This window comes from Peromyscus maniculatus, chromosome 3, assembly GCF_049852395.1.
Source record: "Peromyscus maniculatus bairdii isolate BWxNUB_F1_BW_parent chromosome 3, HU_Pman_BW_mat_3.1, whole genome shotgun sequence".
Lineage (NCBI taxonomy): Eukaryota > Metazoa > Chordata > Mammalia > Rodentia > Cricetidae > Peromyscus > Peromyscus maniculatus.
In genome coordinates, this window is record NC_134854.1 from 41,488,251 (window position 1) to 41,558,933 (window position 70,683).

Consider the following 70,683-nt stretch of genomic DNA (forward strand, 5'->3'; position numbering starts at 1 on the left):
AGTTCTAGCAGCATGTGTTAATTCAGGATACGAACACCACTCTTGTGCTATTCTGGCCATACTCAGTGCAAATAGCACTCGCTTCTGTTTCCAGCAAGTACAGAGTACTGGACTGAAGAGAAGCTCCTGTTTTACTTATTTTCCAATTCAGAGTGACTAGATATGCCCCATTTGTGTAGGAAGCACAGTTCTTTTGTTCTGAGCTAGCTCACTGTCCTGGCTCTATAGGAAATACAGTATAGTGCAAAATGCCTGTTTCTAAAAAAGCAGAGAGTTTTTCTTGTAAGGCGAGGTAGGATTCATATAACGTTGCTTAATGGTGTTGAATCACATTAAGTTTCATGTTTTAGCAGCAAGTGTTATTTCAGGGTAAGAACACCGCTCTTGTGCTATTCTGGACATACACAATGCAAATAGCATTCGCGTCTGTTTCCAGCAAGTACAGTGTATTGGACTGAAGAAAAGCTCCTGTTTTACTTAGTTTCCAATACTGAGTTGGACTAGATATGCCCAGTTTGTGTAGGAAAAACAGTTCTTTTATTCTGAGCTAGCTCACTGTACTGGCCATATAGGAAACACAGTAGAATGCAAGAATGCCCATTTCTTAAAAGCAGAGTGTTTTTCTTGTAAGGTGAACTAGGGTTGATATAACCTTCCTAAACAGAGTTGAATCACAATCAGTTTCAAGTTCTAGCAGCAAATGTTCATTCAGGGTAAGAACACAGCTCTTGTGCTATTCTGGACATACACTGTACAAATAGCACTCCCGTCTGTTCCCAGCAAGTACGGGGTATTGGACTGAAGAGAAGCTCCTGTTTTAATGAGTTTCCAATAAGGAGATGAATTAGATATGCCCCATTGTGCAGGAAGCACAGTTTTTTTCTGAGCTAGCTCACTGTACTGGCCCTATAGGAAACACAGTATAGTGCTAGAATGCCCGTTTCTAAAAAGAAGAGTGTTTTTTTTGCAACGCAAGCTAGGGTTCAATTAACCTTCCTAAATGGAGTTGAATCACATTCAATTTCAAGTTCTACCTGCAAGTGTTAATTCAGGGTAAGAACACCACTCTTGTGCTATTCTGGCCATACACAATGAAAATAGCACTCGCGTCTGTACAGAGAAGTACAGTGTATTGGACTGAAGAGTAGCTCTTGTTTTACTTAGTTTCCAATCCTGCGTTGAACTAGATATGGCCCGTTTGTGTATGAAGCACAGTTGTTTTGTTCTGAGCTAGCTCACTGTACTGGCCCTATAGGAAACACAGGAGAGTGCAAGACTGCCCGTTTCTCAAAAAGCAGATTGTTTTTCTTGTAAGGCGAACTAGGGTTCAATTTACCTTCCTACACGGAGTTGAATCACATTCAGTTTCAAGTTATAGCAGCCAGTTTTAATTCAGGGTAAGAACAACACTCTTCTGCTATTCTGGCCATACAAAGTACAAATAGCACTCGCATATGTTCCCAGCTCGTACAGTGTATTGGACTGAAGAGAAGCTCCTGTATTACTTAGTCTCCAATACTGCGTTGAACTAGATATGCCCTGTTAGTGTAGGAAGCACATTTATTTTGTTCTGAGCTAGCTCAAAGTACTGGCCCTTTAGGAAACACAGGAGAGTGCAAGAATGCCCATTTCTCAAAAGCAGAGTGTTTGTCTTTTAAGGCGAACTAGGATTCAATTAACCTTCATAAACCGAGTTGAATCACATTCAGTTTCAAGTTCTAGCAGCAAGTGTTAATTCAGTGTAAGAAAACCACATTTGTGCTATTCTAGCCATACACAGTGCAAATAGCACTCGCGTCTCTTCACAGCAAGGAAAGTGTATTGGACTGAAGAGAAGCTCCTGTTTTACTTTGATTACAATATGGAGTTGGAGTAGATATGCCCCGTTTTGTAGGATGCCCAGTTCTTTTGTTCTTAGCTAGCTCACTGTACTGGCCATATAGGAAACACAAGAGACTGCAAGAACGCCCCTTTCTCAAAAGCAGATGTTTGTCTTATAAGCGAACTTGGTTTCAATTAACCTTGCTAAACGGAGTTTAATCACATTCAGTTTCAAGTTCTAGCAGCAAGTGTTAATTCAGGATAGCAACACCACTCTTGTGCTATTCTGGCCATACACAGTGCAAATAGCAATCGCGTCTGTTCCCAGCAAATACAGTGTATTGGACTGAAGAGAAGGTCCTGTTTTACTTAGTTTCCAATACTGAGTTGAACTAGATATGCCCCGTTTGTGCAGGAAGCACAGTTCTTTTGTTCTGAGCTAGCTCACTGTAGTGGCCCTATAGGAAAAACAGTATAGTGCAAGAATGCCCGTTTCTCAAAATCAAAGTATTTTTCTTTTAAGGCGAACTAGGGTTCAATTAACCTTCCTAATCGGAGTTGATATACATTCACTTTAAAGTTCTAGCAGCAAGTGTTTATTCAGCGTAAGAACACCAATCTTGAGCTATTCTGTCCATTCACAGTGCAAATAGCATTCCCGTCTGTTTCCAGCAAGTACAGTGTATTGGACTGAAGAGAAGCTTCTGTTTTACTTAGTTTCCAATTCTGAGTTTGACTAGATATACTCCGTTTTTTAGGAAGCACAGTTCTTTTGTTCCGAGATAGCTCACTGTACTGGCCATATAGGAAACACAGGAGAGAGCAAGAATGCTCGTTTCTCAAAAGCAGAGTGTTTTACTTGTAAGGCAAACGAGGGTAAAATTAACGTTCCTAAACCGTTTGAATCACATTCAGTTTCAATGTCGAACAGCAAGTGTTAATTCAGGGTAAGGACACCACTCTTATGCTATTCTGGCCATAGACAGTGTAAGTAGCATTCCTGTCTGTTCCCAGCAAGTACAGTGTATTGGACTGAAGAGAAGCTCCTGTTTTACTTAGTTTCCAATATTGAGTTGGACTAGATATGACCCGTTTGTGTCGGAAGCACAGTTCTTCTGTTCTGAGCTAGCTCACTGTACTGGCTCATTAGGAAACACAAGAGAGTAGAAGAATGCCCGTTTCTCAAAAGCAGAGTGTTTGTATGTAAGGCGAACTAGGGTTCAGTTAAACTTCCTAAACAGAGTTGAATCACATTCAGTTTCAAATTCTGGCAGCAAGTGTTAATTCGGGGTAAGAACACTACTCTTGTGCTATGCCTGCCATACACAGTTCAAATAGAATTCGTGTCTCTTGCCAGAAAGTACAGTGTATTGGACTGAAGAGAAGCTCCTCTTTCACTTAGTTTCCAATGCTGAGTTGAACGAGATAAGCCACGTTTGTGTAGGAAGTACAGTTCCTTTGTTCTGAGCTAGCTCACTATACTGGCCCTTTTAGGAAACACAGGAGAGTGCAAGAATGCCCGTTTCTCAAAAGCAGAGTGTTTTTCCTGTAAGGCGAATTAGGGTTCAATTAACCTTCGAAATAGGAGTTGAATCACATTCAGGTTCAAGTTCTAGCAGCAAGTGTTTATTCAGGGTAAGAACACCACTCTAATGGTATTCTGGCCAAACACAGTACAAAGAGCACTCGCGTCTGTTCTCAGCAAGTACAGTGCATTGGATGAAGAGAAGCTCCTGTTTTACTTAGTTTCCAATACTGAGTTGGACTAGATATGGCCTGTCTGTGTAGGAAGTACAGTTCTTTTGTTCTGAGCTAGCTCACTGTACTGGCCCTATAGGAAATACAGCAGAGTGCAAGAATGCCCATATGTCAAAAGCAGAGTGTTTTTCTTGTAAGGCAAGAGGGTTCTATTAATGTTCCTAAACGGAGTTGAATCACATTCAGTTTCAAGTTCTAGCAGCAAGTGCTAATTTAGGGTAAGAACACCACTCTTGTGCTATTCTGGCCGTACACAGTGCAAATAGCTTTCGCATCTGTTCCCAGCAAGTACAGGGTATTGGGATGAAGAGAATTTCCTGGTTTACTTAGTTACCAATACTAGGATGAATTAGATATGCCCCTTTTGTGTAGGAAGCACAGTTATTTTGTTCTGAGCTAGGTCACTGTACTGGCCCTATAGGAAACACAGTAGAGTACAAGAGTGCCCGTTTCTCCAAAGCAGAGTGTTTTTCTTGTAGGCAAGCTAGGGTTCAATTAACATTCCTAAGCAGAGTTGAATCACATTCCGTTTCAAGTTTTGAAACAAGTGTTAATTCAGGGTAAGAACACCACTCTTGTGCTATTAAGGCCATACACATTGCAAATAGCACAGGCTTCCATTCTCAGCAAGTACAGTGTATTGGACTGAAGAGAAGATCCTATTCTAGTCAGTTGTCGAAACTGAGTAAAAATAGTTATGCCCCGTTTGTATAGGAAGCCAAGTTGTTTTGTTCTGAGCTTGCTCACTGTACTGGCCCTAAAGGAAACACAAGAGAGTGCAAGAATGCCCGTTTCACAAAAGCAGAGAGTGTTTTTTTGTAAGGCATGCTAGGGTTCAATTGCCATTCTCAAACGGAGTTGAATCACGTTCAGTTTCACATTCTAGCAGCAAGTGTTAATTCAGGGAAAGAACAGACAAATTTGTGCTGTTCTGGCCACACACAGTGGAAATAGCACTCGGGTATGTTCCCAGCAATTTCACTGTATTGGACTGCAGAAAAGCTGAGTTGAACTAGATATGCCCCTTTTGTATAGGAAGCACCGTTCTTTTGGTCTGAACCAGCTCACTGTTATAGCACTATAGGAAACAGTGTAGAGTACAAGAGTGTTCGTTTCTCAAAAGGAGAATGGTTTTCTTATAAGGCAACCTAGGGTTCAATTGCCAGTCTTAAACGGAGTTGAATCACGTTCAGTTTCCCATTATAGCAGGAAGTGTTAATTCAGGGTAAGAACAGCCACTCTTGTGATCTTCTGGATATACACAGTGAAAATAGCACTCGAGTTTCTTCCCAGCAAGTACAGTGTATTGGACGGAAGGAAAGCTCCTGTTCTAGTCAGTTTCCAATGCTGAGTTGAACTAGATATGCCCCGTTTGTGTAGTAAGCACAGTTCTTTTGTTCTGAGCCTGCACACTGTTCTGGCACTATAGGAAACACAGTAGAGTACAAGAGTGCCCGTTTCACACAAGCCGAGTGTTTTTCTAGTAAGGCAAGCTAGGGTTCAATTTCTATTTTTTAACAGTGTTGAATATCGTTCAGATTCATGTTCTAACAGCAATTGTTAATTCAGGGTAAGAAATCTACTCTTGTGCTCTTCTGGCCATACACAGTGCAAATAGCACTCACGTCTTTTGCCAGCAAGGACAGTGTTTTGGACTGAAGTGAATCTCCTATTCTAGTCAGTTTCCAAACCTGAGTTGAACTCGATATGCCTGGATTGTTTAGGAAGAACAGTTCTTTTGTTCTGAGCCAGCTCACGGTTCTGGCCCTACAGGATACACAGTAGAGTACAAGAGTGCCCGTTTCTCAAAAGTAGGGAGTTTTTTTTGTAAGGCTTGCTAGGGTTCAATTGCCATTCTTAAACGGGGTTGAATCTTGTTCAGTTTCACGTTCTAGCAGCATGTGCTAATTCAGCGTCTGAACAGACACTCTTGTGCTCCTCTGTCCCTACACTGTGCTAATATCGCCTTCTTATGTTCCCAGCAAGAACAGTGTATTTTACTGAAGAGAAGCTCTTATTCTAGTCAGCTTCTAATGCTGAGTTGAACTAGATATGCCCCGTTTGTGTAGGAAGCCCACTTCGTTTGTTCTGAGCCAGATCACTGTTCTGGCCCTATTGAAAACATAGTATAGTACAAGAGTGCCAGTTAATAAAAAGCAGAGTGTTTTTCTTGTAAGGCAACCTAGGGTTCAGTTGCCATTCTAAAACTGAGTTGAATCACATTCAGTTTCACGTTCTAGCAGCAAGAGTTAATTCAGGGTAAGTACAGCCACTCTTGTGGTCTTCTGTCCATACACAGGGCAAATAGGACTCGAGTCTGTTGCCAGCAAGTACAGTGTATTGGACTGAAGAGAAGCTCTTATTCTAGTCAGTTTCTAATACTGAGTTGAACTAGATATGCCCCGTTTGTGTAGAAAGCACAGTTCTTTGTTCTGAGCCAGTTCACTCTTCTGGCCCTATAGGAAACACAGTAGTGTACAAGAGTGCCCATTTCACAAAAGCAGAATGTTTTCCTAGTGAGGCAAGCTAGGGTTCAATTGCCATTCTTAAATGGAGTTGTATGCCTTTCAGGTTCATGTTATAGCAGCAATTATTTATTAAGGGTTAGAACAGTCACTCTTGTGCTCTTCTGGCCATACACAGTGCAAATAGCACACGGTTCTATTCTCAGCAAGTACAGTGTTCCCAGAAATTTCACTGTATCGGATTGAAGAAAAGCTGATATTCTAGTCAGTTTCAAATGATGAGTTGAAATAGATATTCCCAGCTTTTGTAGGAAGCACAGTTCTTTTGTTCTTGCCAGCTCACTGTACTGTCCCTAAAAGAAACACAGTAGAGTACAAGAGTGCCCGTTTCACAAAAGCAGAGTTTTTTCCATTAAGGAAAGTTATGGTTTAATTGCCATTCGTAAACGGAGTTGAATCATTCAGGGTCACGTTCTAGCAGCAACTGTTAATTCAGGGTAAGAACACCACTATTGTGCTATTCTTGCCATACACAGTGCAAATAGCACTCGTGTCTGTTCCCAGCAAGTACAGTGTATTGGAATGAAGAAAAGTTCCTTTTCTAGTCAGTGTCCAAAGCTGAGTTGAACTAGATATGCCCCATTTGTGTAGGAAGAACAGTTCTTTTGTTCTAGCCCAGCTCACTCTTCTGGCCATATAAGAAGCACAGTAGAGTACAAGTGTGCCTGTTTCTAAAAAGCAGACTGTATTTCTTGTAAGGCAAGCTAGGGTTCAATTGCCATTCTTTTTTTTTTGGTTTTATTATTATTATTATTATTATTATTATTATTATTATTATTATTTTACAACACCATTCAGTTCAACATAATAGCCACAGAATCCCCTGTTCTACCCCTCTCGCCCACCCCTCCCCCCAGCCCACCCCCCATTCCCACCTCCTCCAGATCAAGGTCTCCCCCGAGGACCGGGGTTGACCTGGTAGACTCAGTCCAGGCAGGTCCATTCCCCCCTCCCAGACCGAGCCAAGTGTCCCTGCATAAGTCCCAGGATTCAAACAGCCAACTCATGCAACGAGCCCAGGACCTGGCACCAATGCACAGCTGCCTCCCAAACAGATCAAGCCAAATGACTGTCTCACCCGTTCAGGTGGCCTGATCCAGTTGGGGGCCCCTCAGCCTTTGGTTCATAGATCCTGTGCTTCCATTCATTTGGTTATTTGTCCCGGTGCTTTATCCAACCTTGGCTTCAACAATTCTCGCTCATATAAACCCTCTTCTTACTCACTAATTAGACTCCCAGTGCTCCACCAGGGGCCCAGCCGTGGATGTCTGCCTTCAGATTCCTCAGTCCTTGGATGGGGTTTATGGCACCACTATCTGGGTGTCTGGCCATCCCATCACCAGAGTAGGTCAGTTCCTGCCGTCTCGCGACCATTGCCAGCAGTCTTTTGAAATGCTCAATCATACCACAAGAGCACTTGCTCAGCTATGTTCATATCAGCATTGTTTGTAATAGCCAAAACCTGGAAACAACCTAGATGCCCTTCAACTGAAGAATGGATAAATAAATTGTGGCACATATACACAATGGAATACTACTCAGCAGAGAAAAACAACGACATCACACGGTTTGCAGGCAAATGGATGGATCTAGAAAAAATCATCCTGAGTGAGGTAACCCAGACTCAGAAAGACAAATATGGTATGTACTCACTCATAGGAAGATGCTAGATATGGAACAAGGATGACTAGACTGCTACTCACATCACCAGTGAGGCTACCTGGAAAACGGGACCCCAAAAAAAGACACGGAGAAATGGACGAGATCTACATGAATAGCCTGGTCATGAGTGGGAACAATGAAGGGCGACAGTCGAGGGAAAGAGTGGGAGATCCTAGCTGGATCAAGAAAAGAGAGGGAGAACAAGGAATAGGAGACCATGGTAAATGAAGACCACATGAGAAGGTGAGAAGGGGAGGAAGCAGAGAGCTAGGGAGGCCCACGGAGATCCACAAAGATACCCTTTCAATTGCCATTCTTAAACGGAGTTGAATCACATTCAGATTCCCGCTCTACCAGCAAGTGTTAATTCATGGTAAGAAAAGCCACACTTGTGCAATTCTGGTCATACACAGTGCAAATAGCACTCGAGTTTGTTTCAAGCATATACAGTGTGTTGGACAGAAGAGAAGCTAGATATGCCCCGTTGGTGTAGGAAGCACAGTTCTTTTGTTCTGAGCCAAGCTCACTGTTCTGGCCCTATAGGAAACACAGTAGAGTACAAGAGTGCCCGTTTCTCAAAAGCAGAGTGTTTTTCTTGTAAGCCAAGCCAGGGTTCAATTCCCCTTCCTAAACTAAGTTGAATCCCATTCAATTTGAACTTCTAAAGCAGAGTGTTTTTCTTGTAAGGCCAGCTAGGTTTCAATTGCCATTTTTGATTGGAGTTGAATCACATTCAGATTCACATTCTAGCAGCAAGTGTTAATTAAGGGTAAGAAAAGCCACTCTTGTGCTCTTCTAGTTATACACAGTGCAAAAAGCACTTGAATTTGGTCCCAGAAAGTGCAGTGTATTGGACTGAAGAGAAGCTCCTATTCTAGTCAGTTTCCAATGCTGAGTTGAAATAGATATTCCCTGCTTTTGTAGGAATCACAGTTCTTTTGTTCTATCCAGCACACTGTTCTGTCCCTATATGAAACACAGTAGAGTACAAGAGTTCCCGTTTCACAAATGCAGAGTCTGTTCCCAGCAATTACACTGTATTGGAGTGAATAGAAATTCCTATTCTAGTCAGTTTCCAATGCTGAGTTGAACTAGATATTCCCCATTTGTTTAGGAAGAATATTTCTTTTGTTCTAGGCCAGCTCACTTTTCTGGCCATATAGGAAACACAGTAGAGTACATGAGTGCCCCTTTCACAAAAGCAGAGTGTTTTTCTCATAAGCCAAGCTAGGGTTCAATTCCCCTTCCTAAACTAAGTTGAATCCTATTCTGTTTGAATTTTTTGCAAAAAGAGTCAGTTTAGTATAAATTCAGCCACTCTTATGCTCCACTTGCCATATACAGTGCAAAAAGCACTAGCGTCTGTTCCCAGCAAGTACGGTGCATTAGACTGAAGAGGAGCTCCTGTTTTAGACTGTTTCCAATGCTGAGTTGAACTGGATGTGGCCTGTGTGTGTAGGAATAACAGTTCTTTTATTATGTGCCAGCTCACTGTTCTGGCGCTATAGGAATCACAGTATAGTACCAGAGTGTCCCTTTCTCAAAAGCAGAGTGTTTTTCTTGTAAGCCGAGCCAGGGTTCAATTCCCCTTCCTAAACTGAGTTGAATCCCTTTCAGTTTGAACTTCTAGCAAAAAGAGTTAGTTAGGGCAAGAACAACCACTCCTATGCTCCACAAGCCGTATATAGTACAAATAGCACTCGCTTCTCTTACCAGCAAGTACAGTGTATTGGACTGAAGAGAAAGTCCTGTTTTAGTCCAGTTCCTATGCGGAGTTGAAAATGGATATGACCCGTGTGTGTAGGAATAACAGTTCTTTTCTTTTGAGCCAGCTCACTGTTCTGGCCCTATAGGAAACACAGTAGAGTACCAGGGTGCCTATTTCTCAAAAGCAGGCTGTTTTTCTTGTAAGCAAGCTAGGGTATATTTCCCCTTCCTAAACTGATTTGAATCCCATTTAGTTTGTACTTCTAGCAAAAAGAGTTAGTTTAGGGTAAGTTCATCACTCTTATGCTCCACTTGCCGTATACAGTACAAATAGAACTCGCGTCTGTTCCCAGCAAGTACAGTGTATTTACCTGAACTGAAGCTCCTGTTTCAGACAGTATCCTATGTTGAGTTGAAGTGGATGTGGCCCGTGTGTGTAGCAAGAAAAGTTCTTTGTTCTCAATCAACACACAGTTCTGTCCCTATAGGAAACAAAGTACAGTACCAGAGTGCCGTTTCTCAAAAGCAGAGTGTTTTTCTTGAAAGGCAAGCTAGAGTTCAATTCCCCTTCCTGAATTAGGTTGAATCCCATTCAGTTTCACTTCTAGCAGCAAGAGGTAGGTAGGGTAAATTCAACCACTCTTATGCTCCACTTGCCGAATACCGTGCAAATAGCACTCGCGTCTGTTCCCAGCAAGTAGTGTATTAGACTGAAGAGGAGCTCCTGTTTTATACAGTTTCCTATGCTGAGTTGAACTGGATGTGGCCCGTGTGTGTAGTATTCACAGTTCTTTTGTTCTGAGCCATCTCACTGTTCTGCCCCTATAGGAAACACAGTACAGTACCAGAGTGCCCCTTTCTCAAAAGCCGAATATTTTTCTTGTAAGCCAGGCCATGGTATAATTCCCCGTCCTAAACGGTGTTGAATCCCATTCAGATTCACTTCTAGCAAAAAGAGTTAGTTTAGGGTAAGTTCAACCTCTCTTATTCTCAACTTTCCGTAGAGAGTGCAAATAGCACTCGTGTCTGTTCCCAGAAAGTATAGTGTATTGGACTGAAGAGGAGCTCCTGTTTTACACAGTTTCCTATGCTGAAGTAAACTGGATGTGGCCCGTGTGTAGGAATAACAGTTCTTTTGTTGTGAGCCAGCTCATTGTTCTGGCCCTTTAGGAAACACAGTAGATTCCCAGAGTGCCCCTTTCTCAAAAGCCGAGTGTTTTTCTTGTAAGCCAGGTTAGGATTCAATAACCCTTCCTAAACTAAGTCGAAACCCATTCAGTTTGAACTTCTAGCAAAAATAGTTAGTGTAAGTTAAGTTCAACCACTCTTATGTTCCACATGCCCTATACAGTACAAATAGCACTCATGTCTGTTCCCAGCAAGTACAGTGTACAGCTCCTGAAGAGGAGCTCCTGTTTTACAAAGTTTCCTATGCTGAGTTGAACTGGATGTGGCCCGTGTGTGTAGGAATAACAGTTCTTTTGTTCTGAGCCAGCTCACTCTTCTGGCCCTATAGGAAACACAGTAGAGTACCAGAGCGCCCCTTTCTCAAAAGCAGAGTCTTTTTCTTGGAAGCCAAGCTAACGTTCAATTCCCTTTTCTAAACTAAGTTGCATCCCATTCCTATTGATCTTCTAGCAGCAATTGTTATTTAGGATAAATTCAACTACTCTTATACAACACTTGCCTTACACACTGAAAATAGCACTCACGTCTGTTCCCAGCAAGTACAGTGTATTGACTGAAGAGGAGCTCCTATTTTAGTCAGTTTCCTATGATGAGTTGAACTGGATGTGGCCCCTGTGTGTTAGGAATAACAGTTCTTTTGTTCTGAGCCAGGTCCCTGTTATGGCCCTATAGGAAATACAGTAGAGTGAGTTCCCCATTCTCAAAAACAGAGTGTTTTTCTTTTAAGACAATCTAAGGTTTAATTTCCCTTCCTAAACGGAGTGAATCCCATTCAGTTTGAACTTCTAGCAAAAAGAGTTAGTTAGGGTAATTTCAACCAATTTTATGCTCCTCTTGCTGTAAACAGTGCAAGTAGCACTCGCGTCTTTTCCCAGCAATACAGTGAATTGCACTGAAGAGGAGCTCCTATTTTTTTCAGTTTCCTATGCTGAGTTTAACTGGATGTAGCCCGTGTGTGTAGCATTCACAGTTCTTTTGTTATGAGCCATCACACTGTTCTGTCCCTTTAGGAAACACAGTAGATTGCCAAGTGTCCCTTTCTCAAAAGCAGAGTGTTTTTCTTGTAAGACTATTTAAAGTTTAATTCCCCTTCCTAAAAGGAGTTGAATCCCATTACGTTTCCACTTATAGCAAAAAGAGTTACTTTAGGGTAAGTTCAACCACTCTTATGCTCCACTTGCATTATACTGTGCAAATAGCACTGGCGCCTGTTCCCAGCAAGTACAGTGTATTGGACTGAAGAGGAGCTCCTATTTTAGTCAGTTTCCTATGCTGAGTTGAAATGTATGTGGCCTGTGTGTGCAGGAATAACAGTTCGTTTGTTCTGAGACAGCATACTGTTCTCTCCCTATAGGAAAAACAGTAGAGTACCATAGTACCCCTTTCTCAAAAGCAGAGTGTTTTTCTTTTAAGCCAAGCTAGGATTGAATTCCCCTTCCTAAATTAAGTGGAGTCCCATTCAGTTTGAACTTCCAGCAGCAAGAGTTAGTTAGTGTAAATTCAACCACTCTTATGTTCCACTTAACGTATACAATGCAAATAGAACTCGTGTCTGCTCCTAGCAAGTACAGTGTATTGGACAGAAAAGGAGCTCTTGTTTTAGTCAGTTTCCTATGCTGAGTTGAACTGGATATGCCCCGTGTATGTAGGAATAACACTTCTTTTGTTCTGAGACGGCTCACTGTTCTGGCCCTATACGAAACCAGTAGAGTACCAGAGTGCCCCTTTTTCAAAACCAGAGTATTTTTCTTGTAAGCCAAGCTAGTGTTTAATTCCCCTTCCTAAACTAAGTTGAATCCCATTCACTTTGAACTTCTAGCAGCAAGATTTAGTTAGGGTAAGTTCAAGCACTATTATGCTCCACTTGCCAAATACAGTGCAAATAGCAATCGCGTCTGTTCCCAGCAAGTACAGTGTATTGGACTAAAGAGGAGCTCCTATTTTTTTCAGTTTCCTATGCTGAGTTGAACTGGATGTGGCCCGTGTGTGTAGGAATAACAGTTCTTTTGTTCTGAACCAACTCACTGTTCTGGCCCTATAGGAAACACAGTAGAGTACAAGAGTGCCACTTTCTCAAAGGCAGGCTGTTTTTCTTGTAAGCCAAGCTAGGGTATAATTCCCATTCCAAAACCGATTTGATTCCATTCAGTTTGAACTTCTAGCAAAAAGAGTTAGTTTAGGGTAAGTGAAACCAATGTTATGCTCCACTTGCCTTACATATTTCAAACAGCACTCGTGTCTGTTCCTAGCAAGTACAGTGTATTGGACTGAAGAGGAGCTACTGTTTTAGACAGTTATCTATTCTGAGTTGAACAGGATGTGGCCTTTAGGAATAACAGTTCTTTTTTTTCTGAGCCAGCTCACTGTTCTGGCCCTATAGGAAACACAGTAGAGTACCAGAGTGCCCCCTTCTCAAAAGCAGAGTGTTTTTCTTGTAAGCCAAACTAGGGTTTAATTCCCCTTCCTAAACGGAGTTGAATCCCATTCAGTTTGAACTTCTATCAAAAAGAGTTAGTTTAGTGTAAGTTCAACAACTCTTATGCTCCACTTGCCGTATGCCTTTCAAATAGCACTGGCGTCTGTTTCCAGCAAGTACAGTATTGGACTGAACAGGAGTTCCTGTATTAGACAGTTTCCTATGCTGATTTGAACATGATATGGCTCTTGTGGGTAGGAATAACAGTGCTTTTGTTCTGAGCCAGCTCACTGTTCTGGTCATATAGTAAACACAGTAGAGTACCAGGGTGCCCCTTTTTCAAAAGTAGGCTGTTTTTCTCATAAGCCAAGCTAGGATTTAATTTCCCTTCCTAAACTGAGTTGAATTCCATTCAGTATGAACTTTTAGCAAAAAGTGTTATTTTAGGGTAATTTCATCCACTCTTATTCTCCACTTGTCGTATACAGAGCAAATAGCACTCGCATCTGTTCTTACTAAGTACAGTGTATTGGACTAACGAGGAACTCCTGTTTTAGTCAGTTCCTATGGTGAGTTGAATAGGTGTGGCCTGTTTGTGTAGGAATAACAGTTCTTTTGTTCTGAGACAGCTCACTGTTCTGGCCCTGTAGGAAACAGTAGAGTACCAGAGTGCCCCTTTCTCAAAAGCAGAGTGTTTTTCTTGTAAGCCAAGCTAGGGTTCAATTCCCCTTACTAAACTAAGTTGAATCCCATTCAGTTTGAACTTCTAGCAAAAAGAGTTAGTTTAGGGTAAGTTAAACCACTCTTATGCTCCACTTGCTGTATACTGGGAAAATAGCACTCGCATCTGTTCTCAGCAAGTACAGTGTATTGGACTGTAGAGGAACTCCGGTTTTAGACAGTTTCCTATGCTGATATGAACTGGATGTGACCCTTGTTTGTAGGAATAACAGTTTGTTCTGAGCCAGCTCATTGTTCTGGACCTATAGGAAACACACTAAAGTACCAGAGTGCCCCTTTCTCAAAAGCCGAGTGTTTTTCTTGTAAGCGAAGCTAGGGTCTAATTCCCCTTCCTAAACTAAGTTGAATCCCATTCAGTTTGAACTTCTAGCAAAAATAGTTAGTTTAGGATATGATCAACAACTCTTATGCTCCACTTGCTTTACACCATGCAAATAGCACTTGTGTCTGTTCCCAGCAAGTACAGTATTGGACTGAAGAGGAGCTCCTTTTTCAGACAATTTCCTATGCTGAGTTGAACTGGGTGTGTCCCCTGTGTGTAGAAATAACAGTTCTTTTGTTCTGAGCCAGCTCACTCTTCCAGCCCTATAGGAAACACAGTAGAGTACCAGAGTGCCCCTTTCTCAAAAGCAGAGTGTTTTTCTTGTAAGCGAAGCTAGGGTTTAATTCCCCTTCCTAAACTAAGTTGAATACCATTCAATTTTAACTTCTTTCAAAAAGAGTTAGTTTATGGTAAATTCAACCACTCTTATGCTCCACTTGCCATATACAGTTCAAATAGCACTGGCTTTTTTTCCCAGCAAGTACAGTGTATTGGACTGAAGAGGAGCTCCTGTTTTAGTCACTTTCCTATTCTGAGTTGAACTTGATGTTTCCCGTGTGTAGGAATAACAGTTCTTTTTTTCTGAGCCAGCTCACTCTTCAGGCCCTATAGGAAACACAGTAGAGTACCAGAATGCCCTTATTCAAAAGCAGAGTGTTTTTCTTGTAAGCCAAGCTAGGGTTTTATTCCCCTTCCTAAACGGACTTGAATCCCATTCATTTTTAACTTCTAGCAGCAAGAGTTCATTAGGGTAAGTTCAACCACGCTTATTCTCCACTTGCCTTATACAGTGCAAATAGCGCTCACGTCTGTTCTCAGCAAGTACAGTGTGTTGGACTGAAGAAGAGCTCCTGTTTTAGACAGTTTTTTATGCTGAGTTAAACTAGATGTGGCCCGTGTGTGTAGGAATAATAGTTCTTTTGTTCTGAGCCAGCTCAGTGTTCTAGCCTCATAGGAAACACATTAGAGTACCAGATTGCCCTTTCTCAAAACCTGAGTTTTTTTCTTGTAAGCCAAGCTAGGGTACAGTTCCCCATAATAAACGGAGTTGAATTCCATTCAGTGTGAACTTCTGGCAAAAAGATTTATTTTAGTGTAAGTTTAACCACTCTTATGCTCACTTGCTGTATACTGGGAAAATAGCACGTGCGTCTGTTCTCAGCAAGTACAGTGTATTGGACTAAAGAGGAGCTCCGGTTTTAGACAGTTTTTTATGCTGCTATGAACTGGATGTGCCCCTTGTGTGTAGGAATAACAGTTCTTTTGATCTCAGCCAGTTCAGTGTTCTGGCCCTATAGGAAACACAGTAGAGTACCAGAGTGCCCCTTTCTCAAAAGCAGAGTGTTTTTCTTGTAATTGAAGCTAGGGTTCAATTCCCCTTCCTAAACTGAGCTGAATCCCATTCAGTTTGAATGTCTAGCAATAAGAGTTAGTTTAGGGTAAGTTCAACCACTCTTATGCTCCACTTGCCGTATACAGTACAAATAGCACTCGAGTCTGTTCCCATCAACTACAGTGTATTGGACTGAAGAGGAACTCCTGTTTTAGTCAGTTTCCTATGCTGAGTTGAACTGGATGTGACCTGTGTGTGTAGGTATATCGGTTCTTTTTTTATGAGCCAGTTCACTGCTCTTGTTCTAAAGGAAAAACAGTAGAGTACCAGAGTGCCCCTCTCTCAAAAACAGAGATTTTTCTTGTAAGCTAAGTGAGGGTTTAATTCCTCTTTCTAAACGGAGTTGAATCCCATTCAGTTTGAACTTCTAGCAACAGGAGCTACTTTAGGGTAAGTTCAAACACTCTTATGCTCCACTTGCCATATTTAGTGGAAATTGCACTCGAGTCTGTTCCCAGCAAGTACAGTGAATTGGACTGAAGAGGACCTCCTGTTTTAGACGTTTCCTATGCTGAGTTGAACTGGATGTGGCCCGTGTGTGTAGGAATAATAGTTCTTTTGTTCTGAGCCAGCTCACTGTTGTGGCCCTATAGGAAACACAGTAGAGTACCAGAGTGTCCCTCTCTCAAAGGCAGAGTGTTTTTCTTGTAATCCAAGCTAGGGTTCAATTCCCCTTCCTAAACTAAGTTGAATCCCATTCAGTTTGAAATTCTAGCAGCAAGAGTTAGTAAGGGTACGTTCAACCACTCTTATGCTACACTTGGCGTATACAGTGCTAATAGCACTCATGTCTGTTCCCAGCAAGTACTGTGAATTGGACTGCAGTGGAGAACCGGTTTTAGGCAGTTTCTTATGCTGAGTTGAACTGGATGTGGCCCATGTTTGTAGGAATAATAGTTCTTTTGTTCTGAGCCATCTCACTTGTCTGGCCCTATAGGAAATGCAGTAGAGTACCAGAGTGCCCCTTTCTCAAAAGCAGAGTGTTTTTCTTGTAAGCCAAGCTAGGGTTCAATTCCTCTTCCTAAACTAAGTTCAATCCCATTCAGTTTGAACTTCTAGCAAAAAGAGTTAGTTTAGGGAAATTTCACCACTCTTATGCTCCACTTGCCATATACTGTGCAAATAGCCCTCGTGTCTGTTCCCAGCAATTACAAGGTATTCGACTGAAGAGGAGCCTCTGTTTTAGTCAGTTTCCTATGCTGAGTTGAACTGGATGTGGCCCGTGTGAGTAGGAATAACAGTTCTTTTGTTCTGAGCCAGCTCACTGTTCTGGCCCTATAGGAAACACAGTAGAGTACCAGAGTGCCGGTTTCTCAAAAGCAGTGTGTTTTTCTTGTAAGCCAAGCTAGGGACCAATTCTCCTTCCTAAACTAAGTTGAATCCCATTCAGTTTGAACTTCTAGCAGCAAGAGTTAGTTAGTGTAAGTTCAACCACTCTTTTTTTTAATATATATATATTATAATATATATATATATATATATATATATATATATATATATATATATTATTTTACAATACCATTCAGTTTTACATATCAGCCATGGGTTCCCCTATTCTCCCCCTTCCACCCCCTCTCCTTACCCCCAGCCCACCCTCCATTCCCACCTCCTCCAGGACAAGTCCTCCCCCGAGGACTGTTATCAACTTGGTAGACTCAGTCCAGGGAGGTCCAGTCCCTTTCTCCCAGACTGAGCCAAGTGTCCCTGCATAAGTTCCGGGTTTCAAACAGCCAACTCATGCAATGAGCACAGGACTTGGTCCCACTGCCTAGTTGCCTCCCAAACTGATCAAGCCAATCAACTCTCTCAACTTTTTAGAGGGCCTGATCCAGCTGGGGGCCCCTCAGCCTTTGGTTCATAGTTCATGTGTTTCCATTCATTTGGCTATTTTTTTTAAATAATTGAGTAAAACTGAAATTTATTATATGCCACAGTCGTCCTAGGGACCTCCATGCTATATATATAGCCTCTATGGTTCTATGGGTTGTGGGTTGATTGTTCTTTATTTTATATCTAGAATCCAACAATGATTGAGTACATACCATAACTGTCTTTCTGGGTTACCTCACTCAGGATTATTTTTTCTAGTTCCATCCATTTGCCTGCAAATTTCATGCTTTCATTGTTTTTCTCTGCTGAGTAGTACTCCATTGTGTATATGTACCACATTCTTTTCATCCATTCTCCCGTTGATGGGCATCTAGGTTGTTTCCAGGTTCTGGCTATTACAAATAGTGATGCTATGAACATAGCTGAGCATGTATCTTTATGGTATGAATCAGCATTCCTTGGGTATATGCCCAAGAGTGGGATGGCTGGGTCTTGAGGTAGTTCGATTCCTAATTTTCTGAGAAACTGCCATACTGATTTCCACAGTGGTTGTACAAGTTTACATTCCAACCAACAGTGGAGGAGTGTTCCCTTTGCTCCACATCCTCTCCAACATTGGTTGTCATTGGTGTTTTTGATCATAGCCATTCTAACAGGCGTAAGGTGGTATCTCAGAGTCGTTTTGATTTGCATTTCTCTGATGATTAAGGATGTTGAGCATTTCTTTAAATGTCTTTCAGCCATTTGTAGTTCTTGTTTTGTGAATTCTCTGTTTAGCTCTTTAGCCCATTTTTTAATTGGACTGTTTAGTATTTTGATGTCTAATTTCTTGAGTTCTTTATATATTGTGGAGATCAATCCCCTGTCAGATGTGGGGTTGGTGAGGATCTTTTCCCGATCTGTTGGCTGTCTTTTTGTCTTATTGACTGTGTCTTTTGCCCTGCAAAAGCGTCTCAGTTTCGAGAGGTCCCATTTATTAATTGTTGTGCTCAGGGTCTGTGCTGTTGGTGTTTTATTTAGGAAGTGGTCTCCGGTGCCAATGCGTTCAAGAGTGCTTCCTATTTTCTTTTCTATTATGTTTAGTGTAACTGGATTTATGTTTAGGTCTTTGATCCACTTGGACTTGAGTTTTGTGCATGGTAACAGATATGGATCTATTTGTAATATTTTACATATTGACATCCAGTTATGCCAGCACCATTTGTTGAAGATACTTTCTTTGTTCCATTGTATAGTTTTGGCTCCTTTGTCAAATCCAGGTGTTCATATGTGCATGGATTAATGTTAGGGTCTTCAATTCGATTCCATTGGTCCATATGTCGGTTGTTATACCAGTACCAAGCTGTTTTTATTACTATAGCTCTATAGTAGAGTTTGAGATCAGGGATGGTGATGCCTCCAAGGGTTGCTTTATCGTATAAGATTCTTTTAGCTATCCTGGGTCTTTTGTTTTTCCATATAAAGTTGAATATTTTTCTTTCCAAGTCTGTGAAGAATTGTGTTGGGATTTTGACGGGGATTGCATTGAATCTGTAGATTGCTTTTGGTAAGATTGACATTTTTACTATGTTAATCCTACCTATCCATGAGCATGGGAGATCCTTCCACTTTCTGATATCCTCTTCAATTTCTTTCTTTAGAAATTTAAAGTTCTTATCAAAAAGATCTTTCACTTGTTTAGTTAGTGTTATCCCAAGGTATTTTATATTATTTGTGGCTATTGTAAAGGGTGATGTTTCTCTGACTTCTTTCTCAGCCCTTTTATCATTTGTGTATATGAGGGCTACTGATTTTTTTGACTTGATCTTGTATCCTGCCACTTTACTGAAGGAGTTTATCAGCTGTAGGAGTTCCCTGGTAGAGTTTTTGGGGTCACTTATGTATACTATCATATCATCTGCAAATAGTGAAAGTTTGACTTCTTCCTTGCGAATTTGTATCCCTTTGATCTCCTTTTGTTGTCTTATTGCTCTAGCTAGAACTTCTAGTACTATATTGAATAAATATGGGGAGAGTGGACAGCCCTGTCTTGTTCCTGAATTTAGTGGTATCGCTTTGAGTTTCTCTCCATTTAATTTGATGTTTGCTGTTGGCTTGGTATAAATTGCTTTTATTATGTTTAGAAATGCTCCTTGTATTCCTAAGCTTTCTAAGACCTTTATCATGAAGGGGTGTTGGATTTTGTCAAAGGCTTTTTCAGCATCTAAGGAGATGATCATGTGGATTTTTTCTTTCAGTTTGTTTACATGGTGTATTACATTGACTGATTTTCGTAAGTTGAACCATCCTTGCATCCCTGGGATGAATCCTACTTGGTCGTGATGGATATTGATGTATTCTTGGATTCGGTTTGCCAATATTTTGTTGAGTATTTTTGCATCAATGTTAATGAGGGAGATTGGTCTGTAGTTCTTTTTCTTTGTTGCATCTTTGTGTGGTTTGGCTATCAGGGTAATTGTAGCCTCATAAAAAGAGTTTGGTAGTGTTCCTTCTGTTTCTATTGTGTGGAACACTTTGAAGAGTATTGGTAATAGTTCTTCTTTGAAAGTCTGTTAGAATTCTGCACTGAAACCATCTGGTCCTGGGCCTTTTTTGGTTGGGAGACTTTTGATGACTGTTTCTACTTCTTTTGGGGCTATTGGTCTATTTAAATGGTTTATCTGGTCTTGATTTAATTTTGGTATGTGTTGGTATAAAATTATAGAACCCCCACAAACTCATGGAAACTGAATAATGCCCACCTGAAACATAAATGTGTCAAGAAAGAAATAAAGACAGAAATTAAAGAGTTCCTAGAATTCAATGAAAATGAAAGTACAACGTACCCTAACTTATGGGACACTATGAAAGAGGAAATTCATAGCTCCAAATGCACACATAAAGAAGATGGAGCAATCCCATACCAATGAATTAACAGAACAACTGAAAGCTCTAGAACAAAAAGAAACAAACTCACCCAGGAGAAATAGACACCAGGAAATAATCAAATTGAGGGCTGAAATCAACGAAATAGAAAACAACAGAACAATACAAAAAAATCAATGAAACAAAGAGTTGGTTCTTTGAAAAAATCAAGAAGATAGACAAACCACTAGCCAAATTAACCAAAAGGCAAAGAGAGAGCACCCAAATTCACAAAATCAGAAATGAAAAGGGAGACATAACAACAGACAATGAGGAAATGCAGAGAATCATCAGATCATACTTCAACAACCTGTACTCCACAAAAATGGAAAACCAGGAAGAAATGGACAATTTTCTGGAGTTCAACCACTCTTAGGCTCCACTTGCAGAATACACTGCAAATAGCACTCGTGTCTGTTCCCAGCAAGTACAGTGTATTGGACTGAAGAGAAGTTCCTGTTTTACTTAGTTTCCAATACTGAGTTGAACTAGATACACCCTGTTTGTGTAGGAAGCACAGTTCTTTTGTTCTGAGCTAGCTCACTGTACTGGCCCTATAGAAAACACTGTAGAGTGCAAGAATGCCTGTTTCTCAAAAGCAGAGTGTTTTTCTTGTAAGGCCGACTGGGGTTCAATACAACTTCCGAAACGGAGTTGATTCACACTGAGTTTCAAGTTCTAGCATTAAGTGTTAATTCAGGGTAAGAACACCACTATTGTGCTATTCTGGCCATAAACAGTGCAAATAGCATTCGCGTCTGTTCCCAGCCAGTACAGTGTATTGGACTGAAGAGAAGCTCCTGTTTTACTCAGTTTCCAATACTGAGTTGAACTAGATATGCCCCGTTTGTGTAGGAAGCACAGTTCTTTTGTTCTGAGCTAGCTCACTGTACGTGCCCTATAGGAAACACAGTAGAGTGAAAGAATGCTGTTTTCTCTAAAACAGAGTGTTTTTCTTGCATGGCACACTAGGGTTCAATTAAACTTCCTAAACGGAGTTGAATCACGTTCAGTTTGAACTTTTAGCAGCACCAGTACCCCCAGCGCTCTGAGCACCCTGTCCAAGAACCCAGGACGCAGAACACTCAGTACCGAGCACCCAGCACCCTCCCCACTGAAAACAGGAAAAGAGCTGTGGGGGCGCTCAGTACACAGAGTACATTGGGTGCTGGGTGCTCAGTACTGAGTGCTGGGAGCTCAGTACACAGGGTGCTGGGCGCTCAGTACTGAGTGCTGGGAGCTCAGTACACAGGGTGCTGGGCGCTCAGTACTGAGTGCTGGGAGCTCAGTACACAGGGTGCTGGGCGCTCAGTACTGAGTGCTGCGAGCTCAGTACACAGGGTGCTGGGCGCTCAGTATTGAGTTCTGGGTGCTCAGTACCCTGGGTGCTTGGTGCTGAAAGTGCTGACGCTGGGTGGGTGCTGAGGGCACTGGGTGCTCAGTGCATAGAGTGCTGCGCGCTCAGTACACAGGGTGCTGGGTGCTGGGTCCTGAGAGCGCTGGGTACTTACTTTGCTCAGTACACGGGGGAAGGGAGGGGGGTGCTGGGCGCCCTGGGGCGGGTGCTGGGGACTCAGTAGTTTCATGGCGTGGGGACGGAGTGAGCAGAGTGCTGGGCGTTCAGTACATAGCGTGCTGGGTGCTGGGCCCTGAGGGTGCTGGGTGCTGGGTGCTGGGTGCTGGGTGCTGACTACTGGGAGGAGCGTCAGTGGTCGAGGACCCCACACTGACGGGGGACTCGGCACAGCACTGAGGTGGGGACTCAGCACAGCCCCGAGGAGGACTCAGCACAGCACCCATCCTTCACCGGGGCCTGGGACCGGGCTGCGCGTGCCCGGCAGTGGGCAGTGACTTCGGAGGACGCGAGTGCGCATGCGGTCCCTTGGGGCGTGGGGGGGGGGGCGGGGGGGGAGAAGTAACTCAGTGCGCATGTGCAAGCCCGTGCTGGGCCTGGGGACCGGACGAAGACTGCGCGGCCGCCCGCCCTGTCGATGGCAGCGACTTCAGAGAAACGTTAGTACGCATGCGCGAACGGAAGAGGGGAAAAAAAAAAAAAAAAAAAAAAGACGCCAGGAACACAGCACTGTGCATGCCCGGCGCCCGCCCGGTCGCTGGCAGCGACTTCAGAGAGCATAGAGAGCGCATGCGCTCAAGGAAAGGAAAAAAACAAAACCAACAGGAATAAAGAACTGCGCATGTCAGGTTGTTCGCCCGGTTACTGGCAGCGACTTCAGGGAACATAGACTGCGCATGCGAGCACAGAAGGAGAAAGAAAAAAAAAAAAAAAAAAGGCACCAGGAACACAGCACTGCACATGCCCGACTGCGCGACCGGTCGCTGGCAGCGACTTCAGCGGCGGCCATCACTAGGCATGCGCACGCATCCTCGGGGGGGACACCGTGATGACGCACGGCACGCCAGGGCCATTCTGTGACTCCCGTCGCCAAGCGGTGACGCGACCCGCCCGGACTGACGCCGTTTTGTTGATTCCGTCGCCCCGCGATGACGCGCCCCGCCCGCACTGAGGCCGTTTCTGAGGCTCCGTCGCCCCGCGGTGACTGGCCCCGCCCGCACTGACGCCGTTTCCGCTCCCCCGTCGCCCCGCGGTGACGTATTCTGCCCACACCGACGCCCCGCCCGCCCCCGCCATGGCGCCCGGCCGCCCGCTGCCGCCCGCGCTGCGCCGGAAGGTGGACGAGCTCTTCCTGCGCTGGCTCGGCGACCCCGGCACCCGGCGCGACCTGCGCCTGGGCCTGCGCCGCATCCGGGGAGCAGAGGGGGGCGGGGCGCGGCCGGCCACGCCCACCGAGGGCTGGGACACGCCCACCGAGGGCCGGGACACGCCCACCGCTGCATGGGCCCCGCCCACAGACAAGCAGGCCACGGCCGCCGCCGCCAGCGCCGCCGGGGACCCCGCCGCGGGGAATGACGGTAGCAGTACACCGGAGGCAACGCCCACCGCGACCCGGGCCACGCCCACCGGGGACCCTGTGCCTCCCAGGGGCCCCTGCGCGCTGCGGACCGGGCCCGGGGGTGATGTCACCAGGAGGACGGTGAGTGGGGCGGGGCCTGGAGGGAGGGACACGCCCACAGGATGGACACGCCCCCATAACTCCATGCTCACAGGGCAGGACACACAGGAGAAGTCGCCCACGCAGGGGACGTGACGAAGTGTAGGACACGCCCACAGCAGACCACGCCCCCAGTGCAGGCCACCCACCCAGCATGGACCAAGCCCAACTAAGAAGGCACAGGCCAGGCCACGCCCACCCAAGGACACGCCCACCTACTAGGCCACGCCCACAGGACAAGAGACGCCGCCCAAAGGGTCGGACACACCCACAGTCCAGGTCACGCCCACAGAGCAGATTACGACCCCACAGCTGACCACGCCCCCAGGCCAGGTAAAGCCCCCAGGGCAGACCAAGTCCCCTGAGGAAGGGCCAAGCCCAACTTCGAGGACACAGGCCAGGCCACGCCCACACAGGGACACGCCCATCTACAAGGCCACGCCCACAGGGCAAGAGACGCCAACAAAGGGTCTGACACATCCACAGTCCAGGCCACGCCCACACCGGGGACGCGCCAAGTCATAGGGCACAGCGAGGACACGCCCACACTTTAAGACACGCCCACAGGATGTGACACGCCGATCCAAGAGGCCACGCCCCCAGGATCAAATCCCACCACATGGGCCGCCCCCATCGCGGACCACGCCCACCTGGGAGACACGCCCACCCCGGGAAGCACACACACACAAACATACACCTCAGATGGTGGTGCAGGATGATTGACAGCTTTAAGGGTCGGGCAGGGTGATTGACAGCCTCAGGGGGCGGGGCCATGTGTCGGACGCCCTCCGGGGGGCGGGGCCTGGGCTGTGGGTGTGATTGATGCCCTCTGGGGTGTCGGGCGGGTTTATTCATGTGATTGACAGCCTCGGGGGTCGGGGCCTGGCTCCCTCCTCATAGCCCTGCCCCATGATTTCCTCCAGGTCCCGCCCCTACCCCAGGCCCCGCCCCTATCCCAGGTCCTTCTTCTTCTTCTTCTTCTTCCTCTTCTTAACTACCCCAGGTCCTTCTTCTTCTTCTTCTCCTCTACCCCAGGCCCCACCCCTCCCTCATTACCATAACCCCTCCCCCTCTCCTCACGGCACCGCCCTCTCTGTCTCCGCCCGCAGGTCCAGGCCCTGCCCCCTGATGTGCTGACCCCGCCTCCGGAGGCCCCACCCCCCACCGCAGGCCCCGCCCCCGGCCCCGCCCTCTTCTTCCCCCGGCCCTGCCCCCCGCCCGCCCGGGACCTGGAGGCCGCCATGGCCGCCGTGGAGGCCGCGTTCGCCCAGCTGCCCCGGCGAGGGGCGGGGCCTGGGGACATGGGCGCCGTCGCCAAGGTGGGTCAGGAGTCAGGGGTCAGTGGCGGGGGCGTGGTCAGGACATCAGGGGGCGGGGCCAGGACGTCGGGGGCAGGGCCGGGGGACATGGGCGCTGTGGCCAAGGTGGGTCAGGGTCAGGGGCGGGGTTAGGGGTTCAGAGGGCGTGGTTAAGGGGTCAGGGGCGGGGGTTAAGGGGTCGGGGTGGGTTAGGGGCAGGGTTAGGGGCCGGGGTTGTGTCAGTGGGCGGGTCCAGGAGTGAGGGGCGGGGAGAGGGGGTCAGGAGTCAGGGGAGGCATCAGGGGCCACGCCCCCTACCTCACTGACTTCGCCCTCTCTTCTGACCCCGCCCCTTTGCTGACATCCATGCCTCCTTCTCCCCCCTGACCCCGCCCCTCCGCCCTGACTCCTCCCCTCATCTCTGCCAACCCCGCTCCTCCCTGCCGACTCCACCCCTTTCCCCGCCCCTTTCCTGCTGACCCCGCCCCGCTGAACCCACCCCTCCCTGCCCACTGCCCGCTGAACCCGCCCACTCCTCTCTGCTGACTCTGCCCCACTGACTCCGCCCCTCATCCCCTGATCCCACCCCTCCCCGCTGACTCCGCCCATTGCTCCCTGCTGACTCCACCGCACTGACCCCTCCCCTTCCTCTCTGACTCCACCCCTAATTTCCGCCCATCCTGCCCCTCCCCTCTGACCCCGCCCCTCTGCCCGGCCCCGCCCCTCTGCCCGGCCCCGCCTTCTTCCCCGGCCCCACCCCCAGGCGTGCGGCCTGCCCCTCTACTGGAAGAGCCCCCTGTTCCACGCCGCAGGCGGCCATCGCGTGGGCGCCGTCTCCGCCCACGACTTCCTGGTTCTGTGGAGGAAGTGAGTGCGGGGGTTGGGGCCGGGTGGGGGAGGAAGTGGGGGAGGAAGTGAGGTCAGAAGTGAGAAAGGCCAGAAATGTGGGCAGAAGTGAGGGTAGGAAACGGGCCAGGAAGTCAGGGTAGGAAATGGGAAGTGAGGGCAGGAAATGGGTCGGAAGTGAGGATAGGAAACGGGTGCAGGGAGTGATGGGAGGAAATGGGAAGTGAGGGGAGGAAATAGGAAGTGATGGCAGGAAATGGGGGTGGGAAGTGAGGGCAGGAAATGGGGGCGGAAGTGAGGGTAGGAAATGGCGGTGGAAGGTGATTGATGCAGGAAGTGAGGGTAGGAAGTGTGGGGTGGAAGTGAAGGATGCAAGTGGGGGCAGGAAGTGTGTGTGGAAGTTTGGACGGAAGTGAGTAAGGGTGGAAGTGAGGGTGGAAGTGAGTGAGGGTGGAAGTGTGGGCAGGAACCGTGGGTGGAAGTTTGGACTGAAGTGTGTGAGGAAGTGAGTGTGGGCGGAAGTGGTGGCAGGAAGCGAGGGTGGAAGTGAGGCAAGAAGTGTGGGCAGAAGTGGAGGCTGGAAATAAGGATGGAAGTGGAGGGTGGAAGTGTTGCCAGGAAGTGGAGGTGGGAATTGAGGGCGAAGTGAGAGCGGAAGTAAAGTCAGAAGTAGGGCAGGAAGTTTGTAAGGAAGTGAGCATAGGCGGAAGTGAGGGTGGGTGGAAGTGAATGTGGAAGTGGGGTCAGGAAATGGAGGCCAGAAGTGAGTGAAGCAGGAAGTGGAGGCTGGAATTGAGGGCAGGAATTGTGGGCGGAAGTGAGGGCGAAAGTGAGGGTGGAACTAAGGATGAAAGTGGAGGGAAGAAGTGAAGGCAGGAAGTGTTGCCAGGAAGTGGAGGCGGGAAGTGAGTGAGGGCAAAGTGAGGGCGGAATTGGGGCCAGGAAGTGTGTACGGAAGTGAGAGTGGGTGGAAGTGAGGGTAGGAAGGGGGGCAGGAAGTGAGGGCCGGAATTGTTGTCGGAAGTGAGAGTGAAAGTGAGGCCGGAAGTGTGTGGGGGAAAGTGGAGGCCGGAAGTAACGGAGGAAATGGAGGGTGGAAGTGAAGGCGGGAAGTTTTGCCAGGAAGTGGGGGAAGGAAGCGTGGGTGGAAGTTTGGACTGAAGTGTGGGAGGAAGTGAGTGTGGGCAGAAGTGAGTGATGGCGGAAGTGTGGGCAGAAGTTAGCCTAAGTGGGGGCAGGAAGTGAGGGTGGAACTGGGAGTAGGAAGTGTGTACGGAAGTGAGAGTGGGCGGAAGTAACACTGAAAGTGGGGCCAGGAAATGGAGGCCGGAAGTGAGTGACACAGGAAGTGGAGGCCAGAAGTGAGGGTGGAAGTGAGAGCGGAAGTGTGGGCGGAAGTTAGCAGAAGTGGGGGCAGGAAGTGTGTATGGGAAGTGAGATTGGAAGTGGGGGGGAAAAGTGGAGGCCGGAAGTGAGTGAGGCAGGAAGTGTAGGCGGAACTGTGGGTCCGAGTTTGGACGGAAGTGAGGGCAGAAGTGGGCACAAGAAGTGGAGCCCGGTAGTGAGGGCAGGAATTGTGGGTTGCAGTGAGAATGGAAGTGAGGCTGGAAGTGGGGGGGGGAAGTGGAGGCCAGAGGTAAGGATGGAAGTGGAGGGTGGAAGTGAGTGAGGGCGGAAGTAAAGACGGAAGTCGGGGCAGGAAGTTTTTAAGGAAGTGAGCGTAGGCAGAAGTGAGAGTGGAAGTGGGGACAGGAATTGGAGGCTGAAAATTAGTGAGGCCGGAAGTAGGGGCAGGAAGTGAGAGGGTAAGTGGAGGCCGGGAGCCTGGGGGGCAAGTGGAGGGCGGAAGTGAGGGCAGGAAGTGGAGGTGGAGAGTGAGGGAGGAAGTGTGGGCGGAAGTGGGGCCGGAAGTGAGGGCGGAAGTGAGTGCGGAGCTGCCCCGTGTTGGCTCCTCCCACTCCCCACCCCCTCAGCCGGAAGCCCCGCCCCTCACCGGAAGCCCCGCCCCCAGGGTCCTGCTCTCCTGCCACGACGAGGCCTCCAAGTTCGTGCAGCTGCTGGGGTCGCCGGGCCGCGCGGGGCTGGGGCCCGAGAACTTCCGGCCCCTGTTGGAGGTCAGGGGGGCAGGGCCTGGGGCTGGGGGCCGGGTCAGGGGCGGTGTCAGGGCAGGGCTGGGGCCCGGGGACTTCTGGCCCCTGCTGGAGGCCAGGGGGCGGGGTCAGGGGCGGGGCTGGGGTCCCTGCTGGAGGTCAGGGGGCTTGGCCTGGGGCGGGGTCACGGCGGGGGGCGGGGTCAGGGGCGGCGTCAGGGTGGGGGCAGGGCCTGGATGATGGCCCTGCCCACAGCCCCACCCCTCACTTCCTTTCAGTCCTCTGGCTCCGCCCCTCCTCGGCCCCTCTCCTGACCCCGCCCCTCACTGACCCAACCCCCACACCTGACCCCGCTCCCTGACCCCCGACCCCCAGGACGTGGTGGCCTCGCACCCCGGGCTCTCGCTCCTGACCCCGCCTCTCACTGACCCCGCCCCTCCATGACCCCGCCCCTCCCTGACCCCTGACCCCTGACACCCAGGACGTGGTGGCCTCGCACCCCGGGCTCTCGTTCCTGAAGGAGGCGCCCGAGATCCAGTCGCGCTACGTCACCGTGGTGAGGCGCGGGGCGGGGGTGGGGGCGCGGGGGACGGAAACGCCCACTGGGACAGACACACCCACCCCGGGACACGCCCACCATCATAGACACGCCCACTTCTGTAGACCATGTCCCCACCTCAGGCCACGCCCACAAATGTTATAATTGCAGCCATCGGGGGTGGAGTGACAGTGGGGGGCATAGGGGGCGGGAATGGTCACGCCCACTCCCAGGGCACGCCCACAGGGACGGACACGCCCACCCCGGGACACTCCCACCCCTCAAGACCCCGCCCCAACCTCAGGCCACACCCACAGCTGTGATCAGATGGCAGCCATCATGGTTCTGAGTGACAGCGGGGGGGGGGGGGATAGGCGGTGGGGCGGGGACACGCCCACCCCTGGACACGCCCACTACGACAGACACGCCCACCCGGGGTCCCGTCCTCTCCCTAAGGCCCCGCCCCCACTAAAGGCCACGCCCACACGTGAAAAAACATCTGGCTCAGTGTGATGGGTGGGTGGGACACGCCCACAATGATAGACACGCCCACCCCAAAGACCCCGCCCACCTCTGTAGACCACGCCCCCATCAGTCCACACCCACACGTGTGCAAACGGCAGCCATCATGGTTCAGAGTGATTAGCAGACAGGGCCACGCCCACCTCTAAGGACCCCGCCCACACCCAAGGCCACGCCCCCTCCCCAGTCCCCACCCATCCCAAGCTCTCGCCTACCCCTGATTTCCCGCCCTGACTGGACCAATTCCCCATGGGGTCCTGAGCTCCTCTGGGCCCCGCCCACCTCCTGGGCCCCGCCCCCTCCCCCGGTGACCACCCCGTGACCTCCCCGCGATCCCCCCGTGACCCTTGTGACCCCCCGCGACCCCCGTGACCCTCGTGACACCCCGTGACCCCGCAGGTCACCCAGCGCATCTTCTACACCGTGAACCGGTCCTGGTCGGGGCGGATCTCGTGCGCGGAGCTGAGGCGGAGCCGCTTCCTGCAGGTGGGGACGGGGCCTGGGTTCGGGGGCGGGGCCTGGGGTCGGGGGTCGGGGCCTGGGGTCGGGGTCGGGGCCTGGGGTCAGGGGGCGGCGCCTGGGGGCAGGGTCGGGGCCTGGGGTCAGGGGTCGGGGCCTGGGGGTCGGGGTTGGGGCCTGGGGTCAGGGGGCGGCGCCTGGGGGCAGGGTCGGGGCCTGGGGTCAGGGGTCGGGGCCTGGGGGTCGGGGTTGGGGCCTGGGGTCCTGGTCGGGGCCTGGGGTCGGGGCCTGGGGTCAGGGGGCGGTGCCTGGGGCGGGGGGCGGGGCCTGGGGTCCTGGTCGGGGCCTGGGGTCCTCGTCGGGGCGGATCTCATGCGCGGAGCTGAGGCGGAGCCGCTTCCTGCAGGTGGGGGCAGGGCCTGCGGGTTGGGTGCGGGGCCTGCGGTCGGGGGTCGGGGCCTGCGTCACAGAGGGCGTGGACTTGGGAAAAAGGGCGGGGCCTGGGGCAGGGCCTGGGGTACTGGGCGGGGCCTGGGGTTTGGGGCGGGGCCTGTGGACGCGGGGCGGGGCCTGGGGGCAGGGGGCGGGGTTTCAATCAAAGGCGGCGCCCGAGCTGACCCAGATGACCGAGTTCTATGAGCACTACCCAGGCCCAGCCCCCGCCCCCAGGCCCCGCCCCCACCCCGGACCCCGCCCCCTGACCCGCTGTGACCCCGTCCCCCACCCCCACTGTGACCCTGACCCCTGACCCCCCTGTGACCCCCCAGGCCGTGGCCCGGCTGGAGGCGGAGCCCGACCTGGCCCGGATGACCGAGTTCTTCTCCTACGAGCACTTCTACGTCATCGACTGCAAGTTCCGCGAGCTCGACCTCGACGGTGACCTTTTGATTGACGCGTGCGACCTGGGGCGCTACGGCGACGGCGGTGAGGGCGGGGCCTGGGGAGAGGGCTGGGCCTAGGGAGGGGGCGGGGCGGGGCCTGTGGGGAGAAGGGGCCTGGGCGGGTCCTGGGGTGACCTGAACTGCGACCTCCTGATTGACGCCCGTGACCTGGGGCACTATGGCGACGGCAGTGAGGGCTGGGACAGGGGAAGGGGGGCGGGGCCCGGGAAGGGGCAGGGCGGGGCCTGGAGTGGGCGGGGCCCAGGGTGTGGAGGGGGCTGGGTCTGGGTTGACCTCGACCACGACCTTTTGATTGACACCCGTGACCTGGGGCGACACGGCGATGGGGGAGAGGGCGGGGCATGGGATGGTCGGGGGCGGGGTCTGGGGGCGGGGCATACGGGATGGGGCGTGGCCTGGCACAGTGGGCAGAGTTTGCAGGTTGGGCGGGGCCTGGGCTCCTGTGGGCGGGGCTGGGGCTCCTGTGGGAGTGGGTGGTCTCCTGTGTGCGTGGCCTGGCCCCTGTGGGCGTGGCTGCCGCTCCTGTGGGCGGGGCCTGGGCGCCCAGCCGCCAACCCCGCCCCCCCCCACGCAGCCATTTCCTCCAGGATGATTGACAGGATCTTCTCGGGCGCCGTGATGCGGTGAGTTGGGCGGGGCCATGGGCGGTGGGCGGGGCTGGGGTGGGCGTGTCCCTCTCCCCCGTCACTCACGGCCCCCGGGGTCACAGGTCGCGGCCGGGCGGGCCGATGAGCTACACGGACTTCGTGTGGTTCCTGCTCTCGGAGGAGGACAAGACCACGCCCACCAGGTCCGGAAGGGGGTGCGGGGGTGGGGCCTGCGCGCGGGGTGGGCGGGGCCTGTGCGCAGGGCGGGCGTGGCCTGTAGGGAGAACTGAATATACAAACGCTCATTAGCATATGCAAATGCGTCCGTCTTCCTGCTGCTGGGGCTCCGCATGCGTCATTTGCATAATGAGGCCTGGCGGGGGCCATTAGCATAAAATTAGCATATTCACCAGGGGTAGGGTGGTGAGAGGGGCGGGGCTGTGGGGAAGGCGGGGCTGTGAATGGGGCGGGGCCACGGCAACTGAGACTGAGAACCACGGTAGTGGGCGTGGCTGTGGGAAAAAGGGCGGGGCCACGGTGCCCAACCCCATAGTGGCCCCGCCCACCAACCATTTTCCCTTCTGTGCTGTGGGTGGGCGTGGCCTGTGCGAGGGTCACATGTCCCCGCTCACACGCATGTCCCGTGTCACATGTCTGTCCTCACACGCGTGTCCCGTGTCACATGTCCCCCTCTCAAACGCGTCACATGTCACATGACCCCGCTCACACGCGTCACATGTCACATGTCCCCGCTCACACGCGTGTGCCCCCCCCAGCATCGAGTACTGGTTCCGCTGCATGGACCTGCACGGCCGCGGCGTCCTCGCGTGGCCCGAGCTCGAGTTCTTCCACGCGGAGCAGGCACGGCGCCTGGCGGCGCGGGGCCTGGAGCCCATGGCCCTGCGGGACTTCGTGTGCTGGGCGCTCGACGTGGTGGGGCCGCACACGCCCGGTGAGTGTGACAGGGGTCACGGGGTCACGGGGTCACAGGTGTGGGCGTGACACGCGTGCGGGGTCACGCGTGTGTGCGTGCGGGGTCAGGGGTGAGCATGTGGGGTTACGTGTGTGTGCGTGCGGGGTCAGGGGTGAGCGTGCGGGGTCATGGGTGAGCGTGCGGGGTCAGGGGTGAGCGTGCGGGGTCAGGGGTGAGCGTGCGGGGTCAGGGGTGAGCGTGCGGGGTCAGGGGTGAGCGTGCGGGGTCAGGGGTGAGCGTGCGGGGTCAGGGGTGAGCGTGCGGGGTCGGGGATCAGCGTGCGGGGTCGGGGATCAGCGTGCAGGGTCAGGGGTGAGCGTGCGGGGTCAGGGGTGAGCGTGCGGGGTCAGGGGTGAGCGTGCGGGGTCAGGGGTGAGCGTGCGGGGTAAGGGGTGAGCGTGCGGGGTCGGGGGTGAGCGTGCGGGGTCGGGGGTGAGCGTGCGGGGTCGGGGGTGAGCGTGCGGGGTCGGGGGTGAGCGTGCGGGGTCGGGGGTGAGCGTGCGGGGTCGGGGGTGAGCGTGCGGGGTCGGGGGTGAGCGTGCGGGGTCGGGGGTGAGCGTGCGGGGTCGGTGGTGAGCGTGCGGGGTCAGGGGTGAGCGTGTGACCCCGTTCCGACCCCTGTGACCCCCGTGATCCCCCCTGACCCCCCAAAATCCCCGTGACTCCCCCTGACCCCTGTGACCCCGTGACCCCCGACCCCGCAGGCCGCATCGCCCTCCGCGACCTCAAGCGCTCCGGCATGGCCGCTGTCTTCTTCGATGCCTTCTTCAACCTGGACAAGTTCCTGGCGCGTGAGGCCACGCCCACGGTGGGTGTGGCCTGGGGACCCCGCCCACCTCCCCGGGGCCCCGCCCATAACACCGGCCGCGCCCACTCCCGCCCTGGCCCCGCCCACACATCCATGTCAATCTTCCCATGTCTGTCAGGGAAGTCTTTGTGTGTGGGGGTGGGTGTGGCCGCCGGGGTGGGTGTGGCCTGGGGGGACCCCGCCCATCGCCCCGGGCCCCTTCCACCACGGGCCGGCCCCGCCCACACCGCACCAGCCCCGCCCACCGCATCCCCTGTCACTCATCTCCCTGTGTCTGTGTCAGGGAACTGTGCCTGGGGTTGGGCTTGGCCTCCTGGACGGATGTGGCCTCTGGGGTTCCCGCCCATCACCCCAGTGCCCCGCCCACACCGCACCAGCCCCGCCCATTCATCCCATGTTCATCATCTTACTGTGCATCACTGAGCTGTGTCCCTGTGGTGGGCGTGGCCGCCTGGGTAGGTGTGGCCTGTGGCGGACCCCGCCTATCCCAGGCCCCGCCCACACCACCGGGCCCCGCCCACACTGCACCGGCCCCGCCCACACATCCATCCCCTGTCCGTCATCTCCCTGTGCATCACTGAGCTGTGTCCCTGGGGGTGGGCGTGACCGCCGGGGTGGCCCCGCCCACCAGCCATTTTCCCTTCTGTGCCGTGGGTGGGCGTGGCCTGCCCTGGTCCCCGCCCATCCTCCTGCGCCTGCCCCCGCCCACCCCTGCCCCCTGCCTTCCCGCTTCCCTGACCCTTCCCTCGCCTGACCCCTCCTGTCCCCGCCCCTGACCCCTCCTGGCCCCACCCCTGACCCTTACTGGCCCCGCCCCTGACCCCACCCCTGTCCCCCGACCACGCTTTCTGTGACCTTGCCATCCCCTGAATCCGTCCCTGCCTTCCCCTGACCCCGCCCCTTACCCCCGGACCCGGACCCCGCCCATCTGCCACTGACCCCACCCCTTCCCTGACTCCGCCCCTAACCCCTCCCTTGCCCCGCCCCTGACCCCTCCCTGCCCGGCCCCTGACCCCCAGGCCCCTGACCCCGCCCCTCCCTTGACCCCACCCCTGACCCCCAGGCCCTGGATGATCCTGCCCCCTGACCCCCAGGCTCTGGTTTACCCCACGCTCTCACTTGGCCCCACCCTCTAACGTGACCCCGCCCCCTTCCCCCCAGGCCCCGGATGACCCCGCCCCTGTCCTCGCCTGGCCCTGCCCCTGGTCCATGATCCCGCCCTCTCACTTGGCCGCATCCTCTAACCTGGCCCCGTCCCTGACCCTGCCCCTTTTTCCCCCAAGCCCCTGACCCCGCCCATCTGCCACTGACCCCGCCCTCCCCTGACCACGCCCCCTTCTCCCCAGGCCCCGGATGACCCCGCCCACCCCTCGCCCTGGGCGGCGTTCGCGGCCGCGGAGTTCGAGTTCCTGGCGGCCGAGGAGGTGGAGGCGGCAGCCGCGGGGGAGGCCTGGGGGGACGACGAGCGGTGAGTTGGGGGTCAGGGTGGGTCAGGGGCGGGGCTGGGGGGTCAGGGGAGGCCTGGGGGTTCGACGGCGGGTGAGTCGGTTTCGGGGGTCACGAGAGGTCACGGGGGGTCACGGGGGCAGGGCTGGGGGAGGACGGCAGGTGAGTTGGGGGCGGGGAGCAGAGCTGGGGGTCAGGGGGAGTCAGGGGGCAGGGCTGGGGGTCACGGGGGTCAGTGGGCGGGGCCTCCGTGTCAGGGTGGTCAGTGGGCGGGGCTTGGGGGTCTCAGGGGTCAGGGAGCAGGGTTAGGGGTCACAGGGGTCCCTGGGGTGACAGTGACCGTGACGGGTGGGTCTGGGGGTGGGACTTCCTGTTCTCCCGATCTCTGCCGAGTGTGGTGCGCAGCGAGGGGGGCAGCGTTTGGCGACCTGGCACCGCCGCCCGGCTGACCCCGACCCCCGACCCCGCCCCCAGGCCCGACTCCGACCCCTCGGAGCGGCTGGGCGCCGCCGACCTCTTCCTGTGCGACAGCGATGACGACAGCGACAGCGAGGACGACGTGGATGACCTCTGACCTGTGACCTCGAGGCCCGCGGGGACCCAGACGCCCCTCCCCACCCCGGACGCCCGAGTGCACACACGTGTGTCAAACATGACCGCCGCCCCCCCCAGTGCACACGCGTGTGCCCCGTCCCCCCCCCCCCCCGTTTGTATTTTTTTTTTTTTTTTTTTTTTTTTTTTTTTTTTGGTTTTTCGAGACAGGGTTTCTCTGTGTAGCTTTAAGCCTTTCCTGGAACTCACTTGGTAGCCCAGGCTGGCCTCGAACTCACAGAGATCTGCCTGCCTCTGCCTCCCGAGTGCTGGGATTAAAGGCGTGCGCCACCACGCCCGGCTCCGTTTGTATTTTTGAATAAAGTTTTCTGAGGTTTTCACCCTGGCTCCCGTCCATCACGGGGTCGCGCATGAGGTCACGGGGGCGCCAGGCCCCGCCCCTTCCGTCCCCTTCCTCACGGCCCCGCCCCTCTACACGTAGCTCCGCCCACTGATGCGGTTTCCAGCCAGGGTCACGGTGGCCCCGCCCTTTTTCCCTCAGCCACGCCCACTGCCCTGGTTCAGTCTGTGGCCGTCGCCTCGCCTCTTTCTCACAACCCCGCCCCTTTCCCCATGGCCCCTCCCCCTCCTGGGGTTTTCAGTCAGGTTGACCGTGACCCATTAGCATAAAATTAGCATTTCCCCAGGGGCGGGTCCTGGTGAATATGCTAATTTCACGCTAATGTTCCCCAAAGGCCTCATTTCCATATGCGAATGAGTGCATTTGCATATTAAAATGCCCAGACCCCTGCCTTCCCCCTGGCCTCATGCCGAGGGATATGCTAATTTTATACTAATGAGCACAGACACAAACACAGCTATGCTAATGACCACAGCTCCACGGGACACAGAAACCATTTGCATACGTGAGCAGCCTTATTTGCATACACACACTGGGGCTTCGAGAAAAAACTTTGTCCTCGTGGTTTGGTTGTGGGTCAGCGTATGCTAACGAGGACATTTGAATATTCAAACCCCGTCATGCAAATGAGGGCCCCCAATACTCAGCAAAAGAAGTCGCCATTTTCATATGCTAATGAGCACATATGCATATTCAAATCCCCACAATATGATCTCTGTTGTGACTTTTCCTGGTGAATATGCTAATTTTATGCTAATGGGTCCGACACGGACCCGGTTATGCTAATGAAAGGTGCCAAGACCAAGCATGAGAACGCAGACATACATCTGCATATGCTAATGGGGGCTTTTGCATATTCAAATCCCCACAATGCGGTCTCCACCGTGCCCTCATCCTGATGAATATGCTAATTTTGTGGTAATGAGCATTGGGTTGGACAACGTCATTCAAGTGACCGCTGCTTAGACCCGCCCTGGGGACGAGGAAAGGCGTCAGAGTCATTTGCATATGCTAATGAGGGCTTTTGCATATTAAATCCCTGTTATGCAAATGTATTTTGCTAAGCCCCAGCCTAAGAGCGCAGTCAGCCAATTCCATATGCTAATGAGCGATTTGCATATTCAAACACCAACCCTGAGGTGTTTGTCATGACCTCGTCGTGATGGACATGCTAATTTTATGCTAATGAGCCCAGACGCAGAGCCTGTTATGCAAATGAACACTTCCAAACCCCAGCATGAGAGTGCAGAAAAGGACATTTGCATATGCTAATGAGGGCGTTTGCATATTCAGATGCCCACACTGAGGTTTCACTGTGACCTCATCCTAACCAAATGCTAATTTTATGGTAATGGCCGACAACTCAGACGACGTCATGCAAATGACCGCTGCACGGCCCCGCCCTTGATACAAGGAACGGCATCGGCGTCATTTGCATATGCTAATAACCTCGTCTGCAAACGCCCGATGCAGCACATGAGGCCTATTTTGCATATGCTAATGAGGCGATCTGCATATCCAGACCCCGTCCTGAGGGATATGCTAATTCCACGCTAATCAGAAGCCCGTGACATCACCCCGGTCCTGCTAATGAGGTCACTTGCATATTCAGATTCCCCCAGGCCCAAGCCTCTGCCCTGAACTCATCATGGGAAATATGCAAATTACATGCTAAACAGCCCGGCTAGGCTCCTTATGTGCCACACCCTGGACATTTACATATGCAAATGAGGGCTTCCCAAGGCCTGTGGAACTCACTGAATATGCAAATTCCATGCTACTCAGCTCAGTCCCGTCCCCACACTGTGCACTCGCGTGTGCTTAGTGTGTGCAGCCCACGCTTGTGACGGGCGCCTCCCCCACCGCCCCCGCCAGACCAGATGTGGGCGTGCCCCGGGGTCACGTGCATGTTCCTGGGCGTGGAGAGGGGGGCGGCGCCGACCCAGGTGCACGCGTGTGCGCACAGGACACACGTGTGTAAACTGCACGCTCAGACGCGGTTCCGAACTTGCAACACGCATGCAGATGACACACTCGGGACTCGCACGAAACATGTGTGAACATGACACGTGGAGTCGCGTGCACAGAACACGAACATGTGTGTCTTCACGGGTTACACGCATGCAAAAAACACGCAGATCCAACACACGCGTGCACACGACATGTGGTCACATGCGAGACGCACGTATGCATGACTCCCAGATCTGTGGGACACGGTCCACACCACACCCGGACTCACACACGCGTGCGCACGACACGCACACCCACGGACATGCGTGTTTAACTCATGGGACTAAGACAGGTTCACAGTCACATGCGTGTGCACTGGGGGCGTGTGAGGTCACGGAACCCTGGTCCCCTGTGGCGTGACCCTGCATGTGACTCCGTGTTCCGTGTCACGCACACTCATGACCCACCTGAGCAGCTGTCAAGCACAGTGACGACCTGTGACCTCGCGTGTCGTGGGGTCACGAGGACCCAGATGCCCCGCCCCACCCCGCTGTCCGTGTGCACGCGTGTGTTTGCGTGTGTTACGCCCGGGCCGTTCCCATCACAGTTTTTATTGTTCTCGGGCCTCGGCTGCATGCGTGTGGGGCCCCGGGGCCCACGCGTGTGTCATGGATTCCATCATGCGTTTGTCCATCACTGCTGCCGTCCTGCGTGCACAAATGGATGTCATGGACTCCCTCCCATTGCACAAGCGTGTGTCCCTCATGGTCGCAGTTTTTCTGGCTCACGTGTGTGTCATGGACAACATCCCGTGTGCACACGCGTGTCTCCACCATGGCTAACATCCTGCATGCACAAGCTTGTGTCATGGCCGCCGCGCCCACCCCCCCCCCGTGCACACGCGTGTGCCCCTTCCCCCCCCTCGTTTGTATTTTTGAATAGAGTTTCTGAGGTTTTCACCCCGGCTCCCAACCGTCACGGGGTCGTGAGTGAGGTCAGGGGGCGCCGGGCCCTGCCCCTTCCGTCCCCTCTACACGTAGAACCCATTTGCATACATGAGCGGCCTCATTTGCATATGCAGTCGGGGCCTCCACGAGACAACTTCGTGGATTGTTTGGGCACCTGTGTATGCTAATGACCACATTTACATATTCAAAACCCTGCTATGCAAATGAGGGCCCTCAAGAACTAGCCTGAGAACAGAGAAGGCATTTGCATATGCTAATGAGGGCGTTTGATTATTCAAACCCCCACAACGCAGTTTTTGCCATGGCTTTTCCTCATGGATATGCTAATTTTATGCAAATGAGTCCCGACAGGGCTTCATTATGCAAATGATGGATGTGGAGCCCCAGCAAGAGGGCGAGGCCTCATTTGCATATGGAAAATGAGCGCGTTTGCATATTCAAACGCCTCAAGTCCTGCTGTCCTCATGACCTCATCCTGAGGGACATGCTAATTTCATGCTAATGACCTCCATTTGCATATTTGAGCGGCGTCATTTGCATACGCACACGGGGCCTCCGGGAGACAACTTCGCTCTCACAGTTTGGGCGTTGGTGCATGCTAATGAGCGCATTTGCATATTCAAATCCCAGTCCTGCAAAACAACATTGCCAATGCCCAGCATGAAGACGCAGACGGCCATTTGCATATATGCTAATGAGGACTAAATACCAGTGAGCGCATAATAAATATCAAAAGAGCAGCCTCGGAGAGAACTTTCTCTGGACAGGCCCATTTGCATATGCGAATGACTGACGCGGTGTGGTTGTCTGTAACACGAGACTGCAGTCGGCCCCATGCATGTGAGTGTGAATGCGTGCAGGAACCCAGCGTGAGCACGGAGAAGGCCATTTGCATATGCTAATGAGCACATTTGCATACTCTAATCCCCGCTCTGCCAATGAGGCTCCCGAGCCTCAGCAAAAGGACGGAAAAGCCATTTGAATATGCTAATGAGGATATCTGCATATTCAAATCCCCACCATGCGGTCTTCCCTGTGACCTCATCCTCATAGATATGCTAATTCCATGCTAATGAGCCCTAGACGGACTTCTTTCTGCAAATGAACGCAGCCGAGCCCCAGCATGAGCACCGAGAAGGCCATTTGCATATGCTAATGAGATCCCCACTATGCAAATGAAGGCTCCCGAGCCTCAGACAAAGTATGGACAATCCATTTGCATATGCTAATGAGGACGTCTGCATATGCAAATTCCAAAAAATGCTGTCTTCCCTGTGACCTCATCCTGATGAATATGCTAATTCTATGCTAATGAGCCCGAAAGATTATCTCAGGGATACCATGACGTGACAACACGACAGAATCCGCAAGGAGACGTCACGCGACAGAATCCGCCCTTATGCTCCACTTGCCTTATACAGTGCAAATAGCACTCATGTCTAGCAGCAAGTGTTAATTTAGGGTAAGAATTCCAGTCTTGTGCTATTCTGGCCATAAACAGTACAAATAGCACTCGCGTCTGTTCCCAGCAAATACAGTGTATTGGACTGAAGAGAAGCTCCTGTATTACTTAGTTTCCAATACTGAGTTGAACTAGATATGCCCCTTTGTGTAGGAAGCACAGTTGTTTTGTTCTGAACTAACTCACTGTACTGGCCCTATAGGAAACACAGTAGAGTGTAAGAATGCCCGATTCTCAAAAGCAGAGTGTTTTTCTTGTATGGCAAACTAGGGTTCAATTAAACAAACTAAACGGAGTTGAATCACATTCAGTTTCAAGTTCTAGCAGCAAGTGTTAATTCAGGGTAAGAATACCACTCTTGTGCTCTTCTGGGCATACAAAGTGCAAATATAATTCGCGTCTGTTCCCAGCAAATACAGTGCATTGGACTGAAGAGAAGCTCCTGTTTTACTTAGGTTCCAATACTGAGTTGAACTAGATATGCCCCGTTTGTGTAGGAATCACAGTTTTTTTTGTTCTGAGCTAGCTCACTATACTGGCTTTATAGGAAAAATAGGAGAGTGCAAGAATCCCCGTTTCAAACCCACAGTGTTTTTCTTGTATGGAAAACTAGGGTTCAATTAAACTTCCTAAACGGAATTGAATCACGTTCAGTTTCAATTTCTAGCAGCAAGTGTTAAATCAGGGTAAGAACACCACTCTTGTGCTTTTCTGGCCATACCCAGTTCAAATAGCATTCACGTCTGTTCCCAGCAAGTACAGTGTATTGGACTGAAGAGAAGCTCCTGTTTTACTCAGTTTCCCATACTAAATTGAACTAGATATGCCCCGTTTGTGTGGGAAGCACAGTTCTTTTGTTCTTAGCTAGCTCACTGTACTGGCACTATAGGAAACACAGTAGAGTGCAAGAATGCCCGTTACTCAAAAGCAGAGTGTTTTTCTTGTATGGCAAACTAGGGTTCAATTAAACTTCCTAAACCCAGTTGAATCACAATCCGTTTCAAGTTCTAGCAGCAAGTGTTAATAAAGGGTAAGGACACCACTCGTGCGATTCTGGGCATTCCCAATGCAAATAGCATTCTCGTCTGTTCCCAGCAAGTACAGTGTATTGAACTGAAGAGAAGCTCATGTTTTACTTAGTTTCCAATACTGAGTCGAACTAGATATGCCCCGTTTGTGTAGGAAGCACAGTTCTTTTGTTCTGAGCTATCTCACTGTACTGGCCCTAAAGGAAACACAGTAGAGTAATAGAATGCCCGTTACTGAAAAGCAGAGTGTTTTTCTTGTATGGCAAACTAGGGTTCAATTAAACTTCCTAAACGGAGTTGAATCACATTGAGTTTCAATTTCTAGCATCAAGTGTTAATTCAGGGTAAGAACACTACTCTTGGGCTATTCTGGCCAGACCCAGTGCAAATTGCATTCACGTCTGTTCCCAGCAAGAACAGTGTATTGGACTGAAGGGAAGCTCCTGTTTTACTTAGTTTCCAATACTGAGTTGAACTAGATATGCTCCGTTTGTGTAGGAATCACAGTTCTTTTGTTCTCAGCTAGCTCACTCTACTGTCCCTATAGGAAACACATTAGAGTGCAAGAATTCCCGTTTCTCAAAAGCAGACTGTTTTTCTTGTGTGTCAAACTAGGGTTCTATTAAACTTCCTAATCGGAGTTGAATCACATTCAGTTTCAAGTTCTAGCAGCAAGTGTTAATTCAGGGTAAGAACACAACTCTTATGTTATTTTGGCCATACACAGTTCAAATAGCATTCGTGACTGTTCCCAGCAAGTACAGTGTATCGGACTGAGAAGAAGCTCCTGGTTTACTTAGTTTACAATACTGAGTTGAAGTAGATATGCCCCATTTGTGTAGGAAGCACAGTTCTTTTGTTTTGAGCTAGCTCACTGTACTGGCCCTCTTGGACACACTAGAGTGCAAGAATGCCCGTTTCTCAAAAGCAGAGTGTTTTTCTTGTATCACAAACTAGGGTTCAATTAAACTTCCTAAATGGAGTTGAATCACATTCAGTTTCAAGTTCTAGCAGCAAGTGTTAATTCAGGGTGAGAACATCACTCTTGTGCTAATCTGGCTATACCCAGTGCAAATAGCATTCGAGTCTAATCCCAGCAAGTACAGTTTATCGGACTGAAGAAAAGCTCATGTTTTACTTAGTTTCCAATCCTGAGGTGCACTATATATGCCCCGTTTGTATAAGAAGAACAGTTCTTTTGTTCTGAGCTATCTCACTGTACTGGCCCTATAGGAAACACAGTAGAGTGCAAGAATGCCTGTTACTCAAAAGCAGAGTGTTTTTCTTGTATAGCAAACTAAGGTTCAATTAAACATCCTAAACGGAGTTGAATCACATTCATATTCAAGTTCTAGCAACAAGTGTTAATTCAGGTAAGAATACCAATCTTGTGATATTAATGCCCTACACAGTGCAAATAGTATTCGCTTCTCTTCCCAGCAAGTACAGTGAATTGGACTGAAGAGAAGCTCTCGTTTGACTTAGTTTGCAATACTGAGTTGAACTAGATATGCCCCGTTGGTGTTAGAAGTACAGTTCTTTTTTTTGAGGTAGCTCACTGTACTGGCCCTGATAGGAAACACAGTAGAGTGCAAGAATGCCCTTTTCTCGAAAACAGAGTGTTTTTCTTGTTTGGCAAACTAGGGTTCAAATAACCTTCCTAAACAGAGTTGTATCACATTCAGTTTCAAGATCTAGCAGCAAGTGCTAATTCAGGGTAAGAACACCACTCTTATGCTATTCTGGCCATACACAGTGCAAAAAGCATTCGCGTCTGTTCCTATTAAGTACAGTGTATTTGACTGAAGTGAAGATCCTTTTGAATTCGTTTCCAATACTGAGTTGAACTAGGTATGCCCGTCTGTTTAGGAAGCGTAGTTTTTTTGTTTTGAGCTAGCTCACTGTACTGGCCCTAAGGGAACACAGTAGAGTGCAAGATTGCCCTTTTCTCAAAAGCAGCGTGTTTTTCTTGTAGGGCAAACTAGGATTCAATTAACCTTCCTAAACGGAGTTGAATCACATTCATTTTCAAGTTCTAGCAGCAAGTGTTAACTCAGGGTAAGAACACCACTCTGGTGGTATTCTGGCCATACACAGTACAAATAGCATTCGCGTCTGTTCCCAGGAAGTACGGTGAATTGGAACGAAGAGAAGATCCTGTTTTACTTAGTTTCCAATACTCTGTTAAACTAGATATGCCACGTTTGTGTAAGAAGCACAGTTCTTTTGTTTTGAGATAGCTCACTGTACCGGCCTTAGAGGAAACACAGTAGAGGGCAAGAATGGCCTTTTATCAAAAGCAGAGTTTTTTTCTTGGATAGCAAAGTTGGGTTCAATTAAACTTCCTAAATGGAGTTGAATTACATTCAGTTTCTAGTTCTAGCAGCAAGTGTTAATTCAGGGTAAGAACACCACTCTTGTGCTATTCTAGCTATACACTGCAAATAGCATTCTCGTCAGTTCCCAGCAAGTACAGTGAATTGCACTGAAGATAAGCTCCCGTATGATTTTGTTTCCAATACAGAGTTGAACTAGATCTGGCCCATTTGTTTAGGAAGCACAGTTCTTTTGTTTTGAGCTAGGTCACTGTACTGGCTCTATAGGAAAAACAGTAGAGAGCAAGAATGCCCTTTTCATAAAGGCACAGTGTTTTTCTTGTATGGCAAAATATGGTTCAATTAAACTTCCTTTTTTTTTGTTTGTTTGTTTTTCGAGACAGGGTTTCTCTGTGTAGCTTTGCGCCTTTCCTGGAGCTCACTTGGTAGCCCAGGCCGGCCTCGAACTCAAAGAGATCAGCCTGGCTCTGCCTTCTGAGTGATGGGATTAAAGGCTTGTGCCACCAAAGCCCGGCCAACTAAACTTTCTAAACGGAGTTGAATCACATTCAGTTTCAAGTTCTAGCAGGAAGTGTAATTCAGGGTAACGACACCACACTTGTGCAATTTTGGCCATACACAGTGCAAATAGCATTCAGGTCTGTTCCCTGCAAATACAGTGTATTGGACTGAAGAGAAGCTCCTGTTTTACTTAGTTTCCAATACTGAGTTGAACAAGATATGCCCGGTTTATGTAGGAAGCACAGTTCTTTTGTTCTGAGATAGCTTACTGTACTGGCCCTATAGGAAACACAGGAGAGTAAAAGAATTCCCGTTTCTCAAAAGCAGAGTGTTTTTATTGAATGGCAAACTAGGGTTCAATTAAACTTCCTAAATGGAGTTGAACCACTTTCGTTTAAATTTCTAGCACAAGTGTTAATTCAGGGAAAGAACACCACTCTTGTGCTATTCTGGTCATATACAGTGCAAATAGCATCCGCGTCTCTTCCCAGCAAGTACAGTGTATTGGACTGAAGACAAGCTCCCCTTTGACTTCGTTTCCAATACTGAGTTGAACTAGATATGCCTGTCTGTGCAGGAAGCGCAGTTCTTTTGTTTTGAGCTACCTCACTGTAATGGCCCTATAGGAAATATAGGAGAGTAAAAGAATTCCCCTTTCTCAAAAGCAGAGTGTTTTTATTGTATGGCAAACTAGGGTTCAGTTAAACTTCCTAAACGGAGTTGAATCACATTCAGTTTCACGTTCTAGCAGCAAGTGTTAATTCTGGGTAAGAACACCGCATTTGTTCTATTCTGGCCATACACAGTCCAAATAGCATTCGTGTCTGTTCCCAGCATGGACAGTGTATTGGACTGAAGAGAAGTTCTTGTTTAACGTAGTTTCCAATACTTTGTTGAACTAGATATGCCCCGTTTGTGTAGGAACCACTGTTCTTTTGTTTTGAGCTAGTTCATTGTACTGGCATTATAGGAAACACAGTAGAGTGCAAGAATGCTCTTTTCTCAAAAGCAGAGTGTTTTTCTTGAATGGCAAACTAGGGTTCAATTAACCTTCCTAAACTGAGTTGAATCACATTCAGTTTCAAGTTCTAACAGCAAGTGTTAATTCAGGGTAAGAACACCACTCATGTGCTATTCTGGTCATACAGAGAGCAAATAGCATTCGCCTGTGTTCCCAGCAAGTACAGTGTATTGGACTGAAGAAAAGCTCCTGTTTTACTTATTTTCCAATACTTTGTTGAACTAGATATGCCCCGTTTGTTTAGGAAGCACAGTTCTTTTGTTTTGAGCTAGCTCACTATACTGGCCCTATAGGAAACACAGTAGAGTGCAATAATGCCCTTTTCTAAAAATCAGAGTATTTTTCTTGTATGTCAAACTAGGGTTCAATTAAACTTCCTAAATGGAGTTGAATCACATTCAGTTTCATATTCTAGCAGGTAGTGTTAATTCGGGTAAGAACACCACTCTTGTGCTATTCTGGTCATACACAGTGCAAATAGCATCCGCGTCTCTTCCCAGCAAGTACAGTGTATTGGACTGAAGAGAAGCTCCCCTTTGACTTCGTTTCCAATACTGAGTTGAACTAGATATGCCTGTCTGTGTAGGAAGCGCAGTTCTTTTGTTTTGAGCTACCTCACTGTACTGGCACTATAGGAAACACAGCAGAGTGCAAGACTGCCCTTTCCTAAAAGGCAGAGTGTTTTTCTTGTATGGCAAACTGGGGTTCAATTTACCTTCCTAAACGGAGTTGAATCACATTCAGTTTCAAATTCTAACAGCAAGTGTTACTTCAGGGTAAGAAAACCAGTCTTTTGCTATTCTGGCCAACACAGTGCAAATAGCCTTCGCGTCTGCTCCCAGCATATACAGTGTATTGGACTGAAGAGTAGCTGCTGTTTGACTTAGTTTCCAATACTGTGTTGAACTAGATATGCCCCGTTTGTGTAGGAAGCACAGTTATTTTGTTTTGAGCTAGCTCACTGTGCTGGCCATATACAAAACACAGTAGAGACCAAGAATGCTCTTTTCATAAAGGCAGAGTGTTTTCCTTGTATGGCTAACTAGGGCTCAATTAAACTTCCTAAACGGAGTTGAATCACATTCTGTTTCAAGTTCTAGCAGGAAGTGTAATTCAGGGTAAGGACACAACTCTTTTGCCATTTTGGAAATACACAGTGTAAATGGCATTCCTGTCTGTTCCCATCAAGTACAGTGTATTGGACTGAAGAGAAGCTCCCGTTTTACTTAGTTTCCAATACTGAGTTGAACAAGATATGCCCCGTTTGTGTAGGAAGGACAGTTCTTTTTTTCTGAGCTAGTTCACTGTACTGGGTTTATAGGAAACACAGGAGAGAACAAGATTTCCCGTTTTTCAAAAGCTGAGTGTTTTTATTTTATGGCAAACTAGGGTTCAATTAAACTTCCTAAACAGAGTTGAATCACATTCAGTTTCAAGTTCTAGCAGCACGTGTTAATTCAGCATAAGAACACCATATTTGTTCTATTCTGGCCAGACACAGTGCAAATAGCACTCGCGTCTGTTCCCAGCAAATACAGTGTATTGGTTGAACAGAAGCTCCTGTTTTACTTAGTTTCCAATACTGAGTTGAACTACATATGCCTCGTTTGTTTAGGAAGCAAAGTTCTTTTGTACTGAGCTAGCTCACTGTACTGGACCTACAGGTAACACAGGAGAGTGCAAGTATGCCCGTTTCTCAAAAGCAGAGTGTTTTTCTTGTATGGCAAACTAGGGTTCAATTAAACTTCCTAAAGTGAGTTGACTCACATTCAGTTTCAAGTTCTAGCAGCAAGTGCTAATTCAGTGTAAGAACACAACTGTTGTGCTATTCTGGCCATATCCAGTGCAAATAGCATTCCTGTCTATTCCCAGCAAGTAGAGTGTATTGGACTGAAGAGAAGCTCCTGTTTTAATTAGTTTCCAATACTTCGTTGAACTAGATAAGCCCCGTGTGTAGGAAGCACAGTTCTTTTGTTCTGAGCTAGCTCAGTCTACTGGCTCTACAGGAAACACAGTAGAGTGCAAGTTTGCCCGTTTCTCAAAAGCAGAGTGTTTTTCTTGTATGGCAAACTAGGGTTCAGTTAAATTTCCTAAACAGAGTTGAATCACATTCAGTTTCAAGTTCTAGCAGCAAGTGTTAATTCAGGGTAAGAACATCTCTCTTGTGCTATTCTGGCCATAACCAGTGCAAATAGCATTCGCGTTTGTTCCCAGCAAATACAGTGTATTGGTCTGAAGAGAAGCTCCTGTTTTACTTAGTTTCCAATACAGAGTTGAACTAGATATACCCCGTTTGTGTAGGAAGCACAGTTGTTTTGTTCTGATCTAGCTCACTGTCCTGGCCCTACAGGAAACACAGAGAGTGAAAGAATTCCCGTTTCTCAAAAGCAGAGTGTTTTACTTGTATGGCAAACTAGGGTTCAATTAAACTTCCTAAAGGGAGTTGAATCACATTCAGTTTCAAGTTCTAGCAGCAAGTGTTAATTCAGGGTAAGAAATCCTCTCTTGTGCTGTTCTGGCCATACCCAGTGCCAATAGCATTCGTCTCTGTTTCCAGCAAGTGTAGTGTATTGGACTGAAGGGAAACTCCTGTTTTACTTAGTTTCCAATACTGAGTTGAACTAGATATGCCTCGTTTGTGTAGGAAGCACAGTTCTTTTTTTTTGATCTAGCTCACTGTACTGTCCCTATACGAAAAACAGTAGAGTGCGAGAATGTCCGTTTTTCAATAGCAGAGAGTTTTTCTTATTTGGCAAACTAGGGTTGAATTTAACTTCCTAAACGGAGTTGAATCACGTTCAGTTCAAGTTCTAGCATCAAGTGTTAATTCAGGGAATGAACACTACTCCTGTGCTATTCTGGCCATACCCAGTGCAAATATCATTCGCGTCTGTTCTGAGCATGTACAGTGTATTGGACTGAAGAGAAGCTCCTGTTTTACTTAGTTTCCAATACTGAGTTGAACTACATATACCCGGTTTGAGTAGGAAGCACAGTTCTTTTGTTCTGAGCTAGCTCACTGTATTGGCCCTATAGGAAACAGGGTAGAGTGTAAGAATGCCCGTTTCTCAAAAGTAGAATCAAGTTTTAGCAGCAAGTGTTAATTCAGTGTAAGAACACCACTCTTGTGCTACTCTGCCAATAGCCAGTGCAAATAGCATTCGCGTCTGTTCCCAGCAAGTACAGTGTATTGGACTGAAGAAAAGCTCCTGTTTAACTTTGTTTCCAATACTGAGTTGAAATAGATATGCCACTTTTGTGTAGGAAGCACAGTTCTTTTTTTCTGAGCGAGCTGACTGTACTGGCGCTATAGGAAACACAGGAGAGTGCAAGAATGCCCGTTTCTCAAAAGCAGCTGGTTTTTCTTGTATGGCAAACCAGGGTTCAATTAAACTTCCTAAATGGAGTTGAATCACATTGAGTTTCAAGTTTTAGCAGCAAGTGTTAATTCATGATAAGAACCCGACTCTTGTGCTTTTCTGGGAATAACCAGTGCAAAAAGCATTTGCATCAGTTAGCAGCAAGTACAGTGTATTGGACTGAAGAGAAGCTCCTGTTACTTAGTTTCCAGTACTGAGTTGTACTAGATATGCCCCGTTTGTGTAGGAAGCACAGTTTTTTTGTTCTGAGCCTGCTCACTGTATGGGAGTATAGGAAACACAGGAGAATGCAAGAATGCTGTTTCCTCAAAAGCAGAGTGTTTTTCCTGTATGGCAAACTAGGGTTCAATTAAACTACCTAAACGGAGTTGAATCACGTTCAGTTTCAAGTTCTAGCAGCAAGTGTTAATTCCTGGTAAGAACACCTCTCTTGTGCTATTCTGGCCATACCCAGTGCCAACTGCACTCACGTCTGTTCCCAGGAAGTAGAGTGTATTGGACTGAAGAGAAGTTCCTGTTTTACTTAGTTTCTAATACTGAGTTGAAATAGATATGCCCCGTTTGTTTAGGAAGCAAAGTACTTTTGTTCGGACCGTGCTCACAGAACTGTACTTATAAGAACACAGTAGATGTGTAAGTATGCCCGTTTCTCAAAAGCAGAATGTTTTTCTTGTATGGCAAGCTAGGTTTCAATTAAAATTCATAAAGGGTGTTGAATCACATTCAGTTTCAAGTTCTAGCAGCAAGTGTTAATTCAGAGTAAGAACACCACTCTTTGCTATTCTGGCCATAACCAGTGCAAATTTCATTCGTGTCTGTTCCCGGGTGTACAGTGTATTGGACTGTAGAGAAATCTTGTTTTTGTTAGTTTCCAATACTGAGTTGAAATAGATATGCCCCGTTTGTTTAGGAAGCACAGTTCTTTTGTTCTGAGCTAGCTCACTGTACTGGTCCTATAGTAAACACAGGAGAGTGCAAGAATGCCCGTTTCTTTAAACAGAGTGTTTTTCTTGTATAGCAAACTAAGATTCAATTAAACTTCTTAAAGGGAGTTGAATCACGTTCAGTTTCAAGTTCTAGAAGTAAATGTTAATTCAGGGTAAGAACACCACTCTTGTGCTATTCTGGCCATACCCAGTGCAAATAGCATTCACGTCTGTTCACAGCAAGTAGAGTGTATTGGACTGAAGGGAAGATCCTGTTTGACTTATTTTCCAATACTGAGTTGAACTAGATAAGCCCCGTTTGTGTAGGAAGCAAAGTTCTTTTATTCTGAGCTAGCTCACTGTACTGGCCCTATAGGAAACACAGGAGAGTGCAAGAATGTCCTATTCTCATAAGCAGAGTGTTTTTCTTGTATGAAAAATTAGGGTTCAATTAAGCTTCCTAAAGGGAGTTGAATCACGTTCAGTTTCAAGAACTAGAAGCAAGTGTTAATTCAGGGAAATTACACCACTCTTATGCTATTCTGACCATACCCGTACAAATAACATTCACATCTATTCCCAGCAAGTACAGTGTATTTGACTGAAAAGAAGCGCCTGTTTGAATAAATTTCCAATACTGAGTTGAACTAGATATGCCCCGTTTGTGTAGGAAGCACAATTCTTTGTTCTGAGCTAGCTCACTTCACTGGCCCTATAGAAAACACAGGAGAGTGCAAGTGTGCCCGTTTATCAAAAGCAGAGTGTTTTTCTTGTATGGCAAACTAGTGTTCAATTAAACTTCCTTAACGGAGTTGAATCACATTCAATTTCAAGTTCTAATAGCAAGTGTTAATTCGGGGAAAGAACACATGTCTTGTGCTATTCTGGCAATACCCAGTGTCAATTGCAAGCGAGTCTGTTCCAAGCAATTACAGTGCATTGGAATGAAGAGAAGCTCCTATTTTACTTAGTTTCCAATACTGAGTTGAACTAGATATGCCCCGTTTTTTAGGAAGCACAGTTCTTTTGTTCTGAGCTAGCTGAAGTACTGGCCCTATAGGAAACACAGTAGAGTGCAAGAATGCCCATTTCTCAAAAGCAGAATGTTTTTCTTGTATGGCAAACTAGGGTTCAATTAAATTTCCTTAACGGAGTTGAATCACGTTCAGTTTCATGTTGTAGCAGCAAGTGTTAATTAGGGTAAGAAAACCTCTCTTGGGCTCTTCGGGCCATGCGCAGTGCCAATAGCACCCGTGTGTGTTCCGTTCAAGTAAAGGGTACTGGACTGAAGGGAAGCTAATGTTTTTTTTCTAATTTCCAAAACGGGGGTGAACTAGATATGCCCCGTTTTTGTAAGAAGCACAGTTATTTTGTTCTGAGCTAGCTTACTATACTGGCCCTACAGGAAACACAGGAGAGTGCAAGCATGCCCGTTTCTCAAAAGAGGAGTGTTTTACTTGTATGGCAAACTGGGGTTCAATTAAACGTCCGAAACGGAGTTGAATCACATTCAGTTTCAATTTCTAGCAGCAAGTGTTAATTCTGGGAAAGAAAACCTCTGTTGTGCTCTTCTGGCCATACCCAGTGCTAATAGCACTCGTGTCTGTTCCCATCAAGTACAGTGTATTGGACTGAAGAGAAGTTCCTGTTTTTTTATAATTTCCAACAATGAGTTGAACTAGATATGCCCCGTTTGTGTAGGAAGCACAGTTCTTTGTTTTGTGTTAGATCACTGTACTGGCCCTATAGGAAACACAGTAGAGTCAAGAATGCCCTTTTCTCCAAAGCAGAGTGGTTTTTTGTATGGAAAACTAGGGTTCAATTAAGCTTCCTAAAGGGAGTTGAATCTCGTTCAGTTTCAATTTCTAGCAGCAAGTGTTTATTCAGTGTAAAAACACCAATCTTGTGCTATTCTGGCCATACACAGTGCAAATAGCATTCGCGTCTCTTCTTAGCATGTACAGTGTATTGGACTTAAGAGAAGCTCCTGTTTTACTTAGGATCCAATACAGAGTTGAACTAGATATGCCCTGTTTGTGTAGGAAGCAAAGTTCTTTTGTTCTGAGCTAGCTCAGAGTACTGGCCCTATAAGAAACACAGGAGAGAGCATGTATGCCCGTTTCTCTAAACCAGAGTGTTTTTCTTGTATGACAAACTTGTGTTTAATTAAACTTCCTAAAGGGAGTTGACTCAGATTAAAGTTCTAGCAGCAAGTTCTATGTCAGGGTAAGAACACCACTCTTGTGCTATTCAGGTCATACCCAGTACAAATAGCATTCACGTCTGTTCCCAGGAAGTACAGTGTATTTGACTGAAAAGAATCTCTTGTTTTAATTAGTTTCCAATACTGAGTTGAACTAGATATGCCCCTCTTGTGTAGGAAGCACAGTTCTTTTGTTCTGAGCTAGCTGAATATACTGGCCCTATAGCAAACACTCTAGAGTGCAAAAATGCCCATTTCGCTAAAGCAGAGTGTTTTTCTTGTATGGCAATCTAGGGTTCAATTAAACTTCCTAAAGGGAGTTGAAACACATTCAGTTTCAATTTCTAGCAGCAAGTGTTAATTCAGCATAAGTACACAATTCTTGTGATATTCTGGCCATACCCAGTGCAAATAGCATTCGCGTCTGTTCCCAGCAAGTACAGTGTATGGACTGAAGAGAAGCTCCTGTTTCACTTAGTTTCCAATACTGAGTGGAACTAGATATGCTCGGTTTGTGTAGGAAGCACAGTTCTTTTGTTCTGAGCTAGCTCACTGTACTGGCCATATGGGAAACACAGTAGAGTGCAAGAGTGCCCGTTTCTCAAAAGCAGAGTGTTTTTCTTGGATGGCAATCTAGGGTTCATTTAAGCTTCCTAAAGGGAGTTGAATCACATTCAGTTTCAAGTTCTAGCACAAGTGTTAATTCAGGGTAAGACAACCAATCTTTTCCTAATCTGGCCTTACCCAGTGCAAATATCATTCGTGTCTGTTCTGAGCAAGGACAGTGTATTGGACTCAAGAGAAGCTCATGTTTTACTTAGTTTCCAATATTGAGTTGAACTAGATATTCCCCGTTTTTGTAAAAATCCAGTTCTTTGTTCTGAGCTAGCTCACTGTACTGGCCCTATAGGAAACACAGGAGAGTGCAAGTATGCCCGTTTATCAGTGGCAGAGTGTTTTACTTGTATGGCAAACTAGGGTTCAATTAAACTTCCTAAAGGGTGTTGAATCACATTCAGTGTCAAGTTCTAGCAGCAAGTGTTAATTCAGGGTAAGTACACCTCTCTTGTGCTCTTCTGGACTTCCCCTTGCCAATTGCACTCGGCTCTGTTCCCAGCAAGTACAGTGTATTGGACTGAAGCCAATCTTCTGTTTTACTTAGTTTCGAATACTGAGTTGAACTAGATATACCCAGTTTGTGTAGGAAGGACAGTACTTTTGTTCTGAGCTAGCTCACTGTACTGGCCCTATAGGAAATACACTAGAGTGCAATAATGTCCGTTGCTCAAAAGCAGAGTGTTTTTCTTGTATGGCAGACTAGAGTACAACTAAACTTCCTATACATAGTTGAATCACATTCAGTTTCAATTTCTAGCAGCAAGTGTTAATTCAGGGAAAGAAAACCTCTGTTGTGCTGTTCTGGCCATACCCAGTGCCAAGAGCACTCGTGTCTGTTCCCAGCAAGTACAGTGTATTGTACTGATGAGAAGCTCCTGTTTTTTTATAATTTCCAATACTGAGTTGAACTAGATATGCCCCGTTTTCAGAGGAAGCTCAGTTCTTTTGTTTTGAGCTAGCTCACTGAACTGGCCCTATAGGAAACACAGTAGAGTGCAAGAATGCCCGATTCTCAATAGCAGAGAGTTTTTCTTGTATGGCAATCTAGGGTTCAATTAAACTTCCTAAACGGAGTTGAATCACGTTCAGTTTCAAGTTATTGCAGCAAGTGTTAATTCAGGGTAAGAACACTACTCTTGTGCTAATCTGGGCGTACAAAGTGCAAATAGCATTCGCGTCTGTTCCCAGAAAGTACAGTGTATTGGATTGAAGAGAAGCTGTTTTTTCACTTAGTTTCCAATACTGAGGTAAACTAGGTATGCCCTGTTTGTGTGGGAAGCACAGTTCTTTTGTTCTTAGCTAGCTCATTGTACTGGCCCTATAGGAAATACAGGAGAGTGCAAGACCTTTTGACCTTTTCTCAAAAGCAGAGTGTTTTTCTTGAATGAAAAATGAGGGTTCAATTAAGCTTCCTAAAGGGAGTTGAATCACGTTCAGTTCAAGTTCTAGCAGCAAGTTTTAATTCAGGGTAAGAACACCACTATTGTGCTATTCTGGCCATACCCAGTGCAAATAGCATTTGCGTCTGTTCCCAGCATGTCCAGTGTATTGGACTGAAGAGAAGCTTCTGTTTTACTTAGTTTCCAATACTGAGTTGAACTACATATACCCGGTTTGAGCAGGAAGCACAGTTCTTTTGTTCTGAGCTAGCTCACTGTACTGGTCCCATAGGAAACACAGTAGAGTGTAAGAGTGTCCGTTTCTCAAAAGCAGAGTGTTTTACTTGTATGGCAAACTATGGTTCATTGAATATTCCCAAACGGAGTTGAATCACATTCAGTTTCAAGTTCTAGTAGCAAGTGTTAATTCAGGGAAAGAACACATGTCTTATGCTATTCTAGCCATACCCAGTGCCAATTGCACTCCCGTCTGTTCCAAGGAAGTACAGTGTATTGGACTGAAGAGAAGCTTCTGTTTTTCTTAGTTTCCAATACTGAGTTGAAGTAGATATACCCCATTTGTATAGGAAGCAAAGTTCTTTTGCTCTGAGCTAGCTCAGATTACTGGCCCTATAAGAAACATAGGAGAGTGGAAGTATGCCGTTTCTCAAAAACAGTGTTTTTCTTGTATGGCAAAATAGCGTTCAATTAAACGTCCTAAAGTGGGTTGATTCAGTTTCAATTCTAGCAGCAAGTGTTAATTCAGGGTAAGAACACCACCCTTGTGCTATTCTGCTCATACCCAGTACAAATAGCTTTCATGTCTGTTCCCAGCAAGTACAGTGTATTTAACTCAAAAGAAGCTCTTGTTTTAATTAGTTTCCAATATTTAGTTGAGCTACATATGCCCTGTTTGTGTTGGAAGTACAGTTCTTTTGTTCTGTTCTAGCTTACTGTACTGGCCCTATAGGAAACACAGTAGTGTGCAAAACTGCCCGTTTCGCAAAAGCAGAGTATTTTTCATGTATGGCAATCTAGGGTTCAATTAAACTTCCTAAAGGGAATTGAATCACATTCAGTTTCAAGTTCTAGCAGCAAGGGTTCATTCAGTGTAAGTACACCATTCTTGTGGTATTCTGGCCATACCCAGTACAAATAGCATTCACGTCTGTTCCCATCAAGTACAGTGTATGGACTGAAAAGAAGATCCTGTTTCACTTAGCTTCCAATACTGAGTTGAACTAGACATGCTCCTTTTGTGTAGGAAGCACAGTTCTTTTGATCTGAGCTAGCTCACTGTACTTGCCCTATAGGAAACACAGTAGAGTGCAAGAATGCCAGTTTATCAAAAGCAGAGTGTTTTTCTTGTATGGCAAACTAGGGTTCAATTAATCTTCCTAAACGGAGTTGAATCACGTTCAGATTCAAGTTCTAGCATAAGTGTTAATTCAGGGTAAGAACACCACTCTTGTGCTAATCTGGACATATACAGTGCAAAAAGCATTCGTGTCTGTTCCCAACAAGTACACTGTATTGAACTGAAGAGAAGCCTCTGTTTTACTTAGGTTCCCATACTGAGTGAACTTGATATGGCCCGTTTTTGTAGGATGCACAGTTATTTTGTTCTGAGTAGCTCACTGTACTGGCATTATAGCAAACAGAGTGGAGTTCAAGAATGCCCGTTTCTCAAATCAGTGTGTTTTTATTGTATGGCAAAGTAGGGTTCAATTAAAATTCCTAAAGGCAGTTGAATCAAATTCAGTTTCAAGTTCTAGTAGCAAGTGTTTATTCAGGGTAAGAACACCACTCTTGTGCTATTCTGGCCATACACAGTGCATATATCATTCGCTTCTGTTCCCAGCAAGTACAGTGTATTGTACTGAAGAGAAGTTCCTGTTTTACTTAGTTTCCAATACTGAGTTGAACTAGATATGCCCCGTTTGTGTAGGAAGCACAGTTCTTTTTTTCTGAGCTACCTCACTGTACTGGCCCTATAGGAAACAGAGGAGAATGCAAGAATGCCTGTTTCTCAAAAGCACAGTTTTTTTGTTTTATGGCAAACTAGGGTTCAATTAAACTTCCAAACGGGATTGATTCACATTCATTTCCAGTTCTAGCAGCAAGTGTTAATTCTGGGGAAGAACACCACTCTTGTTCTATTCTGGCCATACCCAGTGCAAATAGCATTCGCGTCTGTTCCCAGCAAGTACAGTGTATTGGACTGAAGAGAAGCTCCTGTTTTACTTAGTTTCCAATACTGAATTGAAATAGACATGAACCGTATTTGTAGGAAGCACAGTTCTTTTGTTCTGAGCTAGCTCACTGTACTGGCCCCATAGGAAACACACTAGAGTGCAAGAATTCCCGTTTCTTAAAACAGAGTGTTTTGCTTTTATGTCAGATTAGGGTTTAATTAAACTTCCTAAACCGTGTGTAATGACATTCAGTATCAAGTTTTAGCAGCAAGTGTTAATTCAGTGTAAGAACACCATTCTTGTGCTACTCTGCCAATAGCCAGTGCAAATAGCATTCGCGTCTGTTCCTAGCAAGTACAGTGTATTGGTCTGAAGGAAAGCTCCTGTTTAACTTTGTTTCCAATACTGATTGAACTATACATGGCCCATTTGTGTAGGAAGCACAGTTTTTTTGTTCTGAACTAGCTGACTGTACTGGCACTATAGAAAACACATGAGCGTCAAGAATGCCCGTTTCCCAAAAGCATCGTGTTTTTCTTGTATGGCAAACTAGACTTTAATTAAACTTCCTAAACGGAGTTGAATCACGTTCTGTTTCAAGTTCTAGCTGCAAGTGTTAATTCAGGGTAAGAACACCACTCTTGTGCTACTCTGGCCATAAACAGTGCAAATAGCATTTGCGACTATTCCCAGCAAGTACAGTGTATTGGACTTAAGAGAAGCTCCTGTTTCACTTAGTTTCCAATACTGAGTTGAACTAGATATGCAACTTTGTGTAGGAAGCAGAGTTCTTTTGTTCTGAGCTAGCTGACTGTACTGTCCCCATAGAAAACACAGGAGAGTGCAATAATGCCCGTTTCTCAAAAACAGCGTGTTTTTCTTGTATGAAAAATTAGGGTTCAAATACGCTTCCTGAAGGGAGTTGAATCTCGTTCAGTTCCAAGTTCTAGAAGCAAGTGTTAATTCAGGGTAAGAACACCACTCTTGTGCTATTCTGGCCATACCCAGTACAAATAGCATTCATGTCTGTTCCCAGCAAGTACAGTGTATTTGACTGAAAAGAAGCTCCTGTTTGAACTACTTTCCAATACTGAGTTGAACTAGATATGCCCCATTTATGTAGGAAGCATAGTTCTTTGTTCTGTTCTAGCTTACTGTAGTGGACCTATAGGAAACACAGTAGAGTGCAAAAATGCCTGTTTCACAAAAGCAGAGTATTTTTCTTGTATGGCAATCTAGGATTCAATTAAACTTCCTAAAGGGAGTTGAATCACATTCAGTTTTAAGTTCTAGCAGCAAGTGTTAATTCAGTGTAAGTACACCATTCTTGTGCTATCTGGCCATAACCAATGCAAATAGCATTCGTGTCTGTTCCCAGCAAGCACAGTGTATGGACTGAAGAGAAGCTCCTGTTTCACTTAGTTTCCAAATCAGAGATGAACTAGATATGCCCCATTTTTGTAGGAAGCACAGTTCTTTGTTTTGAGCTAGCTCACTGTAATGGCCCTGCAGGTAACACAGGAGAGTGCAAGAATGCCTGTTTCTCAAAAGCAGAGTGTTTTACTTGTATGGCAAACTAGGTTTTATTTAAACTTCCAAAACAGAGTTGAATCACATTCAGTTTCAAGTTATAGCAGCAAGTGTTAATTCAGGGTAAGAACACCACTCTTGTGCTATTCTGGAAATACCCATGCCAATTGCACTCACGTATGTTCCCAGCAAGTAGAGTGTATTGGACTGAAGAGAAGCTCCTGTTTTACTTAGTTTCTAATACTGAGTTTAAATAGATATTCCCCTTAGTGTAGGAAGGAAAGTACTTTTTTTCGGACCTTGAACACTGAACTGGCTCTATAAGAAACACAGTAGAGTGCAAGTATGCCCGTTTCTCAAAAGCAGAATGTTTTTCTTGTATGGCAAACTAGGGTTCAATTAAACTTCCTAAATGGTGTTGAATCACATTCAGTTTTAAGGTCTAGAAGTAAGTGTTAATTCAGGATATGAACACCACTCTTGCGCTCTTCTGCCCATACCCAGTACAAATAGCATTCGCGTCTGTTCACAGCAATTACAGTGTATTGGAATGAAGAGAAGCTCCTGTTTTACTTAGTTTTCAATACTTAGTTGAATTAGATATGCCTAATTTGTGTAGGCAGCACAGTTCTTTTGTTCTGAGCTAGCTTACTGTAATGGCCCTTTAAGAAACACAGGAGAGTGCTAGAATGCCCGTTTCTCTAAAGCAGAGTGTTTTTCTTGTATAGCAAACTAGGGTTAAATTAAACATCCTAAATGGAGTTGAATCACGTTCAGTTCCAAGTTCTAGCAGCAAGTGTTAATTCTGGGTAAGAAGAACACCCTATGCTATTCTGGCCATACCCAGTGCAAATTGCATTCGCGTCTGTTCCCAGCAAGTACAGTGGATTGGACTGAACGGAAGCACCTGTTTAACTTAGTTTCCAATACTTAGTTGAACTAGATATGCCCCGTTTGTGTAGGAAGCAAATTTCTTTTATTCTGAGCTAGCTCACGCTACTGGCCCTATAGGAAACACAAGAGAGTGCAAAAATGACGTTTTCTCAAAAGCAGACTGTTTTTATTGTATGGAAAATTAGGGTTCAATTAAGCTTCCTAAAGGAGTTGAATCACGTTCAGTTCCAAGTTCTAGAAACAAGTGTTAATTCATGGTAAGATCACCACTCTTGTACTATTCTGGCCATACCCAGTACAAATAACATTCATGTCTGTTCTCAAAGTACAGTGTATTTGACTGAAAAAAAGCTCCTGTTTGAATTAGTTTCCAATACTGAGTTGAACTAGATATGCCCCGTTTGTGTAGGAAGCACATTTCTTTGTTCTGTTATAGCTTACTGTACTAGCCCTAAAGGAAACACAGTAGAGAGCAAGAATTACCGATTCTCAAAAGTAGAGTGTTTTTCTTGTATGGCAAACTAGGGTTCATTTAAACTTCCTAAACGGAGTTCAATCACGTTCAGTTTCAAGTACTAGCAGCAAGTGTTAATTCAGGGTAAGAACACCTCTCTAGTTTTTCTGGCCATACCCAGTGCAAATAGCATTCGCGTCTGTTCACAGCAAGTACACCGTATTGGAATGAAGAGAAGTTCCTGTTTTACTTAGTTTCCAATACTGAGTTGAATTAGATATGCCTAGTTTGTGTAGGCAGCACAGTTCTTTTGTTCTGAGCTAGCTCACTATAATGGCCCTCTAGGAAACACAGGAACGTGCAAAATGCCCCCTCCTCAAAAGCAGAGTGTTTTTCTTGTATGGCATTCTTGGGTTCATAAACTTCCTAAACGGACTTGAATCACGTTCAGGTCCAAGTTCTAGCAGCAAGTGTTAATTCTGGGTAAGAAGACCACTCTTGTGGTATTCTGGCCATACTCAGTGCAAATTTCATTCGTGTCTGTTCCCAGGAAGTACAGAGTATTGGACTTAAGAGAAGCTCCTGTCTTATTTAGTTTCCAATACTGAGTTGAACTAGATATGCCTCTTTGTGTAGGAAGCACAGTTCTTTTGTTCTGAGCTAGCTCACTGTACTGGACCTATATGAAACACAGTAGAATGCAAGTATGCCTGTTTCTCAAAAGCAGAATGGTTTTCTTGTATGGAAAACTAGGGTTCAATTAAACTTCCTAAAGCGAGTTGAATCACATGCAGTTTCAAGTTCTAGCAGCAAGAGTTAATTCAGAGTAAGAACACCACTGTTGTGCTATTCTGGCCATAACCAGTGCAAATTGCATTCGTGTCTGTTCTGGGGTGTACAGTTTATTGGACTGAAGAGAAGCTCCTGTTTTACTTAGGTTCCAATACTTAGTTGAACTAGATATGGCCCGTCTGTGTAGGAAGCAAAGTTCTTTTGTTCTGAGCTAGCTCAGAGTACAGGCCCTATAAGAAACACAGGAGAGTGCAAGTATGCCTGTTCCTCAAAAACAGAGTGTTTTTCTTGTATGGCAAACTAGCGTTCAATTAAACTTCCTAAAGGGAATTGATTCAGATTAAAGTTTTAGCAGCAAGTGTTAATTTAGGGTAAGTACACCATTCTTGTGATATTGTGGTCATACCCAGTACAAATAGGATTCACGTCTGTTCCCAGGAGGTACAGTGTATGGACTGAAGAGAAGCTCCAGTTTCACTTAGTTTCCAATACTGAGTTGAATTAGATTTGCTCCGTTTGTGTAGGAAGCAGAGTTCTTTTGTTCTGAGCTAGCTCACTGTACTGGCCCTGTGGGAAACACAGTAGACTGCAAGAATGCCCGTTTCACATGAGCAGAGTGTTTTTCTTGTATGGCAATCTAGGGTTCATTTAAACTTCCTAAAGGGAGTTGAATCACATTCAGTTTCAAGTTCTTGCAACCAGTGTTAATTCAGGGTAAGAACACCACTCTTGTGCTATTCTGGACATATACAGTGCAAAAAGTATTCGTGTCTGTTCCCAGCAAGTACACTGTATTGGACTGAAGAGAAGCTTCTGTTTTACTTATTTTCCAATACTGAGTTGAACTAGATATGGCCTGCTTTTGTAGGAAGTACAGTTATTTTCTTCTGAGCTAGCTCACTGTACTGGCCTTATAGGACACACAGGAGAGTACAAGAATGCCAGTTTTTCGAAAGCAATGTGTTTTTCTTGTACGGTAAACTAGCGTTCATTTAAACATCCTAAACGGAGTTGATTAACATTCAGTTTCAAGTTTTAGCAGCAAGTGTTAATTCAGGGTAAGAACTCCACTCTTGTGTTTTTCTGGCCTTACCCAGTGCAAATAGCATTCGCGTCTGTACCCAGCAAGTACAGTGTATTGGACTGAAGAGAAGCTCCTGTTTTACTTAGTTTCCAATACTGAGTTGAAGTAGATATGCCCCGTTTGTGTAGGTAGCACAGTTCTTTGTTCTGAGCTAACACATTGTACTGGCCCTACAGGAAACACAGGAGAGTGCAAGAATGTCGGTTTCCTAAAAGCAGAGTGTTTTAATTGTATGGGAAACTAGGATTCATTTAAACTTCCAAAACAGAGTTGAATCACATTCAGTTTCAAGTTATAGAAGCAAGTGTTTATTCAGGGTAAGAAAACCTCTCTTGTGCTGTTCTGGCCATACCGTATCCAGTACCAATAGCACTCGTTCTGTTCCCAGCAAGTACAGTGTATTGGACTGATGAGAAGCTCCTGTTTACTGTATAGTTTCCAATACTGAGTTGAAATAGATATGCCCCGATTGTGTAGGAAGCAAAGTTCTTTTATTCTGAGCTAGCTCATTCTACTGGCCCTATAGGAAACAGAGGAGAGTGCAAGAATCACCTTTTCTCAAAAGCAGAGTGTTTTTCTTGTATGAAAAATTAGTGTGCAATTAAGTTTCCTAAAGGGAGTTTAATCACACTCAATTTCAAGTTCCAGAAGCCAGTGTTAATTCAGGGTAAGAACACCACTCTTGTGCTATTCTGGCCTAACCGAGTGCAATTAGCATTCGTGTCTGTTCCCAGCAAGTACAGTGTATTGGACTGAAGAGAAGCTCCTGTTTCACTTAGTTTCCAAATCTGAGTTGAACTAGATATGGCCCGTTTGTGTAGGAAGCACAGTTCTTTTTTTTCTGAGCTACCTCAGAGTACTGGCCCTATAAGAAACACAGGAGAGTGCAAGTATGCCCGTTTCTCAAAATCAGAGTGTTTTTCTTGTATGGCATTCTTGGCTTCATAAACTTCCTAAAAGGAGTTTAATCACGTTCAGTTTCAAGTCCTAGCAGCAAGTGTTAAATCAGGATAAGAATACCACTCTTGTGCTACTCTGACCATACACAGTGCAAATAGCATTCGCGTCTGTTCCCAGCAAGTACAGTGAATTGGACTGAAGAGAAGCTCCTCTTTTACTTAGTTTCCAATAGTGAGTTGAAGTAAATATGCCCCGTTTGTGTAGGAAGCACAGTTCTTTTGTTCTGAGCTAGCTCACTGTACTGGCCCTATAGGAAACATAGGAGAGTGAAAGAATTCCCGTTTCCCAAAAGCCAGAGCGTTTTTCTTGTATGGCAAAAAATGGTTCAATTGAACTTTCCAAACGGAGTTGAATCACGTTCAGGTTCAAGTTTTAGCAGGAAGTGTTAATTCAGGGTCAGAACACCACTCTCGTGCTATTCTGGCCATACACAGTGCAAATAGCATTCGCGTCTGTTCCCAGCAAGTACATTGTATTGGACTGAAGAGAAGCTCCTGTTTTACTTAGTTTCCAATACTTAGTTGAAGTAGGTATGCCCCGTTTGTGTAGGAAGCACAGTTCTTTTTTTCTGAGCTAGCTCACTGTACTAGCCCTATAGGAAACACAGGAGAATGCAAGAATGCCGGTTTCTCAAAAGGACAGTGTTTTTCTTGTATAGCAAACTAGGGTTCAATTGAAATTCCTAAATGGAGATGAATTGAACCTGATATGCCCCGTTGTGTAGGTAGCACAGTTCTTATATTCTGAGCTAACTCACTGTACTGGCCCTATAGAAAACACAGTAGAGTGCAAGAATGCCCGTTTCTCAAAAGCAGAGTGTATTTCTTGTTTGGCAAAAAAGAGTCCAATTAAACATCCGAAACTGCGTTGAATCACATTCAGTTTCAAGTTCTAGCACAAAGTGTTGATTCTGGGTAAGAACACCACTCTTGTGGTATTCTGGCCATACCCAGTACAAATAGCATTCACGTCTGTTCCCAGCAAGTACAGTTGTTTGGACTGAAGAGAAGCTCCTGTTTTACTTAGTTTCCAATACTGAGTTGAACTAGATAAGCCCCGTTTTTGTAGGAAGCACAGTTCTTTTGTTGTGAGATAGCTCACTGTACTGGCCCTATAGGAAACACAATAGAGTGCATGAATGCCCGTTTCTCGAAAACAGAGTGTTTTTGTTGTATGGCACAGTAGGGTTCAATTAAATTTCCTAAATGGATTTGAATCACATTCAGTTTCAAGTTCTAGCAGCAAGTGTTATTTCAGTGTAAGAACATCACTCTTGTGCTATTTGGGCCACACCCAGTGCAAATATCATTCCCATCTATTCCCAGCAATTACAGTGTATTGGACTGAAGAGAAGCTCCTGTTTTACTTAGTTTCCAATACTGAGGTGAACTATATAAGCCCTTATGTGTAGGAAGCACAGTTCTTTTTTTCTGAGCTACCTCACTGTACTAGTACTATAGGAAACACAGTAGACTGCAAGAATGCCCGTTTATCAAATGTTGAGTGTTTTTCTTTTATGGCAAACTAGGGTTCAATTAAACTTACTAAACGGAGTTGAATGACAATCAGTTTCAAGTTCTAGCAGCAAGTGTTAATTCAGGGTAAGAACACCAGTCTTTTGCTTATCTGGCCATGCTCCGTGCAAATAGTATTCGCGTCCGTTCCCAGCAATTACAGTGTATTGGACTGAAGAGAAGCTCCTGTTTCACTTAGTTTTCACTACTGAGTTGAACTAGAGATGCCCCGTTTGTGTAGGAAGCACAATTCTTTTGTTCTGAGCTAGCTCACTGTACTGGCCCTATAGGAAACATAGGAGAGTGAAAGAATTCCCGTCTCTCAAAAGCCAGACCGTTTTTCTTGTATGGCAAAAAATGGTTCAGTTGAACTTCCAAAACGGAGTTGAATCCTGTTCATGTTCAAGTTCTAGCAGCAAGTGTTAATTCAGGGTCAGAACACCACTCTTGTGCTATTCTGGCCATACAATATGCAAATAGCATTCGCGTCTGTTCCCAGCAAGTACATTGTATTTGACTGAATAGAAGCTCCTTTTTTACTTAGGTTCCAATACTGAGTTGAAGTAGACATGCCCTTTTTTTGTAGGAAGCACAGTTCTATTGTTGTGAGCTTGCTCACTGTACTAACCCTATAGGAAACACAGGAGAGTGCAGAATGCCCGTTTCTCAAAAGGACAGTGTTTTTCTTGTATAGCAAACTAGGATTCAATTGAATTTCCTAAATGGAGATGAATCAAGTTCAGTTTCAAGTTCTAGCAGCAAGTGGTAAGTCACGGTAAGAATACCACTCTTGTGCTATTCTGGCCATACCGAGTGCAAATAGCATTCGTGTCCCTTATCAGCAATACAGTGTATTGGACTGAAGAGAAGCTCCTGTTTTACTTAGTTTCCAATACTGAATTGAACCTGATTAGCCCGGTTTGTGTAGGAAGCACAGTTCTTTTGTTCTGAGCTAGCTCACTGTACTGGCCCTATACAAAACACAGTTGATTGCAAGAATGCTCGTTTCTCAAAAGCAGAGTGTTTTTCTTGATGACAAACAAGAGTCCTATTAAACATCCTAAACTACGTTTAATCACATTCAGGTTCAAGTTCTAGCAGCAAGTGTTAATTCTGGGTAAGAACACCACTCTTGTGGTATTCTCGTCATACCCAGTGCAAATAGCATCCGCGTCTGTTCCCAGCAAGTACAGTGTATTGCACTACAGTGAAGCTCCTGTTTTACTTAGTATCCAATACTGAGTTGAACTAGATAAGCCCCGTTTTTGTAGGTAGAACAGTTCTTTTGTTCTGAGCTAGCTCACTGTACTGGCCCTATAGGAAACACAGTAGAGTGCATGAATGCCTGTTTCTCAACAATAGAGTGTTTTTCTTGTATGACAAACTAGGGTTAAATTAATTTCATAAACGGAGTTGAATTACATTCAGTTTCAATTACTAGCAGGAAGTGTTAATTCAGGGAGAGAACACTAGTCTTGTGGTACTCTGCCCAAAACTTGTGCAAATAGAATTCACGTCTGTTCACAGCAAGTACATGTATTGGACTGAAGAGAAGCTCCTGTTTTACTTAGTTTCCAATACTGAGTTGAACTAGATATGCCCCGTTTGTGTAGGAAGCACAGTTCTTTTGTTCTGAGCTAGCTCACTGTACTAGCCCAATAGTAAACACAGTAGAGTGCAAGAATGCCCGTTTCTCAAAAGCAGAATTTTTTTTTGTATGGCATACTAGTGTTCAATGAAACTTTGTAAACGGATTTGAATCACATTCAATTTCAAGTTCCAGCAGCAAGTGTTATTTCAGGGTAAGAATACCACTCTTGTGCTATTTGGGCCACACCCAGTGCTAAAAGCATTCCCATCTGTTCCCAGCAAGTACAGTGTATTGGACTGAAGAAAAGCTCCTGTGTTACTTACTTTCCAATACTGAGTTGAACTAGATATGCCCTGTTTGTGTAGGAAGAACAGTTCTTTCGTTCAGAGCTAGATCACTGTACTGGCCCAATAGGAAACAGTAGAGTGCAAGAATGCCCGATTCTCAAAAGCAGAGTGTTTTTCGTGAATGGCAAACTAGGGTTTAATTGAACATCCTAAATGGAGTTGAATCTCGTTCAGTTTCAAATTCTAGCAGCAAGTGTTAATTCAGTGTGCGACACAACTCTAGTGCATTTCTGGCCATAACCATTGCAAATAGCATTCGTGTCTCCTCCCTGCACTACAGTGTATTTTACTGAAGAGAAGCTCCTGCTTTACTTAGTTTCCAATAATGAGGTGAACTAGATATGCAGTTTTGTGTAGGAAACACAGTTCTTTTGTTCTGAGCTAGCTCAATGTACTAGCCCTATAGGAAACACAGTAGAGTGCAAGAATGCCCGTTTATCAAAAGCAGAGTGTTTTTCTTTTATGGCAAACTAGGGTTCAATTAAACCTACTAAACGGAGTTGAATGACAATCAGTTTCAAGTTCTAGCAGCAAGTGTTAATTCAGGGTAAGAACACCACTCTTGTGCTATTCTGGCCATACCCAGTGCAAAAAGCATTCTCGTCTCTTCCCAGCAAGTACAGTGTATTGGACATAAGAGAAGCCCCCTTTTTACTTAGATTCCAATACTGATTTGTACTATATATGCCCAGTCTGTGGAGGAAGCACAGTTCTTTTATTCTGAGCTAGCTCACTGTACTGGCCCTATAGAAAACACAGTAGAGTGCAAGAATGCCGGTTTCTCAAAAGGACAGTGTTTTCTTGTATAGCAAACTGGGGTTCAATTGAAATTCCTAAATGGAGATGAATTGAACCTGATATGCCCCGTTGTGTATGTAGCACAGTTCTTATATTCTGAGCTAGCTCACTGTACTGGCCCTATAGAAAACACAGTAGAGTGCAAGAATGCCCGTTTCTCAAAAGCAGAGTGTATTTCTTGTTTGGCAAAAAAAGAGTCCAATTAAACATCCGAAACTGCGTTGAATCACATTCAGTTTCAAGTTCTAGCACAAAGTGTTAATTCTGGGTAAGAACACCACTCTTGTGCTATTCTGGCCATACCCAGTGCAAAAAGCATTCTCGTCTCTTCCCAGCAAGTACAGTGTATTGGACATAAGAGAAGCCCCTTTTTTACTTAGATTCCAATTCTGATTTGTACACTATATGCCCAGTCTGTGTAGGAAGCACAGTTCTTTTATTCTGAGCTAGCTCACTGTACAGGCCCTATAGGAAACAAAGTAGAGTGCAAAAATGCCAGTTTCTCAAAAGCAGAGTGTTTTTCTTGTATGGGAAACTGGCGTTTAATTAAACTTTTAAATGGATATGAATCACATTCAGGTTCAAGTTCTAGCAGCAAATGTTAATTAAGGGTAAAAACACCACTCTGGCCATACAGAGTGCAAATTGCATTCGCGTTACTTCCCAGCAAGTACAGTGTATTGGACTGAAGAAGTGCTTCTTTTTTACTTAGTTACCAATACTGAGTTGAACTGGATATGCCCCGTTTGTGTAGGAAGCACAGTTCTTTTGTTCTGAGCTAGCTCACTGTACTAGCCTTATAGGAAACACAGTAGAGAGCAAGAATGTCCATTTCTCAACAGCAGAGTGTTTTTCATGCAGGGCAAGTGTTATTATAGGGTAAGAACACGAGTCTTATACTATTCTGGCCATACACAGTGCAAATTCCATCGCGTCTCTTCCCAGCAATTACAGTTGTTGGACTGAAGAGAAGCTCCTGTTTTACTTAGTTTCCAATACTGAGTTGAACTAGATATGCCCCGTTTATGTAGGAGAACAGTTCTTTTTTTCTGAGCTAACTCACTGTACTGGCCCTATAGGAAACACTGGAGAGTACAAGAACTCCCGTTTCTGAAAAGCTGAGTGTTTTCTTTATATGGCAAACTAGGGTTCAATTAAACTTCCTAAATGGAGTTGAAACACGTTCAGTTTCACGTTATACCAGCAAGTGTTAATTCAGGGTAAGAACACCACTCTTGTGCTGTTCTGGCCATACCCAGTGCAAACAGCATTTGAGTCTGTTCTCAGCAAGTACAGTGTATTGGATTGAACTTAAGCTCCTGTTTTACTTAGTTTTCAATACTGAGTTGAACTAGATATGCCCAGTTTGTGTACGAAGCACAGTTCTTTTGTTTTGAGCTTGCTCACTGTACTGGCCCTATAGGAAACACAGGAGAGTGCAAGAATACCCGTTTCTTTAGAGCAGAGTTTTTTTTCTTGTATGGCAAACTAGGGTTCAATTAAACTGCCAAAACGGAGTTGAATCACATTCAGTCTCAAGTCCTGCAGCAAGTTTTTTTTTTTCAAGTGTTAATTCAGGGTTAGAACACCACTCTTGTGCTATCCTTTCCATACCCTGTGCAAATAGCATTTGCATCTGTTCCGATCAAGTACAGGGTATTGGAGTGAAGAGAAGCTCCTGTTTTACTTTGTTTCCAATACTGAGTTGAACTAGATAAGCCCCGTGTGTGTAGGAAGCACAGTTCTTTTGTTCTGAGCTAACTCACTATACTCTCCCTATAGGAAACAGAGGAGATTGCAAGAATGCCCTTTTCTCACAAGCAGAGTGTTTTTCTTGAATCGCAAACTCGGGTTCATTTAAACTTCCTAAACGGAGTTGAATCACGTTCAGTTTCAAGTTTTAGCAACAAGTGTTAATTCAGGGTAAGAACACCACTCTTGTGCTATTCTGTTCAAATCCAATACAAATAGAATTTGCGTCTGTTCCCAGCCAGTACTGTGCATTGGACTGAAGTAAAGCTCCTGTTTAATTTAGTTTCCAATACTGAGTTGAACTAGATATGCCTCATTTGAGTAGTAAGCAATGTTCTTTTGTTCTGATCCAGCACACTGTACTTGCCTTATAAAAAACCCAGTAGAGGGCAATAATGCTCGTTTCTCAAAACTAGAGTTTTTTTCTTGTAGGGCAAACTAGAGTTCAATTAAACTTCCTAAACGGAGTTGAATCACATTCAGTTTCACGTTCTAGCAGCAAGGGTTAATTCAGGGTAAGGAAACCACTCTTGTGCTATTCAGGACATACCCAGTACAAATAGAATTCGCGTCTGTTTCTAGCAAGTACACTTCATCGCACTGAAGAGTAACTCCTGTTTGACTTAGAATCCAATACTGAGTTGAACTAGATATGCCCCGTTTGTGTAGGAAGCACAGTTCTTTTGTTCTGAGCTAGCTCACTGTACTGGCCCTATAGTAAAAACAGTGGAGTACAAGAATGCCCGTTTCTCAAAAGCAGAGTGTTTTTCTTGTATGACAAAATAGGGTTCAATTAAACTTCCTAAACCGATTTGAATCACATTGAGTTTCATGTTCTAGCAGAATATGTTTATTCAGGGTAAGAACACCACTCTTGTGCTATTCTGGCCATACCCAGTGCAAACAGCATTCACGTCTTTACCAGAAAGTATAGTGTATTGGACTGAAATGAAGCTCCTGTTTTACTTAGTTTCCAATACTGAGTTGAACTAGATATGCCCCATTTATGTAGGAGAACAGTTTTTTTTTTCTGAGCTAACTCACTGTACTGGCCATATAGGAAACACAGGAGAATGCAAGAACGCCCGTTTCTGAAAAGCTGATTGTTGTCTTTGTATGGCAATGTTGGGTTTAATTAAACTTCCTAAATGGAGTGGAAATGCGTTCAGTTTCAAGTTCTAGCAGCAAGTGTTAATTCAGTGTAAGAACACCACTCTTGTGCTTTTCTGGCTATACCCAGAGCAAGTAGCATTCGAGTCTGTTCTCAGCAAGTATAGTGTATTGGATTGAACTTAAGCTCCTGTTTTACTTAGTTTTCAATACTGAGTTGAACTAGATATGCCCCGTTTGTGTAGGAAGCACAGTTCTTTTGTTCTGAGCTAGCTCACTGTACTAGCCCAATAGTAAACACAGTAGAGTGCAAGAATGCCCGTTTCTCAAAAGCAGAATTTTTTTTTGTATGGCATACTAGTGTTCAATGAAACTTTGTAAACGGATTTGAATCACATTCAATTTCAAGTTCCAGCAGCAAGTGTTATTTCAGGGTAAGAATACCACTCTTGTGCTATTTGGGCCACACCCAGTGCTAAAAGCATTCCCATCTGTTCCCAGCAAGTACAGTGTATTGGACTGAAGAAAAGCTCCTGTGTTACTTACTTTCCAATACTGAGTTGAACTAGATATGCCCTGTTTGTGTAGGAAGAACAGTTCTTTCGTTCAGAGCTAGATCACTGTACTGGCCCAATAGGAAACAGTAGAGTGCAAGAATGCCCGATTCTCAAAAGCAGAGTGTTTTTCGTGAATGGCAAACTAGGGTTTAATTGAACATCCTAAATGGAGTTGAATCTCGTTCAGTTTCAAATTCTAGCAGCAAGTGTTAATTCAGTGTGCGACACAACTCTAGTGCATTTCTGGCCATAACCATTGCAAATAGCATTCGTGTCTCCTCCCTGCACTACAGTGTATTTTACTGAAGAGAAGCTCCTGCTTTACTTAGTTTCCAATAATGAGGTGAACTAGATATGCAGTTTTGTGTAGGAAACACAGTTCTTTTGTTCTGAGCTAGCTCAATGTACTAGCCCTATAGGAAACACAGTAGAGTGCAAGAATGCCCGTTTATCAAAAGCAGAGTGTTTTTCTTTTATGGCAAACTAGGGTTCAATTAAACCTACTAAACGGAGTTGAATGACAATCAGTTTCAAGTTCTAGCAGCAAGTGTTAATTCAGGGTAAGAACACCACTCTTGTGCTGTTCTGGCCATACCCAGTGCAAACAGCATTTGAGTCTGTTCTCAGCAAGTACAGTGTATTGGATTGAACTTAAGCTCCTGTTTTACTTAGTTTTCAATACTGAGTTGAACTAGATATGCCCAGTTTGTGTACGAAGCACAGTTCTTTTGTTTTGAGCTTGCTCACTGTACTGGCCCTATAGGAAACACAGGAGAGTGCAAGAATGCCCGTTTCTTTAGAGCAGAGTTTTTTTTCTTGTATGGCAAACTAGGGTTCAATTAAACTGCCAAAACGGAGTTGAATCACATTCAGTCTCAAGTCCTGCAGCAAGTTTTTTTTTTTCAAGTGTTAATTCAGGGTTAGAACACCACTCTTGTGCTATCCTTTCCATACCCTGTGCAAATAGCATTTGCATCTGTTCCGATCAAGTACAGGGTATTGGAGTGAAGAGAAGCTCCTGTTTTACTTTGTTTCCAATACTGAGTTGAACTAGATAAGCCCCGTGTGTGTAGGAAGCACAGTTCTTTTGTTCTGAGCTAACTCACTATACTCTCCCTATAGGAAACAGAGGAGATTGCAAGAATGCCCTTTTCTCACAAGCAGAGTGTTTTTCTTGAATCGCAAACTCGGGTTCATTTAAACTTCCTAAACGGAGTTGAATCACGTTCAGTTTCAAGTTTTAGCAACAAGTGTTAATTCAGGGTAAGAACACCACTCTTGTGCTATTCTGTTCAAATCCAATACAAATAGAATTTGCGTCTGTTCCCAGCCAGTACTGTGCATTGGACTGAAGTAAAGCTCCTGTTTAATTTAGTTTCCAATACTGAGTTGAACTAGATATGCCTCATTTGAGTAGTAAGCAATGTTCTTTTGTTCTGATCCAGCACACTGTACTTGCCTTATAAAAAACCCAGTAGAGGGCAATAATGCTCGTTTCTCAAAACTAGAGTTTTTTTCTTGTAGGGCAAACTAGAGTTCAATTAAACTTCCTAAACGGAGTTGAATCACATTCAGTTTCACGTTCTAGCAGCAAGGGTTAATTCAGGGTAAGGAAACCACTCTTGTGCTATTCAGGACATACCCAGTACAAATAGAATTCGCGTCTGTTTCTAGCAAGTACACTTCATCGCACTGAAGAGTAACTCCTGTTTGACTTAGAATCCAATACTGAGTTGAACTAGATATGCCCCGTTTGTGTAGGAAGCACAGTTCTTTTGTTCTGAGCTAGCTCACTGTACTGGCCCTATAGTAAAAACAGTGGAGTACAAGAATGCCCGTTTCTCAAAAGCAGAGTGTTTTTCTTGTATGACAAAATAGGGTTCAATTAAACTTCCTAAACCGATTTGAATCACATTGAGTTTCATGTTCTAGCAGAATATGTTTATTCAGGGTAAGAACACCACTCTTGTGCTATTCTGGCCATACCCAGTGCAAACAGCATTCACGTCTTTACCAGAAAGTATAGTGTATTGGACTGAAATGAAGCTCCTGTTTTACTTAGTTTCCAATACTGAGTTGAACTAGATATGCCCCATTTATGTAGGAGAACAGTTTTTTTTTCTGAGCTAACTCACTGTACTGGCCATATAGGAAACACAGGAGAATGCAAGAACGCCCGTTTCTGAAAAGCTGATTGTTGTCTTTGTATGGCAATGTTGGGTTTAATTAAACTTCCTAAATGGAGTGGAAATGCGTTCAGTTTCAAGTTCTAGCAGCAAGTGTTAATTCAGTGTAAGAACACCACTCTTGTGCTTTTCTGGCTATACCCAGAGCAAGTAGCATTCGAGTCTGTTCTCAGCAAGTATAGTGTATTGGATTGAACTTAAGCTCCTGTTTTACTTAGTTTTCAATACTGAGTTGAACTAGATATGCCCAGTTTGTGTAGGAAGCACAGTTCTTTTGTTCTGAGCTTGCTCACTGTACTGGCCCTATAGGAAACACAGAAGAGTGCAAGAAAGCCGGTTTCTCAAAAGTAGAGTGTTTTTCTTGTATGGCAAACTTGGGTTCAATTCA

The 70,683-nt window shown here is 46.5% G+C and overlaps 1 protein-coding gene across 3 annotated transcripts; it reads left to right on the top strand.

Moving 5' to 3' along the window:
- The first annotated feature begins 22,340 nt into the window (after positions 1-22,340).
- LOC102925463 (serine/threonine-protein phosphatase 2A regulatory subunit B'' subunit delta-like) lies at positions 22,341-34,739 on the top strand. 3 transcript variants are annotated; one of them, XM_076566381.1, is made up of 13 exons: positions 22,341-23,320; positions 24,448-24,657; positions 25,400-25,503; positions 27,494-27,596; positions 28,054-28,128; positions 29,032-29,118; positions 29,859-30,015; positions 30,568-30,616; positions 30,703-30,783; positions 31,357-31,532; positions 32,258-32,361; positions 33,708-33,829; positions 34,339-34,739. In XM_076566381.1, exons 1-13 carry the CDS (start codon positions 22,916-22,918, stop codon positions 34,379-34,381), a joined length of 1,716 nt encoding a protein of 571 aa, XP_076422496.1. In that variant the 5' UTR covers positions 22,341-22,915; the 3' UTR covers positions 34,382-34,739. The 3 variants fall into 3 exon arrangements, with proteins under 3 accessions (XP_076422496.1, XP_076422495.1, XP_076422497.1); XM_076566380.1 differs by having other exon boundaries at positions 22,345-23,320; positions 34,282-34,739; XM_076566382.1 differs by lacking the exon at positions 24,448-24,657 and having other exon boundaries at positions 22,346-23,320; positions 34,282-34,739.
- The last annotated feature ends 35,944 nt before the right edge of the window (positions 34,740-70,683 follow it).

Coding starts and splice junctions, on each gene's coding strand:
- LOC102925463 (XM_076566380.1), top strand. CDS start 22,916: ATGGCGCCCGGCCGCCCGCTGCCGCCCGCGCTGCGCCGGAAGGTGGAC. Junction 24,658..25,399: donor ACATGGGCGCCGTCGCCAAG/GTGGGTCAGGAG, acceptor CCCCACCCCCAG/GCGTGCGGCCTGCCCCTCTA. Junction 27,597..28,053: donor ACTTCCGGCCCCTGTTGGAG/GTCAGGGGGGCA, acceptor CCTGACACCCAG/GACGTGGTGGCCTCGCACCC.